Source organism: Mustelus asterias, chromosome 6 (assembly GCF_964213995.1).
Source record: "Mustelus asterias chromosome 6, sMusAst1.hap1.1, whole genome shotgun sequence".
Taxonomy (NCBI): domain Eukaryota; kingdom Metazoa; phylum Chordata; class Chondrichthyes; order Carcharhiniformes; family Triakidae; genus Mustelus; species Mustelus asterias.
In genome coordinates this window covers 89,504,609-89,576,697 of record NC_135806.1, presented here as the reverse complement: position 1 = coordinate 89,576,697, position 72,089 = coordinate 89,504,609, and positions in this window count along the sequence as shown.

The following is a 72,089-nucleotide window of genomic DNA, read 5'->3' as shown; positions in this document are numbered from 1 at the left end:
TGGCAGATTTCCTTCCTTAAAGGACTTTAGTGAAACAGAGGGGTTTGTATGACGATCAACAATAGTTTTGTGATCATCATTAGACTTAATTCCATATTTATTTTTGAAAGTCATGATAAAATATTGGTGCTTTTCTTGAGGCTTTTAATAATCTGAGAAACACCAGACACAGAATATATATACACTGTTTAAAAAGACATAATTGAACTTAACTAAATTTCATTTCAGCAGGTTTGTATGTGAGGTGCACTGTACTTACCGCTTGTTGTCAGCTGCATTGTCTGCACACAGATAAAATGTTTTAAACTCTTCGGAAGGTGGTTTTACTTCGATCACAGTTCGCTTTGACCCAAGGCTCTGCTCACTCACTGTGTAACCCTGCAAATAAATCCCCCCTATTGGTAAAGAGTAGAAAAATTAATATGAGGAAATCAATCCCATGACACAACTATTACATAACTGCCCCAAAGAAAATTACAATGCTCAGGTCACAATAACTCTAGAAAGCTGAGCAAGATGTGAACTCTGGCACCTGTATTTTCTTACCTAGTTTGGTGTTGCCAAAGAGCAGATTGTCCTCTTTGTTGGTAATATCAGGTGTGCTGACACAGGAAAAAGGAAATCGAGGATGGACGCTCCCAGTGTAGACACAACATTTGGATGTTAATCATAGAATCCTTTTATCATAGAATCCCTGCAGTGCAGAAGGAGGCCATTCAGCCCATCAAGTCTGCACCGACCACAATCCCACCCAGGTCCTATTCCTGTAACCCCACATATTTACCCTGCTAATCTTCCTGACACAAGGGTCAATTTAGCATGGCCACTCCACCTAACCTGCATATCTTTGGACTGTGGGAGGAAACTGGAACACCCAGAGGAAACCCATGCAGGCACGGGGAGAATGTGCAGACTCCGCACAGACAGTGACCCGAGACTGGAATTGAACCCGGGTCCCTGGTGCTGTGAGACAGCAGAGCTAACCGCTGTGCCACCATGTGCTCACAAGGTATTAATGAGGTATTGGAGCCCCAATGTCCTCAGTACACCCTTGGGATGCCCAAACAAAGAAAAGGGTTGGCAGGTGGGCTTGTGGTAGATTGTCCTTGGGCCAGAAATATCCCTGTAGCTCTCTGTCACCCAAGGGTTCTGGTTGTTGTTTCTAAGGCATTTCTGTAACAGAAGTCAGTTGAGTCACTCAGCTGAAGCTGGTTAACTGGATTACTGGTTTAATCCAGTTTCTGAAGCATTGTTTTTGGGGTCGTTGAAAAGGGAGGTAACCTTCATTGCTACTTGCTGCACTGTGACTGCTGTTTGGTGAAACAAGAGTGCTTTGGAGTTGGGTGAACAAAGGAAGTTGGCTGAAAACAGGAAGTTTTTGGGCAGGACCAGAGTGCAGCAGAGCTTCATAAACACAGATAAAGAGCGATGGAACTGATTGTGAGTAGTGGATAAGGTTGACTAATTGTTACTAGATTATTGCTTGTAGTTGGTAAGATCACAATTGGGAGCTGACCTGTGAGGAAGCAATGGGGTGGGGCAAAGGATTCCAGAATAAACACAGCAAGGCGAGGTGGAGGCAGGGCTCAAAGTGACACCACTATTCAGAGGGTGACGTGCGGTAGCGGAGGTTGCTGATTGGTGAGTAACAATCAGGTAGGTATTTCTTCCCTTTCACTCTTTCAGGGGCGTTAGGTTGGAGTAGTTAGTGTTTAAAGTACAGGAAGGTCCCTTGTGTAACCAGCGCTCTAAATTAAAGGGAGAAACTAAGAGCATAGTTCAAGGGTATGGCAGGAGAATGCAGCCCTGTGCTCCTCCTGCAATATGTGAGAAATCAGGGAGAGTTCCAGTGTCCTTGGTGACCATGTGTGCAGGAAGTGAGTCCAGTCGCAGCTCCTGAATGACCATATTGCACGTCCGGAGCTACAGATGGACTCACTATGGAGCACCGTGATGCTGAGGCCATCATGGATAGCACATTTAGCGCGCTGGTCACACTCGAAGCAATGGCTGCGCAGGTAGAAAAGTGTTGGGTGACCAGTAGGAAGAGTAGTAAGCATAGGCAGGTAGTGCAGGAGCCCCCTGTGGTTATACACCTCTCTAACAAATATACTGTGTTGGATACTGTTGGGGAAGGGGGATGGCCTCTCAGGGGAAAGCAGCAAAAGCTGAGTTTGTGGCACAGCGGTTGGCTCTGCTGCACAGCTGGGGAGGAAAAAGATTGGGAGAACTTTAATGTTAGGGGATTTGATTGTAAGGGAACTGACAGGTGTTTCTGTGGCCGCGAACATGACTCTCGAATGGCATGTTGTCTCCCTGGTGCCAGGGTCAGGGAAGTCTCAGAGAGGCTACAAGGCATTCTGAAGGGGGAGGGTGAACAGCCAGTGATCATGGTACACGCCAGTACCAACGACATAAGTAGAAAAAGGGATGAGGTCCTGCAATAGGAATTTGGAGGGTTTGGTAGTAGGTTAAAGAGCAGGACTTCTCAGGTTGTAATCTCTGGATTACTTCCAGTACCACGTGCTACTGAGTATAGGAATAGGAAGATAGGTCAGATGAATGCATGGCTAAAGGGATGACATTGGAGGGAGGACTTTAGATTTTTGGATAAATGAGACAGTTTCTGGGGTAGGTGGGACCTGTACAAGCTGGACGGGTTGCAACTGAACTGGACAGTCCAATAACCTTGCTGGGAGGTTTGCTAATGCTTCTGGGGAGGTTTTAAACTAATCTGGCAGGGGGATGGGATGCAGTTGGGAGCGAGGTTCAGTCTGATATAGAAAGAAAACTAGGTCAGTCCAGTGGGAAGACAAGACATGGAGATAATAAGGGAGGATTGGAAGGCTAAATTGCATCTTTCTTAATGCAAGGAGCCTGTCAGGTAAAGCAGATGAACTTAGAACATTGACCAGCATGTGGGAGTATAATATTGTTGCAATCTCTAAGGCATGGTTGAAAGAAGGGCAGGACTGGCAACTCAACATTCCAGGGTATAGGAGTTTCAGGCAAGATAGGGAGGATGCAAGAGAGGAGGGGGCATTGCATTATTGATAAAAGAGACCATCAGTGCAATAATGAGGGAGGATGTCTTAGAAGGCTCTTTAATTGAGGCTGAAATGGTTGCTACGAGAGGACACAGGTTTAAGGTGCTGGGGGGTAGGTACAGGGGGGATGTCAGGGGTAAGTTTTTCACTCAGAGGGTGGTGGGTGAGTGGAATCGGCTGACGTCGGTGGTGGTGGAGGCAAACTCGTTGGGGTCTTTTAAGAGACTTCTGGATGAGTACATGGGATTTAATGGGATTGAGGGCTATAGATAGGCCTAGAGGTGGGGATGTGATCGGCGCAACTTGTGGGCCGAAGGGCCTGTTTGTGCTGTGGCTTTCTATGTTCTATGTTCTATATGGGAGGAACTTAGAAATAAAAAAGGGGTGATCACTTTGCTGGGATTATACTACAGGCTTTCCAACTGTAAAGGGAGATAAAGGAGCAGATATGTAGGTAAATCACAAAGAGGTGCGAGAAGGATAGAGTTATAGTCATAGATCAACTTTGCCAATATAAACTGGAATCGCCTTAGTGTGAAAAGATTAGATGGGGTGGAATGTTTAAAGTGCATCCAGGAGAGTTTTTTGTGCCAGTACATAACTAGTCCTAATAGGGATGGGGCAGTGCTAGATCTAATCCTAGGGAATGAGGCTGGGCAAGTGGTCCAAGTGTCAGTGGGTGAGCATTTTGGGGATAGTGATCACAACTCTATAAATTTCAAACTCATTATGGAAAGAGATAAGGATTGTCCAGAAATCAGGTGTCTGAATTTGGGGAAGGTTGATTTCTATATCCTTTGACAGGATCTGACAAACATAGACTGGGAGCAGCTAGTTGCAGCTAAATCTACATTTGGAAAGTGGGAGTCTTTTTAAAGTGAAATGGTGAGAGTTCAGAGCCAATGTGTTCCTCTAAGAGTGAAGGGCAGTGCTGGCAAGTCCAGGGATAGTGAAGGCTTGATAAAGAAACATATTGTAAGTACAGAGCACCAAAAAAAACAAGGAAGGCCCCTCAAGAGTATAGCGAGTGTAAGGCAGTGCTTAAAAAATAAATTAGGAGGACAAAGAGGGGCCATGAAATATATTTGGCAGATAAGATTAAGGAAAACCCCATTCATAGTGAAGAGGATAAGTCTTAGGCCACAGACTGATATCGGTCAGCTGGTAAATTGAGCAGAGCAATGGCAGATGGAATTTAATCCTCATAAGTGTGAAGTGATGCATTTTGGGAGGTCTGATAAGGGTACCATGTACACAATGAATGGTAAGTCCCTCGGGAGTATTGAGGAACAAAGGGATCTTTGTGTACAAATCCATAGATTCCTGAAGGTGGCAGCACAGATAGATAGTGTGGTGAAGAAGGCATATGGAATGCTTGCCTTCATTAGCTGGGGCAAAGAATATAGGAGCAGGGAGGTCATGTTACACCTTTACAAAACATTGGTTAGGCCACAGATGGAACAGTGTATACAGTTCTGGTTGCCACACTATTGGAAGGACATGATTGCATTGGAGAGGATGCCGAGGAGATTCACCAGGGTGTTGCCTGGGATGGAAAGTTTCAGTATGAGGAGAGATTGAATAGGCTGAGTTTGTTTTCTCTAGAGCAGAGGAGGCTGAGCAGAGATCTGATAGAGGTGTAGCAAATTATGAGAAGCACGATAGGATAGATTGTAAGAATCTGTCCCCATGGCAGAGGTGTCTAAGTGTTTTACAAGTCACTGTGAAGTATGAAATATCAGGAGCTGGTATTGTTGTCCTTAATTGTTTTATTTGCATAATACCCCTTTATTTCATCCTGATTTTCTTTTGTTTTTCTGATGTCTTGCTTGATTGATATCTTATATTTCACTAGGATTGGTCAACTATAAGCAATTGTTATAAAGGCAAAATACTGCGGATGCTGGAAATCTACAGTAACTTAGAGGTGTCTTAAACCAGAGGGCATACATTTAAGGCAAGGAGTAAATGCTTTAGAGGGGATTTGAGGAAAAATGTTTTTGATGCAGAGGGTGGTGGAAATATGAAATGTGCCGCCTGAGAGGATGGTGGAGGCAGATACTCTTGCAACAAGTCTATAGGTCATAAACCAAAAGCACAAACTCTTAACTCTTAGCTCCTTCTACTCCGGGTATCATGCCCTAAGAGACATTGGTGGCTTGGCAAAATACTACAGTGGCTTGTCATTGCCTTCTGCAGTATGGCTGATCAGGAGACTCTCCCATTCTTACTGTACTCCACCAGGCATTTTGGAAGGATTTGCAGCCTAATAATCAACCAGCTTGGCCACAGTGTGAACACACCTTCAAGTCCTGAAATGGGACTTGAACCCAGAGCTTCTGGCCCAGCAGGCATGGACAAGATGGGCTGAATAGCTGTGCTGTAACATTTCTGTAGTTCTCCTACACATTGCGCCATAAGGCTTCCTTGTGCCTTAGCTACAATCTTATAAAAATCAGAATACTAAACTTTTTTAATAGTAGCAAAATAAGAATTTTTCACAACTAAGCTGCAGGTTACATGGTAGAGATATTTTTTGGTGACTGATCTATTGGTAATTTTTAATTATTTTAATTTTTAGGATTCTTTCCTCTGACCTTTGTAATCTTCAACATTGATTTATCCTCAGTTATCCTCTGTAATCAGCTGCTCACCAACTGATGCACAGCAATGTTGCCATGCTCTTTTACAAGTCACTGTGAAGTATGAAATGTCAGGAGCTGGTATTGTTGTCCTTAATTGTTTTATTTGCATAATACCCCTTTATTTCATCCTGTTTTTCTTTTGTTTCTCTGATGTCAGAGCTTGTTTGATATCTTATATTTCACTAGGATTGGTCAACTATAAGCAATTGTTGTAAAGGCAAAATACTGCGGATGCTGGAAATCTGAAATGAAACACAAAGTACTGGAAAATGTCATCGGGTCTGGCAGTATCTCTGGAGTGAGAACAGTTAACATTGCGAATTCGGAGTTGATGTCAACTGATGTTGACTACAAAGATGTAATGTTGGACTCGAAGCGTTAACTCTGTTTCTCTCTCCACAGATATTGCCCAAAGATTTTGCAGCGCTTACTGTAAATTGTTGCTAAGCTACTCCATAAAGATATCCATTTACACAAGAGTACTCTTAACCCAGGTTATTAGAATTTAAGCCAATTAAAGATATTTTAGTTCCTGACATTGCCATATATTTAATTTTCCTTGAAATTGGATGTTAGAAGACTAAACAAAGGCAAGAGGCAAAGCAGCTGTTGGTTACTAGGGTTTCAAGCCTCTACATTTGAGATTTAATTGGTGGTTGTCCAGTATTTGCAATACCCAGCTGAGTACACCAACACAACTGAACACACAGAGACTGGAAATCAAAAGACTAAAATGTGGATTTTGAAACTATTTGCAATCATAAAATGCCTAGAAGAGGTCAAACAAAGTTATAGCCAACTTCCTTAGCATCAAATTAGCTATTGAATCTTGGGAGTTGGTAGAGAAATGTCTCTTTTCTCCCTCTATATTCTCAGGTTAGTGCAGCCAACTCCATTTAATGGGATTGAACTATAAAACCTTGTAACTTATCCCAGTGAAACTTAGTCTCACCTCTACAGTGCAACAAAAATGTCCTTAATTTAGAAGCAGTTCAGAGAAGGTTCACTTGACTCATTCCTGTGAAGAAAGACTTGTCTTATGACAAAAGGTTAAACAGATTGAGTCTATACCCTATAGCACGGTGGCACAGTGGTTAGCACAGCTGCCTCACAGTGCCAAGGACCCGGGTTCGATTACCCGGCTTGGGTCACTGTCTGCATGGAGTTTGCACGTTCTTCCCGTGTTTGCGTGGGTTTCCTCCGGGTGCTCCAGTTTCCTCCCACAGTCTGAAAGACGTGCTGGTTAGGTGTATTGGCCATGCTAAATTCTCCCTCAGTGTACCGAACAGGCGCCAGAGTGTAGCAAATGGGGGATTTTCACAATAACTTCATTGCAGTGTTAATGGAAGCCTACTTGTGACTAATAAATAAACTTTAACTTTAAACTTTAACTATAGAGTTTTAAAGAATGAGAAGTTATCTTGTTAAAGCACAGAACTTGATAGAGTAGCTACAAGGACAATGTTTTCCTTTAATGAAGGAGTTTAGAACTAGAGCGCACAGTTTAAGAATAAGAGGCCTCCTTTTTAGAATGGAGATGAGGAGAACTTTTTTTTCTCAGGCAACTGTTAGTATGTGGAATCTTTCCCCCAGAAAACAGTGGAGGCTGGGTCATTGCTTATTCAAGAAATAGTTAGACAGATTTTTGATAGACAAGAGAATCAACCTGGGGTCAGACAGGAAAGTGTCTGAGAGGAAAGACCACTACCAGAACAACCATGATCCTATTCAATGGTGGAGCTGGTTGAAGGGCTGAATGGCTGTTATGCTGAGAAGACGTGCAAGAAAATATATATCTCTATATCATCCTGGCTACTTTATAAAATTATTTTAAAGGAATATATAATAGACAAAGGCTATACAGTGAAACCATGACTGGCCACGACTCGCACAAAAGGAATTTCTAGCCTTCAGAAAATCACAGTAACCTAGTCGAGAAGAAAAGGAAAGCGTACAAAAGGTTCAGAGAGCTTGGCGAAGATAGGGATCTAGATGAGTATACGGCTTGTAGGAAGGGACTAAAGAAGGAAATTAGGAGAGCCAGAAGGGGTCACGAGAAGACCTTGGCAAGTAGAATTAAGGAAAACCCTAAGGCGTTCTATAAATATGTGAAAAGTAAAAGGATGAGACGTGAAGGAATAGGTGAAGGTGGGAAAATCAGTACGGAACCAGTAGAAATGGCAGAGGTGCTTAATGAGTATTTTGCCTCGGTTTTCACAGAGGAGAAGGACATGGGTGGATGTACTGTGGGCTTGCGGTGGACTGAAAAGATTGAATATGTGGACTTTAACAAAGTGGTTGTGCTGGAATCTTTGAATGGCATCAAGATAGATAAGTTGCCGGGTCCGGATGGGATGTACCCCAGGTTATTGTGGGAGACGAGGGAAGAGATTGCAGAGCCTCTGGCAATGATCTTTGCGTCGTCGATGGAGATGGGAGAGGTGCCGGAGGATTGGAGGATTGCAGATGTGGTTCCTATTTTCAAGAAGGGGAATAGGGATAGCCCAGGAAATTACCGACCAGTGAGTCTAACCTCAGTGGTTGGTAAGCTGATGGAGAAGATCCTGAGGGATAAGATTTATGAGCATTTAGAGAGGTTTAGTATGTTCAAGAATACTCAGCATGGCTTTGTCAAAGGCAGATCATGCCTTACAAGCCTGGTGGAGTTCTTTGAAAATGTGACTAAACACATTGACGAAGGGAAAGCGGTAGATGTGGTTTATATGGATTTTAGCAAGGCGTTCGATAAAGTCCCCCATGCAAGGCTTCTTGAAAAAGTGAGAGGGCATGGGATCCAAGGGGCTGCTGCCCTGTGGATCCAGAACTGGCTTGCCCAAAGGAGGCAGAGAGTGTGTGTAGATGGGTCTTTTTCACCAGTGGTGTGCCCCAGGGATCTGTTCTGGGACCCTTGCTGTTTGTCATTTTCATAAATGACCTGGATGAGGAAGTGGAGGGATGGGTTGGTAAGTTTGCCAACGACACAAAGGTTGGTGGGGTTGTGGATAGTCTGGAGGGATGTCAGAAGTTACAGAGGGACACAGATAGGATGCAAGACTGGGCGGAGAAGTGGCAGATGGACTTCAACCCAGATAAATGCGTAGTGGTCCATTTTGGAAGGTCAAATGGGATGAAGGAGTACAATATAAAGGGAAAGACTCTTAGTACGGTAGAGGATCAGAAGGACCTTGGGGTCCGGGTCCATAGGACTCTAAAATTGGCCCCGCAGGTGGAGGAGGTGGTTAAGAAGGCATATGGTGTGCTGGCCTTTATCAATCGAGGGATTGAGTTTAGGAGTCCGGGGATAATGATGCAGCTATATAAGACCCTCGTCAGACTCCACTTGGAGTACTGTGCTCAGTTTTGGTCACCTTATTACAGGAAGGATGTGGAAAAGATTGAAAGGGTGCAGAGGAGATTTACAAGGATGTTGCCTGGATTGAGTGGCATGCCTTATGAGGATAGGCTGAGGGAGCTCGGTCTTTTCTCCTTGGAGAGACGTAGGATAAGAGGAGACCTAATAGAGATGTATAAGATGTTGAGAGGCATAGATCGGGTGGACTCTCAGAGGCTTTTTTCCAGGGCTGAAATGGCTGCTACGAGAGGACACAGGTTTAAGGTGCTGGGGGGTAGGTACAGGGGAAATGTTAGGGGGAAGTTTTTCACACACAGAGTGGTGGGCGAGTGGAATCGGCTGCCGTCAGTGGTGGTAGAGGCAAACTCAATAGGATCTTTTAAGAGACTCCTGGATGAGTACATGGGACTTAATAGGATGGAGGGTTATAGGTAGGCCTAAAAGGTAGGGATATGTTTGGCACAACTTGTGGGGCCGAAGGGCCTGTTTTTGTGCTGTAGTTTTCTATGTTTCTATGTTAACCTCGTTATTACTGAAGAGTTACCAATGCTCTCTGTGACTGCAGAAATCAAATTCCAAGGAAATTCACAAAGGCCCCTTTATGTTTCTGAGGCAAACCCTGGCCCATGGCAATGCACCAAAGACAAGGAACATTGAAATTTCTGGTAAACTTATTAATGGATGAAATATTAACCGCCTCGAGAACCTAGACCGGGAATGTATATCCTTCGCCAAAACCAAGGGAAGGAAGTGGGAGTTATGTCACATGACCACACACCGCCCCAAAGCCGATCGAAGCTGTAATATTGCCTCGAGTAGCTTGAGGGAACAGTCTGCCATCTTGCATCAACAAAACAACAACAGAACTGGAGTTCTAGAACATAGAACATAGAACATTACAGCGCAGAACAGGCCCTTCGGCCCACGATGTTGCACCGACCAGTTAAAAAAAAAAACTGTGACCCTCCAACCTAAACCAATTTCTTTTCGTCCATGAACCTATCTACGGATCTCTTAAACGCCCCCAAACTAGGCGCATTTACTACTGATGCTGGCAGGGCATTCCAATCCCTCACCACCCTCTGGGTAAAGAACCTACCCCTGACATCGGTTCTATAACTACCCCCCCTCAATTTAAAGCCATGCCCCCTCGTGCTGGATTTCTCCATCAGAGGAAAAAGGCTATCACTATCCACCCTATCTAAACCTCTAATCATCTTATATGTTTCAATAAGATCCCCTCTTAGCCGCCGCCTTTCCAGCGAAAACAATCCCAAATCCCTCAGCCTCTCCTCATAGGATCTCCCCTCCATACCAGGCAACATCCTGGTAAACCTCCTCTGCACCCTCTCCAAAGCCTCCACATCCTTCCTGTAATGTGGGGACCAGAACTGCACACAGTACTCCAAGTGCGGCCGCACCAGAGTTGTGTACAGTTGCAACATAACGCTACGACTCCTAAATTCAATCCCCCTACCAATAAACGCCAAGACACCATATGCCTTCTTAACAACCTTATCTACTTGATTCCCAACTTTCAGGGATCTATGCACACATACACCTAGATCCCTCTGCTCCTCCACACTATTCAAAGTCCTCCCGTTAGCCCTATACTCAACACATCTGTTATTCCTACCAAAGTGAATTACCTCACACTTCTCCGCATTAAACTCCATCCGCCACCTCTCGGCCCAACTTTGCAACCTGTCTAAGTCTTCCTGCAAACTACGACACCCTTCCTCACTGTCTACCACACCACCGACTTTGGTGTCATCAGCAAATTTGCTAATCCACCCAACTATACCCTCATCCAGATCATTAATAAATATTACAAACAGCAGTGGCCCCAAAACAGATCCCTGAGGTACACCACTTGTAACCGCACTCCATGATGAATATTTACTATCAACCACCACCCTCTGTTTCCTATCCGCTAGCCAATTCCTGATCCAATTTCCTAGATCACCCCCAATCCCATACATCTGCATTTTCTGCAGAAGCCTACCATGGTGAACCTTATCAAACGCCTTACTAAAATCCATATATACCACGTCCACTGCCTTGCCCCCATCCACCTCCTTGGTCACTTTCTCAAAAAACTCAATAAGGTTAGTAAGGCACGACCTACCTGCCACAAAACCATGCTGACTATCACCTATCAATTCATTACTCTCCAAATAACTATAAATCCTATCCCTTATAATTTTTTCCAACATCTTGCCGACAACAGAAGTGAGACTCACCGGTCTATAATTCCCGGGGAAGTCTCTGTTCCCCTTCTTAAACAATGGGACAACATTCGCTAACCTCCAATCTTCTGGTACTATACCAGAGGCCAACGACGACCTGAAGATCAGAGCCAGAGGCTCTGCAATCACTTCTCTTGCCTCCCAGAGAATCCTTGGATAAATCCCATCCGGACCAGGGGATTTATCTATTTTCAGACCCTCCAGAATATCCTGCACATCCTCCTTATCAACTGTAATACTGTCTATTCTACTCCCTTGCAACCCAGTGTCCTCCTCAGCTATATTCATGTCCCCTTGCGTGAACACCGAAGAGAAATATTCGTTCAATGCTTCACCAATCTCCTCCGCTTCCACACATAACTTCCCTCTGTCCGGGTTTAAATTGTCTGGCCCTCATCTACATTTCTACTGGAAGTTTTGAACGTCTGTTCCAGTGCCTACTCCAAGACGAGTTCATCCCTACGTACTTCTCCCATTTTGAAATCAGCGCTACTGGAAAAGTGGATTATCCTGCATCAGCTTCAGCCTGCTAACCTCTCTGAACCAATGCTCTACACCATTGGACTTTTGGTTCTGGACTCTGGACTGATGTGAAACAATAATTCTTATTTTATCTGTGTACATTGCCCTGTATCTCTTTCTTTCCCTTATCCCTCTTTATTGTATGAATGCAAAAAGGAGAGGGTGGCACGAACCCTCTTCTCATGTTTTGAGTGTGTCAAATAAACTAACCCTCATCTCAAATTTGCTGTGGGTTTATTAATGGAGCATTTAATCACTCCAAAACTGAAGGGCTGGGGAAAATCCCCAACCACTTATAAATGGGGAAATCAGAAATTAAAAACACTTTCCTATTTATAGACGGATGGTGAGAGGAGAAATCAGGTCTGTTTTAAATGTTTTCCTGTCCATAACAATGGCCTACTCCAGCTCTTAAGTTCCCTTTAACTATGCATTGGAAAGAAGTGCAGTGATGTAGGTTTAGCGGATATGAAGAATCTGAACAGATTGGGGAATATCTAAAGGCCAGACTAATGAAGATATAACTATGGAGATCTGATCCACTTGTTCACTTTTCACCATTTTAAGATTAGCTTCTGTTTACAAGTGCATGACATCTCGCTGTTTAAAATTAACTATTGCTTAATAGTTTTCATGTATCATTTACATTCCAAGCATTACTCACCCTGTGCATGTGTAGAGCGAATCCCTGCATAGAAATAAATACAGGCATCCTTCAGCACACAGTAATGCTGAGTCCCTATATCCTTATTCCGATCCAGCTGGTGAAGGAGCCCAAGACATTCTGGGCTCTTGATGGCCAATGGTGGAAGGTTGGCATTGTGGTGGGTCACATCTACCCAGACATGATTCTGTAAATGAAGGGATCTCCTTGTTAACACATTGGTATGCATTAATGTTACAATTCCCACCACTTGCCCCAACACTAAAAGTGTTATCAACTCTCCATGTTTGTCCTGGCATCTCCAGGAATTGTAAATTAATCAAGAACAATGGTGTGAGCAAGATGGTATATTGGTAATAAAAACAATTGTGATTTTGCCTTTCCTTTGAACACTTTCACTAATTAATGATAAAATTACTAGAAGATGGGGAAAAGGCCATCTGCATGATTAATCACTTAATCAACTAACACAGTCTGTTTGGTTTCCAATTGACATGGAAAGGCGATGTGCATGAAGGATAGTCCAATGGTAGACCGGAGGGTGGGACAGTTTTTGACAAAAGATCATGTGGCGAAACCTCCAGGAATTTACCCAGCTGGAATCGGCAATCTGAATCCACTCTGGACAGCCATCTATATCAGGAAAATGGGCAATGGCGTGAATCATTTGTTATCCCTGTAGGCATCAACATATCAATCATGCCGGCTATTTTATGCAGTTCAGTACTTACTGGCTGAAGCTGCCCATATATGAATCTGTCTTAACTTTTGATTTTGCAGTTGTATTCTCGGCTTTTATTGCTGAAGTGCAGCCTGTAGCTGAAAATCATTATGGAGAGAACTGTTGGGGTGTCTCCCAATGCACAGTGTGATGAACTGAAGGAGACTTGATATTGTTAACAACACGAGGGGCAGTTGGAAAATGGAGACTTTGAGCAGCTTCATTCAGATAGTTTTACTGTCCACTGACTACGCAGACAAATTGCAGTAAATCTAAATATGTGGCATTAGCTGTTGTATAGAAAAACACCCAGAATGGACAAGTATCCCAAACCTAAGCAGTGCACACTAAATGTTTGACTGAGCCTTCTCCTGACAATTCCATCAAGTCTCACCAATTTGTGGCAAGGGCTCGAGAGAACTTCTCCAGAATTACAGGACATTTAGGCTTTCTGTAGCACAACAAAGTTGTGTAAAAGGTTTCACTAATATGTTTTGTGGTATTTTACTGGAACAAATATTTAAAGGGAGTACTTGTCAAAATATTATTTTGGTTGCAGTAGTTTAAGGGATCAAACTTTGAGGCTTGCAGCATCAACATGAGCAATAGGTTAAAAATAAAGGTGTAGATTAAAACTTTACATAGCAGTACTGATAGTTGAAGCTCATGGTGCCAAGAATGAGGAAATAAGTATAATCTTCCCCCAATCCCCAAACAGTTGAGTTCCAAATTGCCACTGCATCAGTAATGCATTTGTGGAGTCCGGATGCTTTCCAATGGATGGAGAAGGAGCGTCATCACATTGCTGTGCTACATCTTCTAAGTGGCATTCCTGGAAGACTGGGATCTTGTACATGAGAATTTGAGAGAGGTAGAGATGAAAAGCAAAAGGGGCCAAGAATGCATCATGGCATCAAGATGAGTCCATCATTTTCTATCTAGTTGGCAGGAAACCACTAGTAGGGGTGTTACTGGAATGCCTGCCAGAAGTCAGGAAGTCCAGTGCTTATTGCCCTTTATGGAGAAGAAGAGTGTTAAGTTCTTTATGGAGAGAGCTCAGGATCTTTCCAGTGGCTCCATTCCTATGGAAGTACATCTGCTTTATATTTTTAAATGACATTTCTTCCTGGGAGGCCAGGTGGAATTCTCTAAAGGCTGGGGACGCAAGCACTCCCCAGTGTAGCAACTTCTGCTCTGTGCCACCCTTGTCTGTGTTGATTTAGGCCAGTGAAGGCTATACAATCAATAGGCCATCTGGGAAATATCTGTGTAAGTCCTGGCCCTGGCAAGTTTTGAACTCATTTGCAACTTTTTCAATGTGCTCCTGGGCTAGAGATCCAGCTCAGAATCAGTTGGAAGTGTTTTTGGGACCTAAGAAGTTTACCTTCAAATTAAAAAAGAAATGGGGCTCAGCATATTGTAACAGGGAAACGTGTAAAAGTTCCAGAGACACATTTATCAAGGACAGAGCAATTAGCTTAAAGAACAAAATGTATTAAAAGATTCTTGCTCAGATATTTGTCAGGTAATTGAAAAGGAGAAAACAGTGTTTCTGCTGTAATTTGGCTGCCATGTACCTGATGAACAGGATGTACAGCCCGTTCCATTGCTTCGAGCCACCTGCAACAAATAGGAAAGAGATGAATACTCTTTCATTTAACAAACAAATTAAAGATAAACCAAACATTAAAAAATGATGAGCGCAGATTTCTACATTTTCAATGTTCTGGAAATTACAATATTACATTTCACTTTTTTCTCCCTGGTGGGTATGTGCATCTGGTACAGAAACCAAACTGGATTGGAAGCCCCAGACAAATTGAGCTGCCTGGTTTAGAAGGAAACCAAACATCATTCAGTGATTCTATCTCAAAGGTGTGATGAAACATGGTCCAGTTAGCCTGTAGTTTTAAATGGATGATTGCCCTGTATTGAAAATAACAGTGGAGTATTTGCAGGTGAGTGCATTAGGTGTCACCCTTGGCTTAATGATGCCACTTTTGTCCCGGGAATCTGAAAGTTAAGAGGTCAAGGCCTATTTCAGAGTCCTGTGCACATTGTTTAAAATGAAAATCCAATGTAATGTCAGGAGATTGTGCTTTGTTGCTAAACCCAGGTGAATATAAAAGATCCAATTGCAATTTTAGAGAAAAGTAGGGGGGTTCATCCAGTATCCAGGCCAACATTGTTTCCTCAATCAACATCACTAAAGACAACCTATTTGGTCATTTACTTCATTGCTGTTAATTAAAACTTGTAGGAAAGTTGACTGCTCGTTTCCCAACATCACGACAGTAACGGCACTTCAGAAATATTTTGCTTGAGATGGTCTGACGTTGCGAAATACATGACATGAATACAAGTTTGTTCTTTAAGTGTTTGTATGCTAGAATCACACTGGTCAGGATCTTGTGGTGCCAATAGTGACAATTGACTCCAAAACTGATGGTTTTGCCAGGGCCTGTCAACATGAAAATTTAGCCTGATTGTTAGAGCATTTACACCAGATTTTACATTGATTTGTTTCGGGCTGCTTCTAGCCTGAAGTGCCAGGGAGAGGTGGGGACTCGGGGTATCAGTGGCACAGGTGGGAGGGAAGGAGGGAGAGAGGGGAGGTGGGGGTGGATCTGCAATGAAGAGTACAAAACCATTAAAAAAAACTCTCATCTGTCATTGAGCCGGAGAGAGACCTCGAGGGGCCTGTTTTCAGCTCATGACATTTGAGAAGGTGTGGCTTTGCCAGGAATACACATATAGGCTTAACCACTTAATTTGTTATTGCTGCAGCTGAGGAACAAGTTGCTGCTGCAGCCTATGGAAAGATCAGCGATGTACCCCTCCCCCTCACCACTAACCCCAAGATCTAGGCCAACTGGATGATTTTGAGGCCTGTATGTTTTAGTGATTAAGAATAGAAATCAAAGTAAACAAAGTTCATTCTGCGCTCTATATTCAATACAAAGCAGAATTAAATAATCCATTACCTTTTCATTTCCTGATTTGAAGTTGAACAGAAGTAGAACATTCTGTTTCTCGACTGTAGAGTACATTTAAAGACAAAAGGTTTTCCCAGGCTGGTGTCAGGTGCAACTTCAGCTCCTTCCAACTTCATCACATCAAGTGGCTGGAACTTCCCTTCATCCTACACACAAAAATATTGCTGAAGTAAGATTAAATCCAAATCTAATAGATCAAGATTTCAACTGAGTACTTTGAAAATGAAGAGGTGTTAATTGTGCTCCTGTTTGGTGATCAAGTCACAGTTGAGGTCTCAGGGGAGGGGTGGTACATAGAAAATGGAATTAGTGGCAATCTGGGCTGCTGCTCTATACTGTAATTACTACAAACAGTTCCAGTCAGTGGGTGAGTTAAACATGCTCCCTGCTCCCTTTGTCACTAGAAACATTGCAATGTGTTCACTCTTTGACCTAGATTGTGTGGATAACATTTTCTTGTGGCTGAAGAGACTGGCTGATGGAATATGTTTAAGCAAAGCCATTGTAATTTATGCTTAGACTACAGGCAAATGGTTGGAATTTTAGATTTTCAGTTTTGAGCGCTCAAATCAAAACCTGTGCAATGATACCCGATCCTGCCTAGTATCCCACCTCCTGGTGTGAGCTAGAAGGCAAAAGTGCTGAAAGAGTTTGACCATTTTGAAGCCAACGCAGAACTGCCATTCAGAACCTGCCAAATGTACAACTCCAATATGCAAACCTTTTGAGAACTCTGAATGTTTTGAGCAAAAAGGGTAAATGGTGAACCTCTGTGCTGCCACCAATATCCCCAATAAGGTTCTGTTGAGTGATCTGACACTAGAGCTTCCAGGGTTCCATCTCCCTCAGTTTTGTACATTCAGCAGGATCCATACTCCATGTAAAGACATCACACTTCCCACAAATGGAATTTCATGGACTGCCCAGCTTGTGAATGTGGCCATCCAGCTCAAACTGTTAAGCGCATTTTGAATGAATGTGGCCTATGAACATTTGCTGCAAGATTTAAGGTGATACACCCAAAAACACACAGTGCTGTGACTTGGTTGTCCTTTGGACTTACAAACTTGTAAAGCTGCAAGATGACATGCGCAAGAAGGCCAAAGCTTCAGGAAAGTCTTGGATGTTGTACAGCACAACTGTGTAAAACATAACTGTTATCCTGTACATTCATCTTACTGTGAAATAAAACAGCTTAGTGATACAAAGTAAATCTCTCTCTGAAATAGTGGTAACTTGGTGAGTTCCAGAAAGATTGAAGAAATTCACGTGTATATCCAAATTACAGTGATGGATGAGGGGGTAATGTGTGTGGGTCAGTTCTGTCAGTAATGGTGGGTGTGTAAATCAGTTGCTGTCAGTAACAGGATTAGGGTGTTGGTGGATCAGTTCTCCTCAATGACAGGGTGGAGGTATGTGACAGAATATGGCGGGCGGATGTCCAGTTCCTGTCAGTGACTGGGAGGGCTCTGTGCTTGATGTGAGTCCATACCTGTCAATGATAGAGAAAGGGGTGTTGTGTGTTGGTTCTGTCAATGATGGTGGTGCATGGGATGAGTTCAGCTTTGTACAGCTGCATAGTCTCTTGATTTCTCTGCAGTTTTTGACATGGCTGACCAGACTATCCACGTCCAGTGTATTTGCTCTGCTGTTTACCTCTGGAGCACTGCACTGAATGGGTTTCATTTTACTTTTCTCAGTGCAGTCACTTCTTTCTGTAGTGGTTTCTTATCACGTGTTTAGATGGCTCCTTCAAGTGGTCCCTAAAGTTTTGTACTTCCTGCATTCTATTCCTCATCTATATGCTACTCTTTGCAGATATCATATGTAGGCACAGGTTTAGCTTTCCTAATGTTCTCAGATAACACCTCCCCTTACTGCTCTGACATTCCATTAATGTTATGTGTCTGAACAAAAGGCTACTCAATAAGGTAAGAGCCCATGGTGTTGGGGGTAGTATATTAGCATAGACAGAAGATTAGATAACTAAAGGAAGACAGAGAGTTAGGATAAGAGGGGTATTTTCAGGATAGCAACCTGTAACTAGTGGAGTGCCACAGGGACCAGTGCCAGGGCCACAATTATTTACAATATATATTAATGACTTGGATGAGGGAAGTGAATCTACTATTATCAAGTTTGTGGGTGACACGAAAATAGGTGGGAAGGCAAGTGCTCAGGATGACACGAAGAGTCTACAGAAGGATATAGACAGGTTAAGTGAGTGGGAAAAGACTTGACAGATGGAATATAAATGTAGGAAAATGTGAAGTTATGCATTTTGGTACGAAGAATAAAGCAGCTGAATATTATTTAAATGAAGAAAGACTGCAGAAAGCTGCAGCACAGAGAAATTGGAGGATTCTCAAGTATAAATCACAAAATAGCTAACATGCAAATTTAGCAGGCAACAAGAAAAGCAGATGAAATATTGACCTTTATTTCAAAGGGAATGGAGCATAAAAATAGGAAAGTTTTGCTCAATGTACACAAGGTACTAGTTAGACCACACCTGGAATACTGTGAACAGTTTTGGTCCCCTTATCTAAAGAAAGATAAACTGGCATTGGAGGCAGTCTGGAGAAGTCCAAAGAGGTTGAAAATGAAATATGATAAAACTTTCTTCTGAGGAGAGGCTGAGAGTTTAGAAGAATGAGAGGTGACCTTGTTGGGACATATAGGATTCCTTGGGGGCTCGACAGGGTGGATGCTGAGAGATTGTTTCCCCTTTTGGAGAGTCTCGGACCAGAGGGCACAATCTCAGAGTAAGGGATCACACATTTATGAGAGAGTGGAGGAGGAATTTCTTCTCTCAGAAGGTAATGAATCTGTGGAATTCTAAACCAGAGGGCTGCAGAGTCTGGGTGTTCAGTATGTTCAAAGCTGAGATAGACAGATTTTTCAATCCAGGTCAGATAATTTGTGCCTTAGCCCCCAATCACATCCCTCTTCCTGACTGTGCGAAACAACCTTGTTACCCTGCACATTTTAAATCTTTATGAGTCCGTCACCAAGACTATTTTTTTTAACACCAAGGCATTTTTTTTAACTGTGCTTTCAGCTATCTCCCCTCCTACGTATGACTTCAACCATTCACAGTCTTGGGACAAGTTGCTAAGTCAAAGATACTGTAGAAATGTGTTGTTGTCCTCATAGAACCCTACGGTGCAGAAGGAGGCCATTCGGCCCATCAGGTCTGCAATCCCACCTAGGCCCTATCCCCATAACCCCATGCATTTACCCGAGCTAGTTTCCCTGACACTAAGGGGCAATTTGGCATAGCCAGTCCACCTACCTGCACATCTTTGGACTGTGGGAGGAAACCGGAGCACCCGGAGGAAACCCACACAGACACGGGGAGAATGTGCAAACTCCACACAATGACCCAAGCCGGGAATTGAACCCGGGTCCCTGGTGCTGTGAGGCAGCAGTGCTAACCACTGTGCTACTGTGCCACCTTCTATCCATTCTCTTTTCTGATGCTGGATGATTCACATTCATAGTTAATAAGATTGTCGTACATTTGAAAGCTTCATAATTTCTTCGCACCTTTTTGTTCTTGTAATAGTAGAATAAGCCATTGTGCTTTAAAACAAACCATCTCTTTCTCCAACCCTTTAGAAATCCAGATTGAGTACGTTTATGCAGATATCCACGGCATGCTGGCCTTGGGGTGTTCGGGCATCGGCTGATGTTTGACCCTACTACCAGCGTCAAAATGTCTGGACCTGGAAATACAAAAATGACACTTAATTATCTGATATTATTTCATTGTTTTCTATTTTGATTCATAAAAGGCAGTCTACTAAGTCATTTCATTTTATTCATTTTTAAAAATTCTCTCATGTGCAGAGTACTTTGAATTGTACAATCAGTACAATCATTGTACAATTGTGAGGAAGAGAAGAGCGTGGAACCAGGATATGCTCTTTTTTCATCCTTTGACACAATCGACAAATTTGTACTCAAGTGGTGGGCACCACTTTCCTCCATTTGGTAGGATGCAGAATCTATGGTGGAATTTATTCCAGGCAATGGGGATCTCATCCATTAGCTGGAGAACTGGTGGGAGCCCCGCATTGCTTCCTTTGAGGGAAGCCTGCCTTGTACAGTGCTGGTCTTGCACCTCAATGGCCAGTGGCGGGCGTTTGCTGGGTTTAAGGGCCCAGAATTGGAAATCTTGCCACCCCACCCCCCACCTGCTTCTCCAAGTACTGTCAACATCTCACCATAGCAAACAGCATCACCTGCAGCAGTGGCTTCTGCTGGTAATGCACTTACCGGTGTACTAAGTTTGACAAGGGACCCAGGCCACAGGTGAGTGAGGTATGGTGGGGTGGGGGGGGAAATTGGAGTCGCAAGAATCCCTTGTTATCAGGCACTCAGCACTGAATCACGGGACCTGGCGTCAGGAGGGTGGGTGTTTCCTGAGAGCCATCCCCTGCCTTTTTCCAACACCTCCCGGTCAGGTCATCGCCCTGATTGGCACTTAACTCAGTGAACCCTCTTGAAAGGAGATGATAGGCTGGGGGCTCATTGGTGGTGGGGTTCCCAATAGGATTGAGACCCCCCCACCCCACCCCCCACCCCTTGCCTGCATTCAATTTATATTCTTTCATGGGACATGGGCATCACTGAAAAGGCTGGCATCTGCTGTGCATCCCTAATTGCCCTTGAACTGAATGGTTTGCCACACCATTTCACAGGGCAGTTAATAATTAACCACATTAATGGGTATGCTGCAAATAATTAACCACAATGTGCTATAACTACAAAAAGATTAAGCTACAAAATAAAGCAAACATTTTGCTTGAAGCTCATTATGATTCCCCCTACCTTGCCGAGCAAGGGTGGCTGCCTCAGAGTGAGGTATGCTTGTCACATCAGTTCCATTGACAGCCAATACAATGTCACCAATCTGAAGTCCTGCTTCTTCAGCTGCTCCATCTGGAATCAAGCCCAGAATTCACAATAATTTCAACCAGGAGTTTGCATCTCTGTTTTACGTACAGAAAATCTTTGAAAAATTATATTCACCTGAAAACTAAATGCATGAAATAACGTAAGCAAATATTTTGTATTTTTAATGGAAAGGCTATTGGGCTGGATTTTCCCATCTGGTTGCGGGGCCAACCCACATTGGACAGAACTTAAAAATGCCAGGTGGAACCCGTTTCCTGGATTCTCTTCCCTATTCCTCTCACCAGCAATTTTGCAGCAAACAGGATAAGGATGAAGGTCGCGAGCCCACACCCAACTATCCTGATGTTGCTGACTCCATTGAGAAATTGGGCATTTCAGGCCGGATTGGGCATTTTCATAGAGTTGGGCCGGATTTTGAAGGAGATGGATTTCACACTGGCTCAGAGCTGCCACAAACCATGGGTGAGCCCTGCTCTGAAGTTGGGAACATTCTGACAGGTCAGTTCAAAAGTTGTTGCTAACTTCACATGTCATAATGCAATACTGTATGATAAATTAAATATGTTTTTAATGCAGTGATTGATGATGGGTCTCTGTTCTGAAAAGGTAAGTGATTATTAAATTGGTTAGCATTGTCAAAGTGGAAAAATCTTCAGCTGCATTAAAGTGTGTCAGCCACCGGATTACATTGCTTTTGCATTGAACATTGTTGAATTCAGATTTGACTGGATCTCGTGTGTTTCTTTTCCCCCAATGAATAACAGCTCATACCTCTATTCCACTACTTTAAATTCTGAACAGATGGCTGAGCTCTTTGAATGACTTCAAAGGCTTAAATGTATTCAGCTCCAGTTGTTTTGTTGACACAGTTGTGCAATGAAATCTCATTATGAATGATGGGCTGACCTCCAAATCTACTAATTTATTAAGCTCAGTAGAGAATGTTGACTCAGTTGTCCTGGACTGTAAGTTTATTTGTATTCAGTTTTATGAGCTCCGAAGAAAAAAGTAGCTGGAATTTTTCAGCCCTGCTGCAGCTGCTTGCCATTGACCATTGCCAGAATCTCCCAGTCCCGCTGAAGTCAATGGCCATTTGTGTTGCTCATAAGCTGCCTCACTGTGGAACCTCTCATGGGTGGACAGGGGTCACCTTCAGTGGGATCAGTAGATCCCGCCAGCAGGAAGGGCTAGAAAATCCCATCTGATGTTTCTCTTTCATAGAAATCATAGAAACCCTACAGTACAGAAAGAGGCCATTCGGCCCATCGAGTCTGCACCGACCACAATCCCACCCACGCCCTACCCCCATATCTTTGTGGTTTTTAAATGTCTGTGTTCATTTTACATTTTCATGAGCATCTCAAAAGCTTCCCAATGTTATTATTGGGTTAATGAGTTCAGTGCCGAGGGCATACTGGGCATAGGTTGAAAGGGTTATGGGATGGGAGATATGGCACATGGGGGCTATGGTTTCAATTCGGACAGTCCTGACTTCAGCCTGTTCCTACCACCCCACTATGAAAATAACATGGGTGGGCACTGTCAGGTCGGAGGTGGGATCAAGATGGCTGGAAATTCCCAGACTTCTACTTCCCACCTCAAAGGGGAAAATCCAGTCCATTATCCCCCCCTCCTTTTATTGTTTTCCAAGTCTGGAGCAATTGATTACTAGGTCAGGGGTTGTGACATAAGACACCTTATTACATTTGTTAAAAGCCCTAATCAGTTTGTCTAACACACATTACACCTCTTTTCCTCCATATTTATTATTTACCACAAACTATTCCACAGCTGAGATCACAGATGAGTGACTGTCCCAAGGACTTTATTGCTATTACTCTTAAGGCATGTATTATGTGAGATTGGCCTCAGTATTGTTAGTTTCTTGCTCTCCATACAGACAAAATCATCAGGAGCCAACCCACGGGAGGCTTGTCTTGGGGAAAGTTCATTTTGAGTCTGCTGCAGCTTCACTCACATCCCTCAGAATTAGTTGGCCTTGTTGTGAGCTGGCGAGGAGAGACCGAGAGAGGGAGAGAGAAAAAGAGAGAGAGAGAAAGAGAGCGAGAGACAAGGATGAGAGAGAATGGTTGATCGCACTCAGTATTTGATACTGGGGAGTCAGCAAGAATTGCGGCTGGAACACTGCCACCTTGGTTGGCTCTGTGCCAGGTCAGACACTGACCTCCTTCGCTGAGGACAGGGAGTGTCTGCTCAGACCCATGAAGATATTTTGAAGAGATACAAAGATGAGCAGTGCCGAAAAAAACACAAACACAATGGATCAAAAAACATCTCTAACAGCAGAGAAACACCCAAGTTTAGAAGCTTAAATATTAGAGCCCTCCTGAGGCTGAGATGGATGTAAGATGGTGTTGCACCACAGCGACACGGGATTTACATTCTTCATCGTTTCAGTTTACTCTCTTCAAGTTTCTCATCAGTTTTAAAATCAAAGTCAGATTTTTATGGTGATGTCATTTTTGTTTTTCATTGTTAATTATGCATTTATAAGTCTTTTTTTAAATAAACAAGCAATGTGCTCAGAATGAATTTCTGAATAAACAATAAAATTTGAATTAAATCCGCTCATTTTCTCCCTCCATGATGTTGGGCAGCAGTTGCGCATGGCGCATTTCATGGTAGTACATCAGAGATTAAGGGTGAATTGTACAGCCCTGCATTCTACTTGGCACTACAGTGTTGTCGGGTAGGAGAATGCACCATTAAAATAGTTTTAATTATGATGGTATCTAGCAAATTTGGCATCAGTAGAAACGTTGTGCAACTAATTGCCTACCCCGTGCAATTTCACTTTTGATTGAAGGAAGTGTGTATAACATGTATCTAGTTCACTATCACCAGTTTACCTCCCCTGCTAAAGTTGAAAGTTGCCTCCTATACATTTTCTGAATTTAGCCTCAGCGGTGGAAATGATCTTGCCAATATATTTAAACACAGCTCCCATAACTCACTTGTGTCAACTTCTGTGACGCGAATGGGTTTCGAACATTGAATCCTAAATCCCCAGGGATAGTCACCAGTCCCTTTGGCAATCTTCACTGTCCGTTCCCGAACTGCGGAAGATAATGCAAACAAATATGTCACAGATGTGCAGACACATGAACGGATGTGTGAATGGAAGACCGACTGATGTAATTGATAATCCCTGTGGCAGCCTGGAAAGGACCAAAGTTAAAGAAGACCAGGTCAAGAACAGGCTATACTGGGTGAGAGGATCATCGCTTCAGGTCCCTCCTTCAACACGTGAGGCTGATACTCTGGAACATCACAGAGGGAATGCCACACTGTTTTTTGAATGAGACATTAAAGTAAGGATCCACTTGACTGTTTAAGGTTCTATGACACTACTCCAAGAAGGGATGGTGAGTTACCTGATGTCCTGGTCAACATTCCTCCCTCAACCAAGGCTATCAAAAAAGTTTGAGCTAATTATTAATTCAATTCACCATTTGAGCTTTGTTGTGCAAGAAATGTCTCATTTACATACAAAACAACATTTGACAAATCTACAACTCTTTGCTTTTCTGTTGCCTTTATGTCTTTTCTTTAGCATGGCAACTAGAACTGCATACGGTACTCCAGATGGAGATGAACCAGTTCCCTGTCGGTGCTTAATATAACATTCCATGATTTATGTTTTATTCCATGTGTTATACAGCCAAATTCAATTGTCTCATTTCTTTTGGTTACTGCTGCGACAAACAGTGCCAATGGTTTCAACCATGGTGGTGACACCAATGCTCCTAAATCTATTCTCCATGCTGTAGTCTGTTGAGTAACACCATTTAGTTTATACTTCTAATGTTTACCCGCCTTCCATAATTTTATTACTTTGACATATTAACATTAAATTTCATCTGTAATTTATTGGAACAACTTCCCAATCCATCCAGATCCTCTGCACCTGATCAGATTGTTTTCAACCCCTTTGTCTTGATGACTTTAGGCAACTTTGACAAATTTACCTCTATATCATTCAAAAATAGTGAAAGGTCCCAGTGCTGCTCTTTGGGGAACTGCACATCATGTCCCATCACTCTGATGTAGTTCCTTGCATGACTACCCTCTGTTTTCCCTGATGGAATTGGTTGCCAATCCACTTCAGTAACTGCCCACCGCTTTCATTATTTTCAATATTATGGACTAATCTTGTATCTGCTGCAGTATGAAAAGCCTTGCTGAATTTTAGATCACAGGACCTCCCGTTCAACACATGGTGGATGCAGTTTGGCAGAACGCCATCAACTCAGTGAAAGATGCTTTTTGCTCTGCTGAAGCCTATTGGTCTTTGAGTGCAAGGAGCTGTCCAGTACTGAGTGCTGCAGATTGGCCTATTTCAAGGTCAAGGACTACCAGGTGAAGGAAACAGTAAAACTTAGGGCAGTTCTACAAAGGCTGACTAGGAAAGGGCACGTTATAGATCCCACCCACCATAGTATACAGAGGGGCTGGAACCCAGGTAAATGCCTTGGGTTACATTTATATATTGGAAAATGTTTTTAATTAATTCTAAATATAAATATTACCTGTAATATCAATGGAGTGAGGCACCTTAGAATACCATGCACAGTATTGAACAAAATTAATCTGTATTGCACTTTATGTAATATATTTTAATTGTTTTGCAAGGCACTGTTTTATGAATTATAAAATTCATTTTTTGAAATAAGTGAATGATGTTAAAGTTGTATAACACAGTTAGTTCACAGTTGCACACATGGAAGCTATATATGTTCTGACATGGTCCTTCTTATCTGAGGACTATGACATACTATACACATAGTCTAGTATATGCTCAACCGCTTTTTATTGGTATTAGTTCTAAACAGAGAGGTATGCTGCTCATGGGCATGACGTTCCCGCCTCTCTCTCTCTCTCTCTCTCTCGAGTCTAACACATGACTGACTGATCTTAGATATACATCATCATTTACGCCATATGTTAGCCTATCCATTCTGTTACCCTTTTATACCACATCCCCCATCCCAGGTACATTATCCAATTTTTTAACAACAACATGAAACCACGGATGAGATTTTCTTCCCCCTCCCTCCCTGACGTGTTTCGTGCCGGTGGCCAACCATTGGTCGGAGGCAGGACTGGAAGATCCCACTGGGGGAATGGCCAGAAAATTTCGACCTATATCTCTAACTGTTTACATTGTATTTCTGTAACTGCCTTTTTACAACTACAGATTCTAACCAACTCCAATTTCTACTCTTGCTCCTCCTCAAACTACAGTCCTGAGGAATTCAGTCTCCCACAGCATTCTTGATCCCCAGGGAAGACGTCTTGGAGACCTGAGAGTTTCTTCTTTGTCTTGGAGGACATCAGCAGCAGCAGAATGGGGCAGCATTGTAGCAGCATTGCTGGGAAGCAGAGTGCAGGATGATTGAACTGTCAGGACAGTAAGGACTGTTCAATAAAAAACTGATCCAAGAGAGAAGACTGAAGAGCATCAAGCTTTGGACTCTCTTGGTTTAGAAGAGAGGACCTCAGGATTCTCTGAGAAACTTATTGCTCCCTCGAAGCACTCAGGGAAAGACCTACAGAAGATGAATGATCTTTAACTCCAGGGAAGACTGTCACAGCCACATCATCCACTGCTGCATCACAGACTGAAAAGATATTGAATATCTGAAATTTCAATGAATATGGACAACCAAGGGGGGAAAAAAAACAAAATTCCTGTAAGCCTTTCAGGAAAAGATGAGATGATTTCCCAATGATATTTCAGAAAGACTGTACACTTTCTGTCGGCAGTGGGAAGAGGGTGACACTCCTCACTGTGTGAGGTTATTCCACTCTAGGTTATGGGAAGAATTGCTGAGGATATGGAGACAAGACTGCACCATCTTCTGTGATGGAATGAATTTCCTGTAGATGATTAACAGGATTCTGGAGCTGCAGAAATGTTAAAGATTCTGCCGTGGCTTCTGTGCTGAGATGCTGCTCCAGAGGGAAGAAGACTTCCAGCTGGCTAAGGGTTTCACTTGACTTTCACCCCTGGAAGGTCCAGCACTTTGGCAATGTGATTCTCTATGGTCTTTGAAATGAAATTGGGCAAGGCATTCTCTCTGGAAGACTCTTCCTGAACAATGAGAAATAAATTAGGTTCAGTGGAACAAAGATCTAAATACTGCTTTTTTTTCACTTTGTGTTTCCTTCAATAGCACCAATGCATGTTTTACATCGATGTCTCCATTGCTGCCACCATATTCTGAGATGCTTCTGAGGACTGTAAACATGGTACTTGGTTACTAGGCAGACTGTAGACATACTCTGGTATCTGCTTAATACTTGTTCATTCACGACAACTATATAGATTTCAGAGTAGGCGTGTTGCTCCTCGATATGGCGTTCCAACCTCTCTCTCTCTCAAATCTAACGCATGACTAATCTCATCATCTACGTCATACATGAGCATATCACATCTGTTAACCCTTTATACTACAACATAGGGATGAAGGCAATGTTCACTTACATAGCAAACTTGGCTCAAGCGAGTGCCTTCACTAATATGCACTTGGACCCCAGGCGCAGCTCAGCTGTAGGATATTGTACCCTAAGTTTTGTTTTAAATCACGGAAATATTATTTTAAGAAAAAATAGCTATTGCTTTAATAAATTGCATAAAATTGTGTAAATATATTACTTGCTACAGGTCGGGATCTCTTTCCAAGACAACGGGGAGTATTGTCGGAGTTGCTCTCATCACCTCTGAAGGTCCAGGAAATGGCATTAAAAGTTTCAGTGTAAATTCCCCTTTGCTCATTCTCAGCCCGGACTTGTGCCAGATCCACGGAACGTGTGTCCTCTGAGTTTACTGCACACCATAAGGAGAAAACAGAAATAACTATAAAAACTGCATGTACATGACTTTCATAATAATAGCTTAGTGATCATAATCTTGACTTGACTTAGTGTTCATAATCATTCTCTAACATTTGGACCTACAATTTATTTCAAGTTAAAAACAAATAATTAGAGCAACACTCAATATTTTACATTAATTTTGGATGCAAAGATCATTTTGCGCATTTCATTATTCGCATTTAGCGCATATAAATAACCTGAATGATTGTGAGAATCCCCAATGAAATTCATCTCAAAATCTTCAGCATGTTTTTTATTCATTAGTGGCTGTGTGTTCTGAAGGATGTGTTCACAAAAGAAGTCTAAAGTTTATTTTATTAGTGTCGCAAGTAGGCTTATATTAACACAGTAATTAATATAATAATCCCCTAGTCGCCACACTCCGGCGCCTGTTCGGGTACGCTGAGGGAGAATTTAGCATGGCCAATGCATCTAATCAGCACGCCTTTCGGACTGTGGAAGGAAACTGGAGTACCCGGAGGAAACAGACAGTATTATTCCATGTCAGGAATATGGGATTCATAGGAAATTTCTGATATCATAAATCATCAATCAGAATTATGAGTGAGGGGAGCTGGACTATACAGTGAGGTAGCACACTGATATTTGCATCCAATCTGATCTGAAGGGGATGAGACACTCCATTCTCTGGAAACAGTAAATATCCATTGTGAAATGTCAGTCTGTGATCTTTTCCCAGTAAGTACGAAGCTGTAGCACGATTAGACACAAACTGACTTCACATTGATATTTCAGACAGAAAATCCATATGAGTGGTTGGGTGCACAAAGTGAAATAATTGTTCCCAGTCATTGATATGCCGTTGCTATGTCGGTTCAAAGTCATTCAAGGTCACAGACGGACGTAGAAGCGCGTATTGAGTTTTTGGATTTAATGTATTTATAGGATTACTGTTCCACATGATTTTGAAAATGCAGATGGCTCAGGTTTCAGGGCATGTTGAAGCCATAAATGGTTTATGTGTCAGATGCCTGTCAAATATGGAAATATTTATATCACTAGCTAACCAGGATATACGCTTCCTCTGTTCAACATTTCAGGAAAGGGAAAACATGTTAAGCAAAAATGAAAAATTAAACACAGATCCTGTGAAGTAATTGTAAAATTACCTCCATTTTACAGTGTATATCTGTGAAATAGTAAATTAATTGCCATGCCTGAGAAAGTAAGAATTCTAAAGTCAAAAAAGGGGATTGGGACAGAGCCTTACATATGAAAAAATATAGCTTCTAGCAAGCAGAAAGAATATTTCTCGGCATTGTGCCTTTTTCAATTGAACAGAAACATGGGGGGAGGAGGGATAATTGATCCCTGGTGCATTCTCCTTGACTGAACAGAATCGACTTGTCTTTTTTGAATTTGGCTGTATTTCCTAAGAATGCTGTACATGCTCTGCGCATGTTCTGTGCATACTCCGTGTGTGCTCCAAGCATGTTCTGTGCGTGCCCCCTTGCGTGCCCCTTGCGTGCCCCTTGCATGCCCTGTGCATGCTTTGTGCATGCTGCGTGCGTGCTGCGTGCATGCTTTGTGCGTGCTGCGTGCGTGCGTGCTGTGTGCGAGCTCCGTGCGTGCTCTGTGTATGTGGAGTTCGAGTATGATGCGTTGTGACATCATTTGAAGCGACAGAGTAGGCAGTAGCCAGGATCAAAGATTACATTGCTGAAATTATCGCAGTTGGGCGGCAGCGTCCTTTTAATGTGCACACACAGTAGAAAAGTGAAATGTATGAATTTGTGATCATCCAAAACAAATTTAGTTTTGCAATAAATTCTCAATCTTTTGATAGAGTGAGTCTTGGAATGGAGAGTTAATGAGGTTGACTCTAGGCATGAGAGATTTAGCAGCTGGAAACACGAGTGCTGATTTAGGAGTAATGAAGAATAATAGAGGCAGGAATTGTAGGAACACACAAATCACAGAGTGTTGCAGGGGTTGGAGAAGGTCACAAAGAAAGGGAAGCATGTAGGGTCTGGGTAGGTTAGTGATAGCTGTAGGTACTGGAGAAAGTATCAGAGATAGAGAGGTATAGGAGGGATCCCCATGGAAACTGTCAGGTTTCATGGTGGCTGTGTGTGGCGGCCATTGCCGATTCGGTTGCTCGGTTGCAAGCCTCTCTCCCTACACAGCTTAAAAGAAAATGACATTTGCACCTGCACAATCCTTCTCCCGTCAGTGTGCCTGTCTGTGCACAATTACATCATCAGTGCATGCGCAAAGTGGTCCTGGCAGAGTGGGCACAGCAGTGACAACTTTGGATCTCTGTGCATGCGCATGTGCAGAGCAATATTCATGCACAGAAGCGCTGTTGGTGGCCATCTTGAGTTGGCAGGAATTAGTGTTTGAATTTGAACAAAAGCTTGGGGGACAACTGTCCCCTGGTGCATTCTCCATGACAACACCTCGACTAAGCTCCCACAGGCAAATCAATCAGCACCCATTTCTCATGCAGTATACATTGTTTTTCCCTTTGAAATTTTGTATTCGTGCAGCTTTCCTGATGAGTGCAAGATGAAAAGCTTTGACAGTGAGTCTCTTTGTTCAGCAATACTCAAATTTTGTACTTTCCCTGATATTTCCTCGGATAAATTTTCACTTTTAACATTATGGGGGAGATTCTCCAATCTTTTTCATTCCCACCCCACTGCCAGCGAGAATGGAGAATTTGGCATTCAGCTACAACTCCATTCCCTGCAGCGGCACTGGAGAATCCCAGCCAGAGACCCAGTCTGAGATTTTCAGCCTTTGTCCCGATAGAACATTTGTGGAACTTCCTAATAAATTTATTAACATTTCTGCTGCTTTTGTGCAACAAAATCTTTCAGGAGGGCGCCGGAGTTCAGCGACTTCTAACGAGCTGTTCCCAACATACCCTCTAATTCTGTCTTTTCCTCTCGTTCTGCAGTCTTAAAACTGAACTCTAACTCTTTTAAACTGTCCAATAATGTCCTATTTCAATTTCTTGCCACCAGACTTTTGAATGGACCTACCTTATATCAAGTTGATCTTTCCCTACACCCTAGCTACTATGACTGTAATGCTATATTCTGCGCTCTGTCCTTTCTTTCCTTCTCCCCTATGTACTCTATGCACGGTATGCTTTCTTGGTATAGTGTGCAAGAAACAATACCTTTCACTGTATACCAATACATGTGACAATAATAAATCAAAATGTGCAAACAGAATCACAATTTTTAAAGTGTAATTTTTTCACAAGGTTTAGCATTATTTGTGCTCGCTCTTCGAGCAGGAGGAGGAGATGACTGTGGGGGGAACCAATATCCCTTCTCAAAAAGAAAGGACAATCAATAAAATTTAGATAAGCTGTTTATATTTGAAATCTGATGGAGCCAGGAATTTAATTTAATTTTTCACATTTCTGATTCAATCAATAAAGAGATTTATAAATAATGGAATAACTAATGAAAAATTGAAAAATAATTTTAAAAGTATTAATTTATAGTACAAGTAAATCATTTATTCTTAAAAGTATAGAACCCTACAGTGCAGAAGGAGGCCATTCGGCCCATCGACTCTGCATTGACAACAATCCCACCCAGGCCCTATCCCCGTAATCCCATCTATTTACCCCGCTAATCTCTCTAATCTACACATCCTGGGACATTAAGGGGCAATTTAGCATGGCCAATGCACTTAACCCGCACATCTTTGGACTGGGAGGAAACCGGAACACCCGGAGGAAACCCACGCAGACACAGGGAGAACGTGCAAACTCCGCACAGACAGTGACCCAAGGTCGGAATTGAACCCGGGGCCCTGAAGCTATGAAGCAGCAGTGCTAACCACTGTGCTACCATTGTTGTATTTATTAAACAACATCGTAAATTAAGCAGCATTATGGGCTTTCATATAGAATTCAAATATTATATAATATATTGAAACAACTATTTTGGATGATACGGTTAGTTTCCACGGACGGAAATCCAGCAAGTTTCACCATTTTTATCAGTTGCTACCTGCATTGTGGAGGTTTGAACTCATGAAACAACAATAAGGGGCCAGAATTTTTGAAGAGTGGCAATCACAGTCACTTGTCACTCCATTCCTTGACTTACCCAGGTTGGGAGCTATACATTTCTCTCCTGCTCTTCCGACCCAAGCCTTGTGAGAAATGTGCAACGCAACTGATTCAGGGAAGGGATGAGAGTGTGTGTAAGAGAGAGAGCGTGGTGAGTGTGTTAGAGAGAGCGGTGAATGTGTGAGAGAGAGCGGTGAATGTGTGAGAGAGAGGGGTGAGTGTGAGGGAACAGAGAGTGTATGAGAGAGTGTGGTGAGTGTGAGAGAGCGGAGAGTGTGTGAGAGAGAGCGGAGAGTGTGTGAGAGGGAGGGGCGGGTGTGTGAGAGGGAGGGGCGAGTGTGTGAGAGGGAGGGGCGAGTGTGTGAGAGGGAGGGGCGGGTGTGTGAGAGGGAGGGGCGGGTGTGTGAGAGGGAGGGGCGGGTGTGTGAGAGGGAGGGGCGGGTGTGTGAGAGGGAGGGGCGAGTGTGTGAGAGGGAGGGGCGAGTGTGTGAGAGGGAGGGGCGGGTGTGTGAGAGGGAGGGGCGGGTGTGTGAGAGGGAGGGGCGGGTGTGTGAGAGGGAGGGGCGGGTGTGTGAGAGGGAGGGGCGGGTGTGTGAGAGGGAGGGGCGAGTGTGTGAGAGGGAGGGGTGAGTGCGTGAGAGGGAGGGGCGAGTGTGTGAGAGGGAGGGGCGAGTGTGTGAGAAAGGGGGGGGCGGGGGGATTACCATTGACCAGAAGCTGAACTGGATGAGCCAAATAAATACTGTGGCTACAAAAACAGGTTAAAGGCTAGGAATCCTCTGACGAGTAACTCACCTCCTAACTCCCCAAAGCCTTTTCACTAATTGCAAGGCTCCAGTTCAGGAGTGTAATAGAATATTCTCCACTCGCCTGGATGAATGCAGTTCCAGAAGACGCTTAAGGAGCTTGACAACATCCAAGACAAAGCAGTCCACTTGTTTGACACTCCATCCACCACCTTAAACATTCACTCCCTCCACCACGAACACATACTGGCAGCAGTGCGCACCATCGACGAAATGCACTGCAACAACTCACCGAGGCTCCTTAGACAACACCTTCCAAACCCATGACTGCTACCATCCAGAAGGACAAGGGCGGCAGATTCAAGGGAATGTCACCACTTCGAATTTCCGCTCCAAGCCACTGAGCATCCTAACTTGGGAATATATCAAAAATGTCCTCACCGTCACTGGAACTCCCTCCCTGAGTGTACCTACGCCACATGGCTTGCAGTGGGTCAAGAAGGCGGCTCAATACCACCATCTCAAAGGCAATTAGGGATGGGCAATAAATATGGGCCTAGTGAGGGATGTGGTGGAGTCTATGGCATCAGCCTCATGTTACCATGCAGCTCAGAATAAGGCTGGAACAGGAACCAACCCTGGTCAGGCAAAAGGCCTGTCCTGCTTGAATTGTTCCATTGGCCATGGAATCCATTGATGGATGTCAGCACAATGCCATGGAAATTATGGATGGGATGCATGGGCTCACCTGTCAGCCATTCCCTTTCAGCAATGAACACAAATTCCAGCAGAAGTTTGGCGAGGATAAATTTTCGATGCTTTAACTGCCAGTTTGGGAATTATGGATTCTTGTATTGTAAAAAAAAAAGGTCAAAACACCCCTTACAATGAAACATGAATAGGACTATTTGAATGATCGCAATGTTCAGTGTGATCCAAAGCTTATTGATATTGTGTACATTGTTACAAACATGTAATTAGTTTGGAGTGGGGTCTAACACTGTTCTGGTGCGATCTGCTGTTCTCAGGGGTGAGTGAGTTGGGGCGGGGATGGAGATGAATTTGGCTTAATACAGCAGTGTGAAGTGGATGATGGTGAAGTGGAATCTGTTTTACATCTCACAACCTTTATTACAGGGAGAATATAAAACACATACTTGATTTGCCATCATCCATTTTACACCACAGCACAATTAAAATTACCACCTGGGTGTCAGCTTTTTCTTTTTGCCAGGTTTCTGGCCTTTCGAAGCCTGATCCTTTTGTGCCAGTTTTTCATGCTTCCCTTTCCTCCTCATATCCCACATCTCAAAGCTATCATTTTCAGTTAAGCGTCTCCTGTTCTTAAAGTAATTTACAGGGACCCAAATGATTTTCCTGTTTGTGTGAACATGTTTGTGTTTTACCCTCCCCCATTGCCCTCGTTCTATTCCCTTTTAACTGCTGTTCATAGAATCGCAGAATCCTTACAGTGTGGAATGAGGCCATTCGTCCCATCGAGTCTGTATCGACCACAATCCCACCCAGGCCCTATTCCCATATCCCCACATATTTACCCTGCTAATTCCCTGACACTAGGGTCAATTTAGCATGGCCAATCCATCTAACCCGCACATCTTTGGAGTGTGGGAGGAAACCGAAGCACCTGGAAGAAACACACGCAGACACGGGGAGAATGTGCAAATTTCACACAGACAGTGACCTGAGACCGGAATTGCACCCAAGTCCCTGGCACTCTGAGGCAGTAGTGCTAACCACTGTGCCACCGTGTCAGTTCTATATCTTTCCATTCTAATAAAGGGTTCACATCTGAAAGGTTCACTTGTAAATTGTTGCTATAGATGTTGCCTAAACAATGAGTTTCTGTTATGTTTGTATACTGTGTACGCATCTTAAAAAGATAAATAGCCAGCAGGTAAATATTCCCAAAGAATTTTGAAAAGCAGAGCCCAAGGAATACCGAAACCTACAAGTCCAATGTTTTACCACTTTACTTCCTTCTCTATGTCCGTCCTCATTTCTTACCTGATTCCTGATTGCTGGTGATTGAATTTGCTCCCGTTGAGTTGCAATGCTTGCTCTCCTTAAACTGTTTACGCCTCTTCGCCCAGTGATCAGGTCCTTCTGTTGAAGCAGTTACCTTGCAAATCTCATTAACCTTCCCATCTTTTTGCACAGGATCAGTGGGCAGCTGCAGAAGACAACTTGCTTCTGTCTTCAGATCTATTCACATCAGAGAGCATATAAATAATGTTATAAGTCTTCAACTTTTGCATTCATAAGCTATGTTTTGTTTATCCTATAAGACAAACATTTGTGCACTTACTGAAATGAGCCACAGCAAGTTGAAAAACAGTAACATAGTACTCCCATTGTAACATTACTTGTATCACCACGACTTCCAGGAAAAGGTTGTTATTGGACAGAGCCGATTGAAAAGTACTCCTCATTGGTGCAGGACTCGATGTACCATGCTCTGGGACAACCTGTCACTCTGTGACAAATTCAGCTGAGCTGACTTTTCCAGAATGGGTCAAGATTTCCTCCATCATGAGGGCTTTCTATGTATTTAGCATGTTTATAAGTAACAGATTTCCAATTCTATATTTATAATTCAGTGGGTGACACGGTGGCACAGTGGTTAGCACTGCTGCTTCATAGCACCAGGGACCTGGGTTCAATTCCGGCCTCAGGTGACTGTCTGTGTGGATGTTTGCAGATTCTCCCCGTGTCTGCGTGGGTTTTGTTCGGGTGCTCCGAGTTTGCCCGTTAGTGATGGGGATTATCACGATAAATACATGGGCTTACGGGGATATGAGATTGCTGTCGGTGCAGGCTCAATGGGCCGAATGGCCTCCTTCTGCACTGGAAGGATTCTCTGATTCTTTGATTCTATAATCGACTCGGTGTAGAAGAAATCTGTCCAGGATTAAAATTGGAGCGTGAATCACTCCAAGCTGCTCTTGCATACCCTCTAGTGGTTAGGAACAGAGCAACATCAGTAAGGATTATTTCATATTTCCATCAGCCACAGCATTTTCCTTCTGTAATATTAGCATTGATCTGGATATAGCGTACAAGACTATTTTAATTCTTGACTCTCTGTAATATTAATTGAGAATTGATCCAGAGGAAGAAAACAAAGTCGGATAAATATCAATAAATTTGCTCTCCCCATAGCATTATGCATGTATTTATTGTTTGTAAGAATATATTATAAGAAACATTTAATCATACTTGCTCAAATCCTTGTGTCTAAAATCAGGTGTTACCTTATAATAGAATTCCAGCATCATTGGCAAACCAACTCTGCACTGGAGCCTAGAAAATGATTTTGCCTTTACTTTCATTGCTTTTATTTCATTTCATTTCATTTTGGTGACTTTTCTCTCATCACAGTGAGGCGATGGCCTAGTGGTATTATCACCAGACTATTAATCCAGAAATTTAGCTAATGTTCTGGGGACCTGGGTTCGAATCCCGCCACAGTAGATGGTGGAATTTGAATTCAATAAAAAAATCTGGAATTAGGAATCTACTGATGACCATGAAACCATTGTTGATTATTGGAAAAACCCATCTGGTTCACTAATGTCCTTTAGGGAAGGAAATCTGCTATCCTTACCTGCTCTGGTCTATGTGTGACTCCCAAGCCACAGCAATGTGGTTGACTCTCAACTGCCCTCGGGAATAAGGATGGGCAATAAATGCTGGCCAACCGGCGAAGCCTATGTCCCATGAATTAAAAAAAAATTTGGATATCTATGGTTTCCCGTTAATCATACCTTGCTGCCATTTTATTTTCTCAGTGCATTCTGTCTTCTGGCAATTTGTTTCCACTTCTTTCTGACTTTCACTGGATATTGCATTGTCTGGCTGTTCTGCAACCTTAGTTGGACAGTTGACTGTCACAGGTTTGTCTTCACCATCTGTGTCCCTGTTCACTGTTTCCTTTTCTTCCCCCTGAATCTGAGCATTGTCATTTTGGTCAGTACAATACTCTATGTAACTATCTTGCTTGTTATCGGCAAAATGAACATGCATTGGCTGACCCTGTAAGTCTTTAGGAAGATTGCTCTCTTCTTCTTTGCGAGTTGAGGAATCTGCATTCTCAGGGTTTTGTTCAAGAGTATCCATCGTTGCAGTAAGGGAAGTCTGTGACAGATGTTTAGTTGCGAGTGAAGCATGAACATGTCCCACAGTGCCCGAGGGACTGCAGTCTGGTTCATCATTAGGCATTTCTGCTGAATTTGATGCACTGAACAGTGTCTCTTCCTTATTAAATTCATCAAAAGGAGGGCAATGTTGTGAAACATTAGCATTTCCAGTCATACAACTGCTATTTTGAATAATTAACCTTTGATCAAGAGTCCCTGTGTGTAAAATTGTCACTGACTGTCTTCTCTTCTTGAATTCGGTGTTTTTATCGGCTGTCTTTTTTGTGACACTCCCGTCCAACTCAGAAATGGTATCCAACCCATCTGCTAATTCTGCTGTTAAATTATTTGCCTGGCTTGATACATAGTCACTTGTTGAGCTTTGCGAAGGCGGTGTGATGTGAATTTGAAGTTGTTCAGTTGTTAGTGTCATGTCCTCAACTATTTCACTCGGATAGTCACTATCTAAAGTCTCTTCGTCAAAACCGCTTTCTGGAAAATCACCTTGCTCCTGTGGCTCTACCATTTGCCATGAATCTACGTCTCCATTGGTGAAAATGTTCATTCCTTCCTCAGAGAATGTACTTTGACATAAGCACAAATCTGTTCTAAAAATGTCACTATCCCCATTAAATTCTGATTGAGAACCTGGATTCAGACAAAACAGATTATCGATGCTTTCTTCAGATTCAAATCCAAATGAACCAGTGTTGTCGCCAGCTAATATACTAGAACTCATTTCTGGGGATTTCACGAGACTCAATGTGTCTGATGAAGACCAGTGATTGATTCTACCCCAGTCTTGGGAATCCATGCAGTTTCCCCTGCTGTATTCCTGAAAACACATATAACTTTTAATATCTTCAATAGAAACTCTCTCTGGTTTACCTTGTTTCCTGGGAAGTGTCTGTATAAAGAAAGGGGGAAGAGGAGTAAGTGAAGAATGCTGCTGCCCTTGATACAGAAGATTTGGAATTTCCTTCCATTCCATCTGAAAAGCAATACTGATAGTATCCACTTCTGGATATGTTTTCCTCCTTACCCCAAGTCGTTTCTGATAATCACTTAGTGTGGAGGAACTGTTTATGTCAGCAATGCTTTTTATTTTGAACTTCATTTTATTTTTGACAAGCTCATTCTTTGTAGGACTTGTTCCGAATGGTGTGGGAGGTTCCTCTAATGCTTGGAATCTGAGGTCATATTCAGGTAAATATTTCCAAATGCCCACAGTGCAATCCTGTCTACTATCTGTAGAAAAGGATTCGGATCTTGAATTTGGAGACGGTTTCTCCATCATTTCATTCAGGTCTGAGGAATGATGTCCTTCTGAACCTGCTGATGTAACAGGTGAGTTATCAGACTCTCTGCCATGGTTCGATCGGACTAAATGTCCGCTCTCAGGAGTCATGGTGAATGGTTCCATATCTTCACAGTCATCTGCAAACCCTTCAGGAGGTGGAATATTCACAGAACAATCCGTATATAGACTTTGACTGGACCTGTGCTGTCCAGAGAGAAAACTGAAGTCTGACAGTGTGAATGAGCTACAAGATCCTTGCGATTCTGGGTAGCCATTGGAATATAAAATCTTATCATCATTATGTTTTTTTTCATATGCAAAATTTTCATTAAAGTTTTGTTTATATATTGAAATATTATCCCTGTGGCTGAAGTTATGTCTCCCAGGAATCCTCAGGTCTGTGTCATTTGTTATATTAAGTTTTAGCCAAGAATTTCTATCAGTTGGTCGCTTGGCATGAATTCCATTGGTTGAAGTTGCAGAGCAGGACAAGAGCGAATCGTGCCTTTGACGTGTTGACCAGTCATCCTCATCGAATACACTTCCTCTGTTTCCTATCACAAAAGTTGCTCCATCACCAGAAAATGAAATATTTTTGATTTCCACTTCAATGCTGGATAAATTGCATCTCACTTTGGCAGAAAGCTTTTGCCCTGTGTTATCAGCTTTAGTTTTTTTTGGAAGTTGCTGATGCTGCGAAGTAATTCCACTTGATTCGATTATTTCTGGATCTAACCGTGAATGTTCTATTGTTACTGTTATCATTTCTGCTGAAGCTTGTTGAATCAATGTTTGGAAGATGATTTTGTCCTTTCCTGTGTATACTTTGTAGTCTGATACGTTTTGTTGCGTTTTGGATTTGAATCCACCTTGACAATTTTTCCTGCTATCTTCATCGCTGCTTTCTTCAGATGACTGTGCTACTCCACTTTCTGGTGGAGTGGCTTTATTTCTCCTGGGCGCGTTCATGGATGTTTTGTCTTCTACCTTTTCAGTGTTGGTGTTCTGACAGTTGGACTCGATGGGCAAACTGCCACCTTAAAAGGAAAATGTATATTCAGTTAGTGTAAAGGTTATATAAAGGACAGGTTAAAATTTGTCATTGGAAAGTGTGTGACAGATAAAGCCATTCGGCCAATCAACCTCTCTACTTCAATAATTAATTTTCATATTATATCCTATTATTAACTCTGTCCCATCCATTTAATCATTTGAGGAAAGGTTGTATATAAATAGAACTCGACTCTCAAAGGTAATGAAATAAATTTTAGAATATCCCTAATCCTTATATTTCTGCCTCGTGAATCAGAACAACCTCATTCAGTCCAGTGGTGTATTTAATTATCTCAGTCTATATCTATTCCGATAACTTTCAACTCCATTTCCAAGAAAATATTTATCCAGCTTCTCCTTGAAGGAATCAATCAAACGAATCTTAGTCATTTGTAGTGGGCTTGTGTCATGTACTCCGTTTTCTATTTTCATCATTGATCTATGTTAATTTTTCAAATGGGTTGGCATTTAGTTGGGAATTTAGGGACAGAAATGGGGAAAGGGGAATATTTTCTAATTGGTGGGATGTGAAAGGGATGTGTCCCTAGGTATTTGTACTGGGATTTAGTTTTCTACTCTATATTGGATGAAGAAATAGAAAGTTGTAGATCCAAGTTTGCTGCTGACACTTGCCAATCCAGGCCCGAGGACACCCAGGTGCCCTTTCTAACCCCATCTTCCTGCACCCGGTCCATAACCCTGTAGCTTACAGCACTCAAGGTGCAGATCCAGGTACAGTTTAAAAGAGTTTAGGGTCTCTGCCTCCATCACCAACTCAGGCAGCGAATTCCAGACATCAACTATCCTATGCAAAAAAATTATTTGTCATGTCCCCTCTACACCTTCTGCCACTTATCTTGAATTAATGTCTCCTGGTTCTGGAACAATTTTACCCTGACCATTCTATCTCTTCCCCTCATAATTTTGTACACTTCAACCAAATTATCCCTCAGCTTCCTTTGTACTAAGGAAAATTAACCCGACTTAACCATCCTCTCATTGTAGCTACAATTTTCTAGCCCTGGTAACAGTCTTGTAAACCTCCTCTGCACTGGTCAAATTCTGGTCCAATCTCCCCTGGTTTCCAAGAACAAAATAAGGCTTATATCCAGAAACTCAGATCCACCATCTCTCCAGCACTTTTCTTCCATCATTGGCTTGAGAGCCTGCCTCAGTCCCTACCCACCCTGGCGTTAAATCCAACCATCTCCCCACACAGTCCTAGTCCTTTGTTCCAGTTTAGACTCAGATCCTGGTTTCTCTGTCATCCTCCTCAGCTGCAGTATTTCCCTGACAACCATCACTGTGGCTTGAGATCATTGCAAAATCAACAGGACGACCACTTGGCCAGGTTATGACCTCTCTGCTGCCTCTGGTCCTGATCCTGCTCTCTTCCAGCCTGCATTCTCACTCCAGTTTCTCATGCACCATTGCAATTTTCAATGTATTCTAGACACTCTTTCCTATTCAGCTTTGGTCTCTTCCCACTTGGAATAAATACAGACACCTTTAACTAGGAACAGCTTTACGCTCACAATAATGCCAGTCCTTAGAAAAAGTAAAAGGTGCAAATTCTGTAAAATTGGCTAAACATGTGGAGAGAGAAAAGGTTGTGGTAAAATATTATATAAAAGATAGAAGAAACAGAGACCAGGACAAATTTACAAAAATGGAGACAGAATGAAGAGTTAGAGATGGGAGTACAGAGGCAATTAGTAAAAGTGTACACGGGCGTTATAGAATAACAGAAATAATGGAAAACATACAGATAAACAGAAGAGACACAAAGAAATGGAGGGCAAGAAAATTAGTCACAGGCAAAAAAACATAAGTTTCCTGTTTACTTTTGCTATTAAACAATATTGCAAGATCCACTCGTATCACCATTGGTGTCATAGAAGCCCTACAGTGCAGAAGGCCCATTGAGCCTGCTCTGATAACAATCCCACCCAGGCCCTATCCCCACATTTATCTCACATATTTACCCTGCTAAACGCCACGACACTAAGGGGCACTTTAGCATGGCCAATCAACCTAACCTGTACATCTTTGCACTGTGGGAGGAAACCGGAGCACCCGGAGGAAACCCACGCAGACACGGGGAGAACGTGCAAACTCTGCACAGACAGTGGCCCAAGCCAGAAATCAAACCCAGGTCCCTGGTGCTGCGAGGCAAGAGTGCTAACCTTGTTGTAGATGATAATTATTTAATTGTAATTTGTCATGCAGTATTTCATCTTTAACTGTCCCTTGACTTTAGCTGCATGTTAACATTGATGAATGTCTAAAGACAATCTTGACAGCCTACTTACTCTCTTTGGAATTGGAACATTTTCTTTTTTTGCTCCTCCTCCTTCTCCGAGTCATCTTTAGGGAAGCTGAAGGCTTCACGATATCTCCAAATCTTTAAATTCTGAAACTGTAGCTAGAAAGTACATAAAGCAACAATTGATATTGTGAAAATTAAGAACATAAACTTTATTTTTTCAATTGTTAGTTTTTTTATATGATTGGATGGCACTAAATAATAATTAGTAGTGGCTGTAGCCCATTTTTTTTATTTTTAATGAATTTTGAACAAATGGGTTCTACTGATACTCGCTAACAGTGTGAGATAGAGATTTACTTTTACTGCTGTCCTCTATCTGACACCATTCTTGCAAAGTAAGGAAAATAATGACGCATTAAAATTGTACTATAAGTTGACTTTGAAAAATAACCTTCGTTAAGATCAATCTTGACAATTCTTTTGCTGTTACATTTTGAAATACTTTTGCTGAATTTTCTTCCATATTTAAAGAATCTGTTTGTAACAGCAACCTCCTCAGCCCGCCTCCAAAATAAAACGCGTCAGTTAATTAATTGAACTATAATCTTCAGCTTATCTACTGTGAAGTCATATTAACACTGACATGGATGAAGCTGCGCTAATTCTTAATTTTAAAGGAACTCTGAAGATTTTGCCTTAAATAAAATCAACAAAATCAGTAGCTTTCATTGATATAGCAACTTTAACATAAGAACTGCCTTAAGGTGCACCATTGGAGTATAATGAGACAAAAACTGACACTCAATCAAAGATGTAATATTAGGAGGAGTGATTAAAAACTTGGTGAAAGAGGTTTGAAGAGGGAAAGTGAGCTGGAGAAGCAGAAAGATTTGGAGAGTGGACTGGTGAACATCGTCAATAATGCATGAGTTCCAGAACTGGGCGAAAACAAAGTTCTCGTATGACAGACAAGGTACAGAGATGGGTGAGGGTATAGGGTAAGACAATATTGAGATTTGAACATAAGGATAACAATATTAAATGTGAGGTTCTGGTGAACTGATACTGGTCAGTGAGCCCAAGGGTGATGAACGAATGAAATAAGTTGTGGGAGACGTTTTGGGCTGCAGAGTTTTGGGTGTAAGCTGCCTTGGAGAGATGCCAGCCATACTGATTGGCCAACCGGTCTCCAGACCCTCCAGACACAGCGCTGCAGTGGTTAGAAGAGACACTGCAGCAATGTGCCTGGAACTAGGTTTCGACACACGGAGAATAGGTAAGTGGCAGGTGTCCTGGGGAGGGTACGGTAAGGGGCGAGGGAGGTCCAAAGGTCTCTGGGCTTTGAAGGGAGGGAACCCCAAATCAGAAGGGGGTTTGAGATGGAGATAAAGGTTTGATGGTTTTTCTCTTTACCCTTCTTGATTCAGCATTTGCCCGCCAGTCTGAAAATTGAGACTGGGTGGGAAAAAACCCTTGTGGCAATTAAACGGCCACTTAACACTTTAACTGGGGCAAATGCAGACATTCCCCCTGTGGGAAGCCTCTGTCTTATTTTACTTTCGTTTTACTTTTATTTTACCTTTTTTAGGTCCAACATTGTGTAACATTTTCGAGGGTATATTTTTATTAACATTCTCACATGTTAGTATGATGGGATATATGGAATATTTTTGTTAACATTTTCACACGGGATAAACTCTGCTAAAGTTCATTTGTGCTGGGACATATCAGGGTTGATTCTCCCAAAAGTGCTGAATTGGCGAAAAAACTGGTGTAAATCACAACTGTTTTTTCAGTTCAACTTCAGACCCGAATCTCCCACACTCTGTGCACTGCAGAGGTCACAATCGTGGATCTCAGTAAAATCTCAGAGGGGGCGGGGCCTATTCACACTAGAGGCTGACAGCTCTGGAACTCTGCGCATGCGCAGTGGCCCCGACCTGTCAGATTGCAGTTTGCTGCGATCCGGGACCCTCGCAGTGCTGACACTCCATCCCCCACCGATCATGGCCCGCATGAGCATTCCCGGGCCATACCCGATCCCCTGTCCTGGAGCGCCCTGATCTCCAGCCCCGCCTCTGCAGCAGTGGCGACCCCCCCCCCCCCCCCACCCCCACCCCACAGGAGGCAGACCCCTCCCTCGGCAGATCAGCCTGTCCCGATCGCTGGCCTCCCAACAACTCTGGCCAATTCCAATGCAGAGCGGCAGCGGGATCCCACACCTGCAACGATTGCCCCCTAGGCCCTACCCACAATAGGCTCTGCCCCCTTGTCACCACCCACAATAGACCCCACCCTTGGCCCCACCCACTTGGCCCTGTCCCCTTGTCCCCACCCCTTGCATCTTTGGCCCCATCCCCTTGGCAGTGCCCGGTGCTCGATGGGCAGTGTCAAAGTTCCCCCTGCGCATGGGCACTTTGTCCCTTGGGCAGTGCCAGGAGGCACAGGCTGGCACTGCCAGGGTGCCCATGCCCAGGGGGCACCACTCCCCCGCTGGCTGACCCCCTGGGGGGCCCCGAATTTCCCCCTTCACTCCAGCGGGGTCTCCCGCTCGTTCCCCGGAGAATTCCGTGCTGGGCCCGATAATCACATTTAAAATACATTAAAGACAGATTTAAATGACTTGCATCTCTTCCCGCCGATTTCCAGCGTGGTCCCGACTGTTGTCCAGCTGTGGGAGATCCTGCGAAATAGCCGACATGCGATTCACCCATCCCAACTCGCGAAAAAACATGCACGCCGGGATGAGAGAATTGGGCCCTCAATCGCAACATGGTTTGCTTTTCCTGCATGGCAAGCACTCCCACCTTCTGTTGGGTCAGCACCAGTAGTGGCTGGATGCGGCCTTTAAGTGGGCATTAATTGCACTTGTAAAGTTCTCAATTGGTGGTGGGGCAGGCAGGGAGTCCATGAGCAGGAGTGGAAATGCAGCAAGTTGCCCACCTGCAACCCTCCCATCTGATTAAATCTCTCCAGCCACCAAACACACCTGGGGCCGGGGGAGGGGGGGGAGGCATTAAATTCTGCCCTTCCTGATAAAACGTCCATTATTTGGTTCCTTCGTAATTGTCTAGTGATACAGTGGGCGTAATCTTCTGGCTGTTCACACCGGCAGGATCTTCAAGTCCCACCAAGGGCATACCCCTGCCATGTGTTTTGCAGCAGCATGGGGGGGAATTAATAGGAAATCCCATTGACAGCTGCAGGAGATCCAGAAGATCCCACCATTGAGCAATGGCACATTGTCCGAGAAGAATGCCACAGGGAGGCCAGAGAATGTGCACCATAGATCCAGCTACCAATCTGACGTGTTGATTCTATGAAATGCAGTGAAGAGGCCAGCAATTTTAGCTCCTGGGGGAAGATAAAATCCTTTCTAGACCATTAGGGGCAATTGTTACATGGGGTAGAAAATAGTGAGAGTGGAATGCTCCCATAAATTTCTTTGGGTTAAGTACTCTCAGTCTCTGATATTCTCCACATTCTATACCAGGTTGGATATCTGTAAAGATCATGGGCTGAACTGTGTCGAGAGGGCGGCACGGTAGCACAGTGGTTAGCACTGCTGCTTCACAGCTCCAGGGACCTGGGTTCGATTCCTGGCTCGGGTCACTGTCTGTGTGGAGTTTGCACATTTTCCTCGTGTCTGCGTGGGTTTCCTCCGGGTGCTCCGGTTTCCTCCCACAGTCCAAAGATGTGCGGATTAGGTTGATTGGCCATGCTAAAATTGCCCCTTAGTGTCTTGAGATGGGTAGGTTAGAGGGATTAGCGGGTAAATATGTAGGGATATGGGGGTAGGGCCTGGGTGGGATTGTGGTCGGTGTAGACTCGATGGGCCGAATGGCCTCTTTCTACACTGTAGGGTTTCTATGTCTATGTCTAGGGCAGAGGTTCCACTGCTGGGCCTAAAAAACCTGCAGCTCCTGTGACAGTGAGCCTGAAAGGCTAAGTGTTGTCGAAGGGAATTCAGGCAGGTTGGGGGAAGCCAAGGCCTATTGACAAGGCCAAGGAACCGCTCACTGGGTCATGGAGTATCCATAAAGGGGGTAACCCCCCCTCTCCCAAAGTCCATTGGGAATGCACCAAGTTTGAAATGCCCATGCGGACTGGAAGTGGCCCTTAATTGGCCATTTTAAGTGGTTCAATTGGGGTCTTCAGTGAGTGGCTGGACCTCCAACTTTACAGCTGGCAAAATGGCAGTGGGAAGACATTGGGTGCCCCCCACCAAGATGCCATCCTGGACCATTTTGCCAGTCTTTCCACTTCCCAGCCTATCCCCAAAAGGCCTGGAAAATCTGGTTAATTTCCTAACATCTGCCACAATCAGATCAGAGGGGTAGCAAAGGTCAGAGGGAAAGATGCCCAAGTACAACTCGGTTGCAAGTTAATATGACCCACAGATTAACAGGAAAAAAGGGAAAAAGAGAGTGGGAGAAAAGGAGATCGAAACATCTCACAAAAGCCAAATTATTGTTATACTATAATATTAAATGCAATATCACATCAAGAGCATTAAAATTTAGGAAGAAAGTAAATCTGAATAGCACCACATTAATAATATTATTTGCCTGACATGTCTATGAAATCTGATTATCTTCCTTACCTTGTTTAACTTGGCTGCTCCTAAATGCTGCAAGATCGGTTTCTGTGGCAACCCATGCCTAAAAGCCGGAAACTGTTCCTTTGATTTTGAAATTAGAAAGAAATTCAGAAGTTCTCCTTTTCTTATTTCAGTTCAATAGGTTCTAGTCATGCAAGAAAAATACCCCTTCAGGGAATTCTGAGAATTGGGGAAGTGTGTTTCAGTGGAGGCAGTCACTACCAGAACAGTTTTTTATTTGTCTCCCTTCACTTGTTCCAGTTTCTGTTTCTATTTTTGTCTTTAAGCCCTGAAGCTGATTACTTGGCTTAATCCTTCAGAGCTTAAGAAATGCTCTACCTGCGTCTTTCCCTGTGACTGGTGAGCTTTTTACTTAAAGGTCTCCTAACTTAATGGAAGAGCTGCAATTATAAGGAAAGATGACAAAGACACATTTAACGTCCTTGCTTCATCTGATTATTCTACTGTCTTTATTGTTCTCCAGCCTCTTTAACCCTTTTGTCTGGTGCAAAGTGAAACATAGAGAGCTCAGATTAGGGCCAGAAACAAGTGGTGTGAGAGAGCATTAGACACAGCAGCCCAGGTGTGGTGGTGTGTTCTTGGAAGTTTCCAAGCCTATCCTTAACCAAGAGGTCTTGAAATGGCAAAGCAAGGTTTATTATTTTTGTCCTTAAGCTACAATCAGCAGAATTATATTATTTTCTAAATTTGTACAATAATGTGATTTTTTAATAAATGCAAACTTTTGCGCTTTATGGATATTGGAAAGTCAAAATAATTGTAGAATTCTGAGGTCGTTAAATTCTGATCTTTATGACAATTCGTAAGTTCATAAGATATAGGAGCAGAATTAGGCCACCCGGCCCATGGAGTCTGCTCTGCCATTTGATCATGGCTGATATACTCCTCATCACCATTTTCCTGTCTTCTCCCCCTACCCTTCAACCCATTACCAATTAAAAATCTGTCTAACTCCTCCTTAAATTTACTCACTGTCCCAGCATCCACTGCACTTTGGGGTAGCGAATTCCACAGATTCACAACCTTTTGGGAGAACTAGTTTCTCCTTAACTCTGTTTTAAATTTGCTACCCCTTATCCTAAGACTGTGACCTCTTGTCCTAGAATGCCCCACAAGAGGAAGCATCTGCCCCACATCTACTTTATCCATACCTTTTATCATCTTGTATACCTCAATTTGGTCTCCCTTCATTCTTCTAAATTCCAGAGAGTATAGGCCTACACTATTCAATCTCTCTTCATATGACAAACCCCTCATCTCTGGAATCAATCTAGTGAACCTCCTCTGAACTGCCTCCAATGCCACTACATCTTTCCTCAAATAAGGGGACCAAAACTGCACACAATACTCCAGGTGTGGCCTCACCAATGCCTTGTATAGTCGCAACAACACTTTCTTACCTTTATATTCTATTCTTTTAGCTATAAATGCCAACATTCCATTCACTTTCTTTATTATTTGCTGTACCTGCATGCTAGTTTTCTGTGACTCGTGAATGAGGACACCCAGATCCCTCTGTACCGGAGCACCCCGAAGTAGCTTCCCATTTAGATAATAAGTTGTCTTCCCATTTTTCCGACCAAAATGCATGTCTCTAGTGGGTGGCTTATCCATGTTAAACTCCATCTGCCACATTTTGACCCACTCTCCTAACCTATCGCTCACCATTTGTAAGGTTCTTATTTCCTCATTACAACTGACTGTCCTGCCTATTTTTATTTTATTTTTATTATTATTTTACTTTATGATAAAACTTCCGTTTATTGGATTCCTCCATAGATATCTGGAGATACAGAAAGTTGCACCTTAGATCCAGCTAGCAATCTGACACATTGATTCCACTTTAAAAACCTCATCTTTCTCTTCAATTGAATTTTTTCACTTTATCCAACGTATCTGTCGGACTCTGACTCGGATCTGAACTGGCACAGCTTATGTTGGAGTAACTTTTATTCCAACTATCTAATTCAGTAAATTGATTTGATTCTTCTCAATTTCTTTCTTCTTTGTGTACCTCTGATCTACGTGTATAAACCTAACCTTTCCACCACCAAACATCTTGACCAGATATATGCAAGGACCCATATTTTCAGGACTCTTCCTGGTAGCCACCTCAATCACTTATGATGATGATCTTTCACCTTAACGTTCTGGCCGAACTTCAGGCTCCTTTCTCTCACTCCACCCCTATCATGAGTCTCTTTCTGGATGTTCCTCTTCTACTGACTGTGCTTCAGCAAGGAAATTCTCATTTTAGACTGTCTTTTAAGAAACAATTCAGTTGGTCTTCTGCCAATAGTAGTTGTGAGATGTGTTATGATAAATAAACAAGAAAATCTCGAGTTTGTGATTCAATAACAGCTGACATTTCTTCTGATTTGTACTTTAGTATTTGATTAACAAGAGTATATTTAACAATTTGTACTGTGTGCTCTGTTGCTGAAGCTGGATGATACAGTGGAATTTTAGGGTGAGATTTTCCAGTCACACCTGCCCCGAGACTGGAAATTCCTGCCCGAGGTCAACAGACCTATAAATGTTCTGCCAAATGTTCTATCTCACCCGTGACAATTCCCATGGCAGGCAGCACCAGAAAGTTTCTACCCCACTGCATTTTAGCACATTCATAAAATCATAGAATCCCTACAGTGCAGAAGGAGGCCATTTGGCCCATCGAACCTGCACTGACAACAATCCCATCCAGGCCCCTTATCCCTGTAACCCCACGCATTTACCCCAGCTAGTCCCCCTGACACTAAGGGTCAATTTTAGCATAGCCAATCCACCTAACATGCACATCTTTTGACTGAGAGAGGAAACTGGAGCATAGAATCATAGAATCCCTACAGTGCAGAAGGAGGCCATTCGGCCAATTGAGTCTGGACCGACCACAATCCCACCCAGACCCTATCCCATAGCCCCATGCATTTATCCTAGCTAGTCCCCCGATACTAAGGGACAATTTTATCATGGTCAATCCACCTAACCCTCACATCTTTGGATGGTGGGAGGAAACCAGAGCACCCGGAGGAAACCCATGCAGACACGGGGAGAACATGCAAACTCCACACAGACAGTCATTCAAGGCTGGAATTGAATCCCCAGGTCACTGGTGCTGTGAGGCAGCAGTACTAACCACTCTACCACGATGTCAGTAGCACGATTTACAAACTCTTCTACCTAAACGGAGGTCGGTTGTCCTCTGGAAACCAAAAGGCAGCAAGCAAACTATGAAAAATATCTGGTTGTTTTTCGAATCATCAAAAACCCTGCAACACACCTCGAATGATTATCAATGCAGTGGGTAGCTATCGTCCTTCAAATTCTGCAAAATCTATGTGCAGCCTGTGCCACACTCTAGCTGGTCATTTCCATGATCATAAAGGTACCAGTGGTGGCTTCTTTTCTACTGCTTGACATAATCTCGACTGTTTCACTGTGGCTTCTACGTCCTTATCTAGCCACCAAAGGTAGCTTTTCGCGAGACTGTTTTTCAAGCTCGCCCCTGAACATGAAGATCGCATAGTAACTGTGATCTTTATCTTTCAGGAATTACTACCTTGGCTCGCCATATAGCACAACCTTCATCAATGGTCATCTCATTCTTACACATAACAAAAAGCATGTTTTCTAAATCCAGCATTTGAGTTGGCTTTCCATTTGCAATATTATCATTGATCCTTGCTAGTACAGAGATCCTCCGAGTTGTTCTTTCAATGGCATCTGCTGTGGCGGAAAACGCATCTCTCTGTGAAAAGAAAAATATATCTTCCTTGTTGGGCTCAGCTACCTTTGATGGTGATGGTAATCTCAATATCACATTGGCATTATCATCTCTTTCTGATTGTCTGTACTTAGTCTTACACTGAAAAGCAGCCAAAATCAAATCCTTTCTTTGAATTCAACTGCAGCTAAAGTGGGTACTGGAGACAAGCCACTATTTTACCATTTTTATTCTAAGTGCTGGGCGGTCTTGTAACCGGGAATGTTTTGAGGCGCCCCATACGTACTCGGCCTGCAAAAATATCAGCGATTCCGAATCTCACTGGAGAAGCCTGGGGGCAGGGCTTTACGCACCCGAAACCCTACAGCTCCGATCGGAGCCTCCAACTGCACATGCGCAGAATAAAACAAAAAGAATGCTGCTCCCCTGCCACATTTCTCCCGGGCCGGATAGTGCCTCCCCCTGGCTACCACGGACATTGCTCCCCCCACAATATTACTGATCCCCTTATCCCCCCACCCCCCACCACCCAGACCAATTGCGGCCCCCTCCCCCCTTCCCCTACAGTGATCGCAGACAGAGTGGCAGCGCCCCCCCTTACCGATCCACTGATTGGAGGCAAAGTGACAGCACACCCCCAGCAACACAGACCTCCCATTCCCCACCACATGTCCCCCAGCAACACAGACCCCCATTCCGCACCCACATGCCCCTCAGCAACACAGCTCCTTGAAAAGATCTGAGGCTGCAGGAGTATAATTTCCAAGGGCTTTGTGCACATCCTTCAGCTGGAAGAGTGCTGAGTGCACTAGGACCCAGCAGCATCCACAAGATTGAGGTCAGAGCTGAGACCCGGCTCCGTGCTGCAAATTGGTATTTTGACACCTTGCTGACACCTTGCTGAGCAATAGCCCCCATTCCCCACACACCCGACCTGAAAAACAACATGACCACCACAAAAGGAGCAGCACGGAGCCGTCCGATGGTAGGCATTTACCCCCTCACTAACATGTCTGTTCCAGGCCAATTCCGGATTGGCGAACGCGGTGGTAAAGGCATCACGTGCCGGTGAAGTGGGGCGTACAGCTCGTTAAGTGGATTGAATACATGCAAATTATTTTAAATGGCAGTCGCACCCGTTTTGGGTTGGTTCCCGATCGTGGCCATTTTTGGGCCTTGGTGAAGTGGGAACCAGCACGGAGGTGGGCACAGATTGCGCTATTCACCTCACACCTGACTTGCCCGAAAACGAGCGCAACTCGATGGTAAAATCGCCCCCTTTGGATTTAATGTATCCATCACTGGCTTATGGTCAGTTTCCATCATCAAACTATGACCATATAAGTATTTATGAAATCTTCTAACTCAAAAATCAAAGACAACGCTGCATGTTCTATCTGAGCATATTTCTGCTCATAGACACTGAGGGGGTGTGATGCAAATGCAATTGGTCGCCCCTCACCACTATCCAACAACTCAGAGCTGCAGCACCTACTCTGTACGAAGCAGCATCAATGCTAGCTTGATAGTTTTGGACTCATTGTGATGTGCACACATATACCATCTACCAATTGACTTTTATACAACTTGAATACATTCACACATTTCTTTGTCCAATTCCATGGAACAACTTTTCTCAAGAGTTAATTCAATGGATGCAACAAGGTTTCCGAATTTGATAGGAATTTACCGTGTTAATTCACTGGGCCCAAAAAAGATCTGAGTTTAGATATTTTGAAGGTGTGACTTATTTCTTATTGCTTGAACCTTACTCTTGGTCGGATGTAATCCACCTCTATCTACTCTGTGACCCAAGTACTCCACAGAGTTTTGAAACATTTCACATTTGTGTGCTTTCACCCAAACTCTCTGTTTTTCCAAACACTGGAACACCTTTTTCAGCCAATCATCATGGGTTTGCCTATTTGGAGCAGAAATTAGTATGTCATCCAAAAAGCACAGTACTCCCTAAATTCCTTGGAAACTTTGGATCATTAACCCTTGAAAAATCCTGGAAGCTGATGAAACACCAAATGGCAGCTTATGAAACAGAAATAGACCTATCTGTGTATTAACAATTAAATATGCCTTACACTCATAATCTAACTCAATTTGCAGATAAGCATTTGTCAGATCTAACTTTGAAAAAATCTGATGTCCTGCCAACACTGTGAACAGATCCTCCATATTTTACAAAGTATCAGGTGGATTACATTCTAGTACCTGATTTACGATTACCTTCTAATCTCCCATCTGACTTTGGCATTATCACTATTGGAGTAACCCAGTTACTCTGTTAGACTTTAGAGTTAATGTTCTTACTCTATGTTTTCCATTAGAGCATAGGATACTGGGTGAAACCTATGATGGACTCCAAAGATGTGCGGGTTAGGTAGGTTGGCCATGTTAAATTGCCCCTTAAGTGTCAGGCAGACTAACAGGGTAAATATGTGGGGTTACAGAGATAGGGCCTGGGTGGGATTGTGGTGGGTGCAGACTCGATGGGCTGAATGACTTCTGTCGGCACTGTAGGGATTCTATGACTCGCCTTGCTTTCCTCTGAACCCATACATTTGCCTTGTATCCTTGAATCATTTTATTGGTTTCATCACGCCATCTTGTGATGTGAATTTTGCTTTGATAGGAGAAAACTTGTTCCAATTTAACTTAAGTGCTGCTAACCAGTATCTTCCTAACAAGGCTGGTTTTGTAGGATCAGAATCCCCTCCAACTGGACTTTCATTAAATAAGGTTTTCAGATTTGTTCTGAATTTACCTTATTAATTCACCAGGTCCAAGAAAGATCTGAGCTTAGATATTTTGAGCTAAACAAACAGACCAAAGCTCAACTGTACAGTAAGGGGTTAATCCTCAAAACATATTGATACTGAAACCAAGTCGATACTGATTTGATTTTGATTTGATTTGATTTATTATTGTCACATGTATTAGCATACAGCGAAAAATATTGTTTCTTGCGCGCTATACAGACAAAGCATACCGTTCATAGAGAAGGAAACAAGAGAGTGCAGAATGTAGTGTTACAGTTATAGCTAGGTGTAGAGAAAGATCAACTTAATGCAAGGGTTGGTCCATTCAAAAGTCTAATGGCAGCAAGGAAGAAGCTGTTCTTGTGTCAGTTGGTACGTGACCTCAGACTTCTGTATCTTTTTCCCTGACGGAAGAAGGTGGAAGAGAGAATGTCCGGGGTGCGTGGGGTCCTTAATTATCCTGGCTGCTTTGCCGAGGCAGCGGGAAGTGTAGACAGAGTCAATGGATTGCATGAGGGATTGGGCTACATTCACGACCTCTTATAGTTTCTTGGGCAGAGCAGGAGCCATACCAAGCTGTGATACAACCAGAAAGAGTGCTTTCTATGGTGCATCTGTAAAAGTTGGTAAGAGTCGTAGCTGACATGCAAAATTTCCTTAGTCTTCTGAGAAACTTGAAGCTCTCGACTCTTTCTACTTTGTCCACATTGATGTAGACAGGGGCATGTTCTCCTTTACGCTTCCTGAAGTTGATGACAATCTCCTTCATTTTATTGACATTGAGGGAGAGATTATTGTCACTGCACCTGTTCACAAGATTTTCTATCTCATTCCTGTATTCTGTCTCGTCATTGTTTGAGATTCGACCCACTACGGTGGGTGTTGTCAGCAAACTTGAAAATCAAGTTGGAGGGGAATTTGGCCACACAGTCATAGGAGTATAAGGAGTATAGTAGGGGACTGAGAACACAGGCTTGGGGGGCACCGGTGTTGAGGATGATCGTGGAGGAGGTGTTGTTGCCTATCCTTACTGATTGTGGTCTGTGAGTTAGGAAGTTCAGGATCCAGTCGCAGAGGGAGGAGCCGAGGCCCAGGAAACGGAGTTCGGAGATGAGTTTCATAGAAATAATGGTTTTGAAGGCTGAGCTGTAGCCAATAAATAGGAGTCTGACATAGGTATCTTTGTTATCTAGGTGTTCCAGGGTTGAGTGCAGGGCCAGGGAGCAGGAACAGGTCTGCTGTGGACCTGTTGCGGTGGTAGGCGAATTGTAGAGGATCCAGGTAGTCCAGGAGGCTGGAATTGATTCATGCCATGACTAGCCTTTAGAAGGACGTCATAATGATGGATGACAGAGCCACCGGCCTATAGTCACTAAGGCATGCTGCTTGGTCTTTCTTTGGTACCGGGATGATGGTCATCTTCTTGAAGCAGATAGGGACTGTGTAAAGACACTGGAACATTACCATCTCAAAGACACAACAGTGGTCACAGACAATCCAATTAAAGAAATTGGGAGACAATCAGAGCTGATGACTCCCAGACAACAGCTATTATACAAACAAACATCAACAATGTTTAAGGGGAAAGGGACTTTATCACAGACATATGAATTTAGGAACCAGAGCCATCACGTCTGAATGGGGTTCATTGTTTTGGTCGTGGAAAAAACATCATGCTGAATGGAATGAACCAAGGCAAGAACCAGACTAAAAGAGGTTCAAAGATGTTAAGCACTGACCATCCAAACGAAGTATCTCCAGGAAATAAGCTTTGATATTTCTGATAAAGTTCGTAATAAAAAGACCAATACAGTATGTAATTACACTGCAGTCACCAAGAAGAGTTGGGAAAGGTCAACCTGATTCAGAGTTCCAACCAGAAGGACCAATTGTTTGGGAGTTGCAAGTATCAGCCAGGTCTGAGGGATATTGGGCTGAGGTTTAAAGATAGTTTAAGGGTAGCAGCTAAATCTTGACGGGGTTTGAGTTGGCTTTTGGACAGAAATGTGAGGTTTTGCCTGTGGTTCTTCATGGAGGCTTTTGTTTCATTGTTTCAAGGATTGTATGGTGTCATTACACTAGTTTAGAGCTCTTATAGAATCATACAATCCCTTCAGTGCAGAAGAGGCTATTTAGCCTGTAAACAGGAGTGTAGAATAACTTGGGATTAAAAGACAAACAGATCAGGATAGATTAGATCAGAGTGAATAGAGTACAGAAAAGTGCCTGGAATATAGTTTACAAAGGTACTGTTTGCATAGAGACACATATAAGCACTGTTAGAGAATTCAGACATGTATTTTTGAAAACATATTTTGTATTAAAAGCATACACCTTGGCTAATGACACAATGCTCTAAGGCATGATGGGATCTAGTCAAGTAAAAAGAACCACATTTCTCAGAACAATGCAGCTACTGAGTGAAGGGAAGAGCAATTCTTATCAGTGTCTCTAGACGGCCCTAATTAATAGAATATTCACTAGCCAAGGACAATGCCAGAGGTCTCAGACAGTTTAATGAATAGGACATACATTTCACCAGATAAGGAGGTCTGGGAGGAGTGTCAAGTGACTATGAGAAAGACTTTCAAAGTCCGTGAACTCACATAGAATCATAGAATCCCTACAGTACAGAAAGAGGCCATTCGGCCCATCGAGTCTGCACCGACCACAATCCCACCCAGACCCTACCCCCATATCCCTACATATTTTACCCACTAATCCACGCATCTCAGGACACTAAGGGCAATTTTTTTTTTTTAGCATGACCAATCAACCTAACCCGCACATCTTTGGACTGTGGGAGGAAACCGGAGCACCTGGAGGAAACCCACGCAGACACGAGGAGAATGTGCAAACTCCACACAGACAGTGACCCAAACCGGGAATCGAACCCAGGTCCCTGGAGCTGTGAAGCAGCAGTGCTAACCACTGTGCTACCGTGCCGCCCTAAGTCGAGGATAACTGTTATTGGTCGAGGTAAATAATCAATACTGATAATGCTTGGCTCATACCCAGCTTGGGTGAGCAAGGGGTGAGCAAATGGCTTTTGAAAATTGTACAATTGTAATATTAAGAGTGATGTAATTTCAGAGTTATTTGGAACTGTCCCAAATCTCTGTCCCTCGTATGTGGAACCAAGCTTGGAAAATAAAGAAAATGTCTTTAACCAGAATACTTGTCTCTGCAATCCTTTGTGTTAGCTGAGCTGTAATTAAGATTAGCATGACCAATCCACTTAACCTGCACACCTTTGGACTGTGGGAGGAAATCGGAGCACCCGGAGGAAACCCATGCAGATACGAGGAGAACATGCAAACTCCATACAAAGGAGGAATTGAACCCACGTCCCTGAAAATGTAAGGCAGCAGTGCTAACCACTGTGCCACCGTACTGCTCTGTATTAGGGCATTAGGATTGTTTTTGTTAATAAACATGTTCGTGGTTGAGCCTAAAAGCATGTGTTCACACACGTTAATCCTTTATAAAACCCTGAAGTTAAAAACTGACAGTAAGAATAAACGACAGCATGCACCTCCTACAGTCTTTCACCCTTTACCACAATGATGGGCACTTATGCTCATTGTATTTGACTGGAACTGACACATTTTCCATGAAGGGAATTTTCTTGGGTCAGGTTTTCAAAGAGTCTTGGTTCCTGGCACCTTGGAGGTGTCGTGAACCATAGTCTGCATGAAGGGGCCTCTTTTAAAAAGTAAGTTCAAAAAGTACTCCACATATCCCCCCTTCCCCCACCCCACTCCATGCCAGGCTCTGGTCCTGCACCAGCTTTCCCATGGACCCTTATGCTCCCCATGCCAAGGATGCCCCCCCCCCACCCCCCCAAGCAACAGCTATAGCTCTTCATGCTAAGCTATGACACTTCAATGCCCATGTACCCATCAGATGCTGTATGAAAGCAATGATCCCTATAGTGACAGTATTAAATGTAAAAAAGATTATAAGATAGTTATTCATTGATAACTTTCTACCTACTTAAAAGAACCTATTTACTACAGCCCAATAAAAGTATCAATCATTCAGAACCTTTAAAGTTTCACCAGCTGAAACGGCTCATACCTTTTTATTTTGTGTTAATAAATATTGTGCAATTCACAGTGCAGGTCAGAGAGTCGGAGCTGTCAATCAAGCAGTGTTTTCCCTGAGGCTTATGTCTTTCAACTGATTAATGCATTTCTGAGCTCTCAGCCAAGCCTCATGATGTGTTTTCATTATGGAAGTCAGTGGCCGCTATCAACTTCCCATTGTATCATGATGGCCTCCCCACCCAACTAGACTGTGTGAGCCTCAGAAGCGTTAACCCAGTTGTCATGTGATCATAACTGGGTTCAGCAGCTCCACCTTTATTACCCCTGGACACAACAGGCCATCAAAACCTTCAGTCATCAGCCAATCTAAGAACTGGACTTTGAAACCAGCTGCAAGTCATCAAGCAGCTAACGTACTTAAGCTGTTCCACTTCACGTGAGAACCAACCTCCTAGATATTTGACTACATGAAACCTCATAGCCTGCTGTGAACTCTTCACTTCACCAGAACCTCACTTCAACTTTAAACATCATCTCTGTTCGAGAAACTACAGGCCCGGGAGACCAGAAATTGTAAACCAGAGACTGAATTAACTGTAGGGCAATGTTATGCAGAAAACAACAAAATACAATCCTATGGGACACTCTTTGTCGAGAGTTGTATTGGATAAAACCACTGAACTGGTCTTGGCAGTGGAATTGCTGTCAAGCATTCTGAGATTTTGCTCAAGTTGATCTGTTGATCTGGTCATGGCGCAGCTCAGCCGGGAGATGCCATGAGCCAGCTGGACTGGAAATAGCCTTGGTCAGCAACCTGCTAGTCTCTTGCTACAACAGCTCCTCCGAGTCCCACATAGAAAGCAACACAGTGGGCCCGATTTTACCATCAAGTTGAGTCCGTTTTCGAGTGCGAAAACTTGGTGAAGTCGGGCGTGAGGCAAGTAACGCGATCCGGGCCCACCTCTGTGCCGGTTCCCCCTTTACCGAGGCCCGAAAATGGCTGCGATCGGGACTGCGACTGAAACAGGCATGACGGCCATTTAAATTGACTTAATGAGCGGCACTTCCCCCTTTACCACCGCGTTTGCCCATCCAGATTTGGCGCGAAACAGACATGCTCCACAAAAGTCTGATTCGGATGCTCCAGTTAGTGAGGAGGTAAGTGCTGAGCGTCCAACAGCTCTCTGCTTGAGATCAGTGGGGGGGCGGGGCGGGGAGTCCGACGGCTCTCTGCTTGAGATCGGTGGGGGGGAGAAAGGGGGGTTCCGCTGCCACTCTGCCTGAAGTCAGTGATGGGGAAGGGGGGTCCGTTGCCACTCTGCCTGAGATCAGTGAGGGGGAAGGGGGGGGTCCACTGCCATTCTGCCTGAGATCAGTGAGGGGGAAGGGGGGGTTCCACTGCCATTCTATCTGAGATCAGTGAGGGAGCTGCATTCTATCATTTATTTTCCTGGGCATGTGCAGTTGGAGGCTCTGACCGGAGCTGTAGGATTTCAGGCATGTTAAGCCCTGCCTACAAGCTTCTGCAGCGCGATTCAGAATCGCTGATATTTTTTCAGGGAGAGTGCGTATGGGGGCGCCTGAGAACGGGTCTAAAAGTCGGATCTGAAACACTCCCAGTTTCAAGTCCACGTAGCACTTAAAACTAAAGTGGTAAAATAGGGCCCAATATATTTATTTTTGTCCTATTCTGACTCCGGGGGAGAGGGGCACAATTCTCCTGGCCCACTGCGCGGCCCGGGAGACATCTGTTGGGGGCCTGCAGCAGGAATCTCAACTCGTGTCCAGCCAATCGCGGCACTCATAGGCCCTTTTTTTTTAACATAATCCGCGTCATGCCGAAAATCAGCGTGAGGCTGATTACCATACGGAAATCTGAATTTCCATATCATTAGCGAGCCTGGGACAATATTCTCTGGGCTTGCTAGTGTCTCCTCCACTGCCGGGTGAGGTTCCCACCAACGGGGATTAAAGCTTGTCCTCATCGAAGGGGACCAGGCGTGATCACCCCACTGGTGGGGGCAGAGGGCATTGAGACCCCCGGGGAAGTCAGGGGCAGGAGGATGCCTGGCACTTGGGCACTGGCAGCCTGGCACTTGGGCACTGCCAGTCTGGCACCCCGGCACTGCCCACTAAGCACCCTGACACTGCCCACTGAGCACCCTGGCACTGCCCACTGGGCACCGTGCAATGTCAAAGAGGTGGGGTGGGGCCTACTGGGTGGTAGGGCCGATCAGTGGTGGTGGTGGGGGAGACCCGCTGCACACTCTGCATTAGGCATCGGTGGAGTTGGAGGAAGAGGCGATCAGGGCTGAACATGGTGGGGGAATTGGGCTGGCCGGGGGGGGTTGGTCTGGACATTTGGAGGAGGTGATCGGGGCTGGACAATGGGAAGGGGGTATAGGGCTAGCCATGGGGGATGAGGTCAGGCTGGACATGGGGCTGGGGGGTCATGAAGGCTGGCGATCGGGAGGGGGGTCCGGGGAAGCAATCGGAAGGTGGGCAATCAGGAGGCCACCCTACCCCCCTCTACTGGAGTGAATCACTTTAGATTCATTCCATTCAGCTCACCCAAAAAATGGGTAGGAAAATCCTCTCATTTCCCCGCCTGTTGGGCACTTAGTTTTTTTTGGGGACAATTATCCCCCCCCCCCCCAACACACACACACACACACACACACACACACACACACACAAACCTCCCAGATCTTCTTTATTGATTTTACTTGACAGGAAAACCCTAGTAGCTTCTTCCTTCAGGCTGACGGTAACTTAACAATAAGGAAGTAATGCTTTGGGTATGGTGTTGAGATAATTCTGATTCCATCATAGCTCTATCAGTTATACAATGCAACCACAGTCCATTCAAGAAATACTCTGCACATGTCACAGCCGAGCTTCCCAGATATATTTTTTGAAAGAATATAGAATAACATATTGATCATGGAATCTACGTGACGTGGTGTAACTGTACTGAAAATTGCGCCACAACATGCTATGTGATATCGTCAACAGCCAATCATAGGACAGAGATTAAAATAAAATCTCTAATTTATTACATCATCAGCAGCTATTACATCATCAGCAGAGTTGTGCCACCTATTTGCCTGACGTCACAATCATTATCGTCACACTTTCTCATTTCAAATATCATTGAATACTGTGCTCAATGTAGGGGAACTGAAGTGTATCATTTCTAAAACACCGCATGACAGCCACGACGTTTTCTAGGCCAGAGTGTCTTTGAAATTAACTGGCTCCGGAGATTTTGGCTGCAGCAACAAAGCCCTTTCTTGCCTCATGTTATTTGAAGGAAGCTTTAAGGCTGAAAGAAGTAACAAAGAGAGGAAAGCAACATCACAAGAGGTCGCATCCTAGCAACAGAGATTTTAAAAAATATTTCAAAATAGTTGTTTTGAATTTAAAACCATATTCTAGAATGGAATGCTAACTGTTGAGTGACATCAGTTACATCCTGAAAGCAAAGCCAACTTGGATAATTGACATTCTTCCTCATTCCTAGTGCTTAGTGTCATCTGTTGCTCCTGGGAGTTGATAGTCTTTGATCTTGACTGTGACAGAAGGTGTACCAGTGAGGCTGAAAAGATGGCAGAGCCTGGACTTAAATCAAGAATATTAGATATTCTTAAACCAAGCTCATGGAGCTTTCAAAATTTAACCTTCCCATGGCGTCTCGCGAATGATCGACTATCACAGGTTCAGCTCAAGGAGTACCAGGTAACTATGATTATGAGAAGTAAAACCTCCATCCTACACCATCTCCATATAAACTGCTGTAGATCCTTGAAGAATCTATGCTGGCTGAATTACGTGCTGCTGAGGGTAGTACCTGGTGGACTGGCATATTTGCCATGTTGGTTTATACTCTGTGCCTCCGAGTACCGTGCTCCCTCTTCCTCCCTAAAGATGGCATAGAGAGGTATGCCCATGGGGAATGTCACACCTTCTCCCGAGTGGTCCTCAGAATGTTTTGGTGGGCTTTTAAAAAATACAGGGTTGGTTTGGGGCTGGTGGGTCAAGGACAAGTCTCAGTGAGCAATATTCTGCCGAGGTAAGGGATCAAAAAATGTTTATGAAGCTAAATCCTTCAAAACTTCTCCTTTCCAACAGAAACAGATGAGCTGGGAAGCAATTGTTTCCCACAAGTGTACGTAACCCCAGAGTTCAGTTACGGTGTTGGAACCAGCAAGACTATGTACCAGGTGCTGGAAATTGGGGTTAAAATGAGCAGGTAGTTTTTTTCTTTTCCTTTTAGGCTGATGTAGACATGATGGGCTGAATGGCCTCTTTCTACACCATAACTCTTCTATGCTTCTTTTTAAGTTTATTTATTAGTGAAACAAGGAGGCTTACATTCACACTGTAATGAAGTTACCGTGAAAATCCACTAGTCGTCACACTCCCGCGCCTGTTCGGGTACACTGAGGGAGAATTTAGCATGGCCAATGCACCTAACCAGCACGTCTTTGGATTGTGAGAGGAAACCGGAGCACCCGGAGGAAACCAATGCAGACCCAAGTGACCCAAGCCACGAAACGAACCTGGGTCCCTGGCGCTGTGAGGCAGCAGTGCTAACCACTATGCCACCGTGCCGCTTCTATGGTAAATACAGTAAAAATCCTGGGCACGATGGCAATTGACTGCACACTGCTATAAAATCAATACCATGAGGCTTTGGAGACGTATTGTCAAAGCTGTCAAAAAGATGAAGACATGAGAATCTATTGCATTAATGGTGCATAAACAACATGATACCCTTAATCTATGTTTCCTTGATGTTTTTAATTTAATTGTGAGAACAGTGAATGCGATGAAGATAAAAAATTTAAATAACAAATTCAGAGCCTTAGCTTTGGAGATGGAAATAGCTTCACTTACAGCATTCAACCCGAACATGATATTATCAAGCGAGCAGTTAATATGATCAAATCTATAACCTAGAATATCAAAGATAAAAATTATTTTTGGAAAAGGATCGATATTTTAAGCCTATGGCATTAAAGAAAAAGATTGAAGCATGAAAGTGAAGGAATCAAGTGTTCTTCTGAGTAATACAGGCTGAAAGAACTGTGCTACAGATTGTTTATAAAGAGACTGTCACTGCTGTCGGGAGCAGTTTACTTTCACAAGATTAGGCCATTTACTGCTGTCATTGTGCAAAAGCTTCTGCTTTTCCATATTTCAGAATCTGAGATCAACTCGAGTGTCTTGATAATACTGTCTTCTGTGTTGGACTGGAGGGAAATAAAATGCACTTGTAATCTAGGATTATGCAAGTACTAAAGAATACAAGCTCTCTCCAGGCGAGAATCACAGGGCTGCAGCTTCAAGTTTTTATGGGATGCGAGGTTTATGTATGGGGAATACAAGATTATTCTAAGAGGGATCAGCTCATCCAGATACACTGAGGTTACACTGGTGGCAGCTAGTTGTGAATGCAAGATGTGCCATCAGACTGATTTAATGTAATGTCTCTGCTATAAAATAGTGGCCAATATTGAGATAAAATATCTTATCTTCTTGACTGGGGTGACACGGTAGCACAGTGGTTAGCACTGCTGCCTCACAGCGCCCGGCTCCTGGGTTCAAATTCTGGCTTGGGTCAATGTCTGTGTGGAGTTTGCACCTTCTCCCTGTGTCTGTGTGGGTTTCCTCCGGGTTTCCTTCCACAGTCCAAAGATTTGAGAGTTAGGTTGATTGGCCTTGCTAAATTGCCCCTTAGTGTCAGGGGCACTAGCTAGGGTAAGTGCATGGGGTAATGGCGATAGAGTTTGGGTGAGATTGTGATTGGTGAGCCAATGAGCCGAATGGCCTCCTTCTGCACTGTAGGATTCTATGATTCTATAAGCCCCTTCTGAACAAGCTTTACCTGTCATCATCTTTGCCTAATAAACCATTCAAGAGTCAGCTACCTGCCACTGACAGAGCGCCAGTGCAGTCAGTAGCTACAGGAATGTCATGGATCCCCTATTCCAAAGAGGCTGGAAAGACATCCATTTTGATATAGAGGGGCCAGCGCGGACACAGACCGCACAGGGGTTTGCTGCCATCCATGGGTTCCCCAATATCTAATGAATCATTGATTACTCTCTCTAAGCCATTATGACACTGATGGAGGAGCCAGCGAGATTCCTCAACAGAATGCACACTCATTGAATGTGCAGCTGGCCTGTGACCAGGGGAAGCAAGTGCCCACACATTTGAAGGAAATCTTTGATGCCATCCCAGGTCTCATGGCGATTGGGAGGCTAGCATGGCCAAGGTCCATGCTGATTCATCAATGCTTCAGTTGTGTGTCTCCCAGGCCAATGTCAGATGACTTTCAATCTGAACTTGAACCATCCAACCATCACACATATCTGGTTAATCCCATTTCCCTTTCCTAAGGATATGGACCATGGGGTCTCCATCAGCAATATCACCTCACAGACCCGACACCCACAAGACATTTGTGGCCCCACCCTGCACACCCCCTTCCCTTTAGGCTCTCATTGCAATCCCCACCACACTACATAAACACACATAAGTCTGAGCAATACCACCAGACAATGTTTTTATAACTAGATAAATCTGTGAAAATATAAACAGTACAGCTAATAAAGTACAGCTAATGGTGTGGTGTCTTGCACATATTCCCACTCCTGCACCATGCTTCCCTTGTGGCTAAGGACGAGGTGGAGGCAGCCTGTTCCATTATATCAGCATCTGCCTGAGATGACTGTGGTTTCCATCCTTGTCTTATAGGGGCCTGTGAACATTCCTCCAACAGGCTGCTGCATCTGTGTCATTGCAGAGGCAGCCTCTGTCAACTGGGCCACATGGCGCAGACGGTTCCTGAATCAGAGAGGTTGAGAAGGATGATGCCGATTTTCCCTGAGGTTGGCCTCCATCATCAGCCTCTTCCACTGCACTTTCCTGGTGCTATTGCCAGCTGGACAAGGCCACTGGCTCAACGCAGCTGGCATCCACTGAGCATCTGTGTCACATTGGCAACACTGAGCATTCCATGTGAGAGAAAGTCTCATCGTTCTGCACAGTTCAACGCACTGTTACTGCATCCACTCAGGGTGCTGCTGTATATGGCTCTCCAAGAGAGTAGCCATTTTCTTCATGGAGGAGCCCATGTGCTCCAGTCCTTGAGCCATCCATGATAGAGCACACATACTGCCTGGACCTCTCTATTGACCGCCCATGGCTTAGCAATGCCTCAAGGATCCCTGATGTTTGAAATCTCATCTGCCTCTGGTGAGACAGGAAGACCCACCTTGTCTATGCCACCTGAGGCCCTATATCTTTGCTCAGCAAATTATGGCGACACCTGTCCTCTCTGCTCAGAAGGGGACTTTCCACAGCTGACTCTGCCTCATTCTCCTTCTGATGCTCTTTGGTGATGTAAGATGCGCCCATCGTGCTCCCTGCTGTTTTTGAGATTGTGGCCCCGTGGGGGTGAGTAGCCTGTGCTGGTGGATGGTGTGGAGTGAAGTTAGGATGGTACAGGGTCTCCAGAGTCTCCCCCTCAACAAGGATGTTGGAGTAATTTGTTTTTGCTCCTTTGTGTGATCAAGGCTGCAGGAGAGACTGGAAGATGAAGGTGTTGATGAAAACTTGAACAACTCAACGAATGTCTCAGCACGACGAAGCCCATAGATGACAGTAGTCGACAAGTCACATCGTGCATTAGGCAGGAATCTCCTCTTTGCCATTCATCTGAGAGTAGAGCTATTAAATGACCCTGGTCTTCTCAGCTTCCAGTTTTGCTATCGCCAGTAATCTGCCACAATGACACTGCTCTATGTCCAATGCCGCCTCTTTCATGGCTGTGATTTAGTGCAGGTCTGGCACTCTGTTTCTTGTCTATGCCAATTCTCAGCTATTGTGTGTGCACTTCTCCTGCAGGAGAATGATGCCCTCCCTCAACTCTTACAGCATGGCATTGACATGAGCTGTTATGCTCCTCTGTGGTGCCTCCTGCTCACTTGTGCCCCCTACAAGTGGAAGTGGCTAATTTCAGTGATGTGACTGCTGTTACAGTCTGTGAAGAGATCCATAACTTTTAAAAAGAAATTAATTCCCCAGTAACTAATGGAAGTGACTAAAGGATAAGATTATCACTTTTACTGTAACAAATAGACTAAAATCAACACAGTCAAACCATTACTTAGCAAGCAACTAATACACCAAGCTAAAAAAGACACTTCCACATTAACTAACTTCTTGAGTTCTCTGTCTGGTGACAGGTCTGATCCATGACCTCCACCATGGTTTGGGCAAGGATGTAGGTCCCAGATCCGCCTTATCCATAATGAGAATCAGACCCCATGTTGTTGGCACCAATTTGATTCAAACTAGCTGCCAGCAACTGATTCAACTGGCCCCCCAAGTCTGGGTTGCAGTGTCAACTTGCACTTTTACATGCTTGTAGTAGCCTGCAGCTATGGATAGTGATGGTAGGGGCTATTAACTAACCAATATAACTCAAATATTCATTATGCCATGATTTTACTTCACATCATACTTCCAGCAGATATGTTGTCATAAAGAACAAAATCAGAAAATGCTGGAAAACCTCTGCAGGTCTGGCAGCATCTGTGGAGAGAAAAGACAGATGTAATATTTTGAGTCCGTATGACTCATCTTCAGAGTTAAAGAGAGGGAAAAATATGAAAGAGGGTAGGAGCAGCTGGAGCAGGGTGGAAGGTCAGTGATTGATGGGAGCTGGCAGAGATGTGTAGGCCGCAAGACAGAGAAAATATTAATGGCAAGAGAAGGTGCTAGTAGTTGTATAAAGGTAAGGTATCAGAATGTGTCAAAGGGAGAATAAAAGTCAGTGCTCAGTGGAAGCGAAACTTAAGAACTAGTGACAGATAGACCGGCGGGGGAGGGTTTCGTTGGGACAAAAAATGTTTTGGATATAAAAAGAAGGGTCAAAATGGAGAAGAAAGGTCACAGTCTGAAGTTATTGAACTCAGGCAGTTACGTACCTAGTCAGAATTTGTAGCCTTAAAGATTCAATTCAAAGCTCCTCTTGACATTTAGCAAGCTCCCTTGTCCCTGCCACAACAGGTTAAGTCTTCCGGTAGCTTTTGAAAATTGCGTCACTGTCTTCTAAGAACCTCCAAATTGACTTCCAGCAGCAAAGTCCATTCCTACGCCTCCTTGTTCCTTAAATCTCCACAAGTCCTACCTGTTCGGACAGAGAACCCGTTAGCTTGGTAGCTACCATAAAAATCCTCATTTCCCCTGCTATTTACTGCACTAGCTGTTGCCTTCTGTTCCGCTGAGCCGCTTTGTCCAGAAAAACAGCTGCCCCTCTTTGGTGTCAAAGTATGAAATCCATCACTCGGTGTTCAGTGGGTTTTGGTTGTAGATAACATGGGCCTGCCTCCAGACAGAATTAATATGATCACTAGGCTCCTCTCCAGAATATTCTTTGATGTTAAATTAAAGGTGACAATTTAAAACATAATTGTCTTATAGAGTTTGTAATATTGGCCACTTATTTTGACATTGTTTGGGAACACTGCGGGTGTGCAATCTGCTGAACTTGTGACCATGCTGTCGTATACAAAGTTGGAGGCCTGTCACTTGGGAGTCACTTACCATTTGCCCTCCAAGATCTTATGGGGTCATTGAAGCGCTTCAAGCACTGCTCCCACATTCTTCCAGTGATGCCGTGGCTGATTATCTCCTCCACCACCTCCAACCAGGCTCTTTTGGTCTCCGGAGCAAAATCTGTGCCTCTCGGCCATAACCTCGGTGAGGGCTCTGGGAGGCAGCTGAAAGTCTGGGGGCTGCCAGTGCCTGCCAGCTGCTGGCAGCATCGGCCTGATGCCATTCTTCACCCTGAACAGCAGCAACAGGCATGGCTGCTGCCCGCCTTTTCAAAACGCCCTTGATGACTGTATCAAAACGCCCTTGACAACATCGCTGAGGCCCCTAACCCATCCCAGCCCAGTTAGGCAATCTCCATTTGAACATGGCACTGCATGAGTGACATGCATGCGGTGGGTGTGGAGTCGCACCAGGACCTGAACCGATGACCCAGAATTTAAAATCCACCCCTATTTCTATTTGATCACCAGACACACTCCATTCACATCAGTTAAATTGTGAAGAAATCCACAGCCTGGCAAAATACATTGTCATAATCATTCAGTTTAAAGGATTGTTTATTGATATATTCTACTTTATTTCTTTATGCAGGAGCTCACATTTCTCACAAAACATGAAATTATTCGGTAAGTTTTCTACAATTTATAAACATAGAAACGATACAAAATGCTACACTTTCCCCCGTGGGATAGGAGAAAAGGACCAAAAGGGAATCTGCCTGTGAGAGAGTGGCATTGTGATTTGACACCCTGAAGCTATCAATGCTCTTTGCCATGTTCTTGCGCTTGAGTGAGCAGATAAGATTTTTTAAAAATGCCTTATCACAGCCTTACTGTCAGGAGAATGTTTCCAGCTGAACTGAGACAGAACTAGACAAAGAGTCATACTATGCTGTCTATGGCTAAGGAGAACATTGACCATTGAAAGCATGAGGATATTCTCTCTTTCTGTTACCCAAAGAATGGCGCACAGAGGCATAAAGGATGTGAAAATGGGAGAGAGAGTGAGGACGAGCAAGGGCAGGGAAAGCATAGTACAAAGCCTGAAATATGAATGTAATCTTTCTTGATGTTGTAGAAATTTTCCTTTAACGATGTTTCTAGCTCCTGATGTTTATCACATATTCCCTTTCCCAGGAGTTTTGAAACATTTACAAGTAAAATTGCTCTGAAGCCTCCACATTGGCAGTTAAAATTGCAAATTATTTCCTTAATTTTCGATTCGTGTTTTTGTAAAAATTGCGATGGTGTGTAATCAGATAACAATGGGAAAAGTTGGGGTGTGGAAAGATACATCTTTAAAATAAGAGGAATGAACATCCACTGGACATGAAGAGATCAAAAGAATTATTCTCTCTCCATGTTTTTTGTTAAATAATATATAATTGATCCTGGAATCAAATACAAAGAGCAACACAGAACATTATTCTGAAAATTCACAGGATTACATTTAATCCTGGAGTCTGGAATAACGGGGTGTCACACAAGAGGCTGGATGGACTGGGACTTTTTTCTCTGGAGGGTAGGAGGCTGAGGGGTGATCTTATAGAGGTCTATAAAATAATGAGGGGCACAGAGCAGCTAGATAGTCAATATCTTTTCCCAAAAGTAGGGGAGTCTAAAACTAGAGAGCATAGGTTTAAGGTGAGAGGGAAGAGGTACAAAAGTGTCCAGAGGGGGCAATTTTTTTACACAGAGGGTGGTGAGTGTCTGGAACAAGCTGCCAGAGGTAGTAGTAGAGGCGAGTACAATGTTGTCTTTTAAAAAGCATTTAGATAGTTAGATGGGAAAGATGGGTATAGAGGGATATGGGCCAAATACAGGCAATTGGGAATGGCTTAGGGGTTTAAAAAAAAGGGCGGCTTGGACAAGTTGGGCCGAAGGGCCTGTTTCCATGCTGTAAATCTCTATGACTCTAAATCTAAATCCTTAAATTGAGCTTCAAATGGTAAAATCGGTAAATGAGTAAATTACACAGTGGTGTTCTTATCAGACTTGTGGAGGACTTTGAATAGTGTGGAGGAGCAGAGGGATCTAGGTGTATGTGTGCATAGATCCCTGAAAGTTGGGAATCAAGTAGATAAGGTTGTTAAGAAGGCATATGGTGTCTTGGCGTTTATTGGTAGGGGGATTGAATTTAGGAGTCGTAGCGTTATGTTGCAACTGTACACAACTCTGGTGCGGCCGCACTTGGAGTACTGTGTGCAGTTCTGGTCCCCACATTACAGGAAGGATGTGGAGGCTTTGGAGAGGGTGCAGAGGAGGTTTACCAGGATGTTGCCTGGTATGGAGGGGAGATCCTATGAGGAGAGGCTGAGGGATTTGGGATTGTTTTCGCTGGAAAGGCGGCGGCTAAGAGGGGATCTTATTGAAACATATAAGATGATTAGAGGTTTAGATAGGGTGGATAGTGATAGCCTTTTTCCTCTGATGGAGAAATCCAGCACGAGGGGGCATGGCTTTAAATTGAGGGGGGGTAGTTATAGAACCGATGTCAGGGGTAGGTTCTTTACCCAGAGGGTGGTGAGGGATTGGAATGCCCTGCCAGCATCAGTAGTAAATGCGCCTAGTTTGGGGGCGTTTAAGAGATCCGTAGATAGGTTCATGGATGAAAAGAAATTGGTTTAGGTTGGAGGGTCACAGTTTTTTTTTAACTGGTCGGTGCAACATCGTGGGCCGAAGGGCCTGTTCTGCGCTGTAATGTTCTATGTTCTATGTTCTATGTTCTATATTTTATTTTCTGCATTTTCCCCCACCATTAAGACATCCCTCTCAAGCTTAGGACAGTGCTGTCAATGTCTCTAGTCACATCTCTTGCCCTTATGAATAGAAGATGCTGGAAACATTCAGAAAGTCAGGCAGCATCCATGAATTTCTCTCTGCCTGATGTGCCGAGTATTTCCAGAATTTTCTGCTTTGATTTCACATTTCCAGTAACCACAGTACTCTGATTTTTATCTCACTTTGATTAACTCATTTGTTGTTACAAAGACTCAGGGTTACTACTGCAGTCAGGGCACTGTGGCCCACTGTGGACCATGTTGACCTACAGGAGTGAAGAGTATATTTTAAAATAAAGTATATCTTAAAATAAAATTTATAGTTCAGATGTAAGTTATGTGAAACAAAGGAGAGAGAGAAAATGCTGAAAGATGTTACTTGCTGCTAAATGTTAACATTAATAATGATGAACAGGAATCAATCAGTTGTACAAGGAGAAGGAAATGGAAGAGAAGTTAGAAAAGGACGTGCTAAAAGTTGTCCATCACAGAGTAATAAAATAAAGAATAAGAAAAGACGAACTAACACTTCAATTACAACTGCCAGTACAACTCTACAATGTAAGAAAGCACAACAGAAGGTTGAGAAGGAAATGGATAAAGAAATCCAGGTAATATGACAGTAACCACAAAAGATTGACTGATATATATTTGTAGCGAAGCATTAAAGGCTTAAAATTGGCTTACACCATTTTTGGGGCGCAAGGGTCGCATTCTGTGACTTGGCATCACTGATTTCAATGAAGGTGGGGAGCACATAAATTTGATGCTGTACACCTCAGAGCCAGCCAGATACTATGCTGCTGGCTGCCTCTGTGTTCTACTGGTGACTGAGTAATGTTGTGCAAATAGCGCGTGGTACAATCAGCCTTCTGCTCTTAAAGGCTGCCCATCCCCCTTAAATAGGAGCCACACTGAATAATACTGCTGCAAATTAAAATATGGAAAATGAAACACGAGGGCAGAGAGATGGTGCCAAGGTCACTGGTGGTTTTAGTGGTGGAGGTGGGCAGGAGGAGAAATGTCACTGTTCTGAGAAGGAGAAGGGGGCTAGGAAGCTTTGAAAAAGAGCCTTAGAAGGAAGGGGGAGTAGTGGCCAGGGTGGCATGAGGTCCCGGCAGCAGTGCAAGGTCAGTACATGCATTTTCACATGACATGTCTTGACATCTCATACCCATCACACAGCCCACCTTTCATGCTGCTCAATGTACCATAACCTCATCACTCACCTCATCAGCACTCCCTGGTACTCAGGACTTGTGTCTAGTATCCAAGTACCTCACTTCATCTTTCCACATCTATTGATGCTGTCAGCCTCACGCCCATCTCTTGCTACCTCAACGTATCTCTAGCCATTCACCTATGACAAAGCTATCATCCAAAGACAGTGTTACACAATCACTGACTTATTCCCTCTCTTTTGCAGTACAAGGTGGCGCACAATAGAAAGGAATAGTACAAAACCTACAGAGGACAAGGACTTCTGCATCTCCTGAGTTGTATGGAGAGAAGGCTCTTAGCATCAGGGGGCCCATGTCACTGAGGCTGAACATTGAGGATGATGTTATATTTTTACCGTTTGCCTTTTCTCAATTCCCATTTCAGCCACTTCCTGTTATCTTGCTTAACAAGCAAGGTGCAGATGGTGTGACCATGGGCTCTTGCTGCTTTCCCCATCACCGCTTTCCCTCAGGCCAAGCTTCGCCTTCTGCTTTCAGACAACAACAACAACCTAGTGTCTGCCCAGCCACAGCAGCCCATGAGGAAGAGAGAGAGCAAAAGCACAGTACTGATGCAGAGGTCCGTCACATGCTCTGACGCCTGCAATCACCAGCTGAGACACTGACACTGCCTGTACCTTGGAGGCCACTATAGAGTTGGTGTCAGCCTGATAAATCACCAGACATGAGTGGGCTGTAACCAGGTCAGGGGTAGAGGATGTTTTTTAAGGCTGAGTGACATCAGGACAGTGCTGGGACAATTGATTCTTGCGCATACAGGGGACCCCCATGGGAGTGGCCTTCTCAAGCAGGTGGGCCACATTGGAAATAATGGCAGTGCCCCAGTAACAGGGTGATGGTCATCCATAGCACTGTCACCAGTGGTGCTACAGAAGCCCAATGTGTGCCCAAATGTCATAAAATAACTGACCAAGGATCACTGTTGGCATTCTCACCTATTATTTACAATTCTTTGCAGACTTTGGCTTCCCAACTTAGCCGTTCAAAGCTTGAAGATATTTTTGTACGGTTGGCAAAGAGGAATCCGGGATTGATCATAGACCTGCTCCAAGATGCTCCAGCAGACTGTTACTTACATGGGCCTTCCACAGAAGTACCCAGCTGGTGTGTCTGTGGCTTTTGTTGGGAGATGCCAACCGACATAGAGAGAGTGTGCTGCGGGAAGACAGAGCAACATTGTATAAGTAAAAGCTGTGCTATGGCGAACCTGTGCTTGAATGAAGCAGTGTTGCGTCTAATGCTGATATATCGTAATGAGCTGTTTGGCCTCCATTCATACCCTGCTGAAAACCACAACCGCGAACTGAGACATGCAGCATACAGACAGTACATCATGTGGCAACATGGGTGTTTGGGAGACAACAACAAACGGATCATTCCCAGTTGCTGCGTGTGGATAATCAGAACTACTTTTCCTGATCCCAATGGTGAATATTCTGAATTTCAACCATCCCGGCTGTCCTAAGATGCCTTTCTCTGCTGTAATAGTTGATGCTTTCTCTTTGTAATATTACCTTGAAAGTATTGCAGAATGATGGAAAAGTAGGAGTGAGTAATGGGGTTGGAGGTAGTTGGAATTACATAACAGCCTTACTCACTCTCTATCAATTATTATTTTGATGGCACATACATAATTACAATAAAAGAAAAAACATTACTGACTTAAATTG